The 56,194-nt window shown below is 42.8% G+C and overlaps 2 protein-coding genes across 2 annotated transcripts; one reads left to right on the top strand and one right to left on the bottom strand.

The window, feature by feature from the left end:
- The first annotated feature begins 6,882 nt into the window (after positions 1-6,882).
- LOC106571874 (cytosolic sulfotransferase 1-like) lies at positions 6,883-9,034 on the top strand. The gene is made up of 3 exons (XM_045696080.2): positions 6,883-7,173; positions 7,221-7,340; positions 7,455-9,034. Exons 1-3 carry the CDS (start codon positions 6,933-6,935, stop codon positions 7,565-7,567), a joined length of 474 nt encoding a protein of 157 aa, XP_045552036.1. The 5' UTR covers positions 6,883-6,932; the 3' UTR covers positions 7,568-9,034.
- Positions 9,035-19,834: 10,800 nt separating this feature from the next.
- Positions 19,835-21,911, bottom strand: LOC106571889 (pro-thyrotropin-releasing hormone-A). Its single transcript, XM_014145411.3, has 2 exons — positions 21,726-21,911; positions 19,835-21,100 (listed from the first exon to the last, which is right to left on the bottom strand). Exons 1-2 carry the CDS (start codon positions 21,907-21,909, stop codon positions 20,514-20,516), a joined length of 771 nt encoding a protein of 256 aa, XP_014000886.1. The 5' UTR covers positions 21,910-21,911; the 3' UTR covers positions 19,835-20,513.
- Positions 21,912-56,194: the final 34,283 nt, after the last annotated feature.

The following is a 56,194-nucleotide window of genomic DNA, read 5'->3' as shown; positions in this document are numbered from 1 at the left end:
TGAAGCCCCCCTGGTAACCGTGGAGCAGACCCTATCTGAAGCTGACCTGCCCACAGCGCTTCACTCTTTCCCCAATTGACTCTAGCTGAGGAGGCCCCCTCATACACCTTTAGAGCATTTGAGAGAACTTTAACATCCTCAGCCCCTGTAATAAAAACTGTCACGTCATCCGCATACGCAGACAGTGCTATCGTGGGACCCTTCATTACTCCTGGCACAGAGAAACCAGTAAGCCTCGCTCTTAAAAAACAAAGCATTGGTTCAATCGCCAGACTGTATAACTGCCCTGAAATTGGGCATCCCTGCCTGATGCCCCTTTGGACAGGGATTGGGCAGCTCAAACCACCCCCCACCTTCACCATACACGAGGCCCCAGCATACAGTAAATTCATCCACGACAAAAAAACATCCCCAAACCCAAAGGCTTTCATTGTTTTAAACAAGTACTGGTGGTCCACACGGTCAAAAGCCTTCTCCTGATCCAACGAAAGTAAACCCACATTTACATCAGACAGTTTACAAATGTCTAAAACATCTCTTATCAGAAACAAATTGTCAACAATAGAGCGATCAGGTACACAGTAAGACTGGTCCTTGTGGACCAACAATCCCAAATACTCTTTCAACCTGTTTGAGAGACATTTAGAAACAATTTTATATTCTGCGCACAGCAACGCAACAGGTCTCCAATTTTTTATGAGAGCCAAATCCCCCTTTTTTGGCAATAATGAAAGCACCGCACGTTGACAGGATACAGGAAGAGAACCCTCATTAAAAGATGCACACACCACTTCATAAAGATCCTCCCCAATAGACCCCCAAAAGTGCTTATAAAACTCAGATGGTAAACCATCAATGCCAGGGGCTCGGCCTGTTGAGAGCTGCATAACTGCTGTGGACAGCTCTTGCAGTGTAATGTCAGAGTCCACTGCGACTCTCTGCTCAGGTCCCAATTGAGGAAGACCGTGTAGCAACTGTTCAGTACACAGAGAGTCACAATCCTCCGCCTTATAGAGGGCAGAGTAGAAATCCACTGCATGTTGACGCATTTCACTGTCATCCGTGGTCACCTTCCCATCAGGGAGACGAAGGCAGACCATCTGTTTACGTTGCAGTGTCGACTGTCCTAGGTTAAAAAAGAAAGCGCTAGGAGCATCCATATCCTTGAGGGAAGCGAAACGAGACCTAATCAAGGCACCCTTCACTCTTTCATGCAGAAACAATCTCAGTTCATGTCTCTTGTCCTGTAAATTCATGACTAATCCAGGGTCATTCTGAGTGAGCAGCTTCAATTCAATAAATTTGATGTCCTGTTCAAGGGCCTTGATAGTCTCTTTGACTTCAATTCGAGACAGAGCAGTATACTGTTGACAAAATAATCGTATTTGGGCCTTCGCAACCTCCCACCATTGTCTCAAGGACTCAAAATTTCCTTTTGTAACCCTCCATTTTTCCCAAAACAACAAAAACCTTTCACAAAACATGACATCATGTAACAATTTAACATTAAAATACCAGTAAGGTGATGACCTTCGTGGACAGGACAAATGAATATCAACAGTAACAAAATGGTGATCAGAGAAACCCACAGGAGTAATGTCACATCTTCCAACCCTACTACAGTAGTGATCAGATATATAAAACCTGTCTAACCTTGCTGCACTGACACGACCTTCATTGATTTTTAGCCATGTGTACTGCCTAACTTTTGCATTCCTGACTCTCCACACATCAGAAAGCTCAAACTCAGTTAGTAGACCAGACAGGCAAGTGGCTGACCGCAGGTGAGGTTCTTCAGCGGTGCGATCAACAGTAAAATCCACTGTACAGTTCCAGTCCCCCCCTAAAACCATACAACCCTCTTGGTCACACTGTCTTAAAGTTTCCTTTATTTTGTCAAATACAGCAATACCCTGTACCCTCATTAGGAGCATAAACATTCAAAAAAACTAACAAAAACCCCATAACCTCCGCCTTGACCAATAAAACCCGTCCCTTGACAATCTCTGTTGTAGATACCACAGTCACCCCTAAGCCTGAAGAAAACAAGATTGCCACCCCAGCACTGAAATTAGTACCATGACTGAGTATATGCTGCCCCTCCCACCACATACCCCAGTCAACCTCATTTTCCTCATCACTATGTGTCTCCTGTAGAAAAACTACATTAAGCCTTTTCTGTTTTATTACTTCTAATACCCAAGCCCTCTTATTCCTGTCCCTTCCACCATTAATATTGAGAGAACCTACCCTTAGTACCTCCATATAGAAAAGAGAAAGGAAAAGCAGAAGAAACCACAGAGAAACCAAAGAGAAAAAAGAAGACACCCTATGAAGCATGATCAACATCATTGTTTAAATTTTCTCTTACCCTGACCACGTTTCCCACCACCTTTTGCTGCTGTAACAGCAGTAACACATTTCCTCAAGCGAAACCGCTTCTTCTCACTTAACTGGTCTAACCCCACCGTCTTCTGTAACATCACAGCTGACCTCACAAACTTATCAACATCAAAATATTCTGCCAATTTGACAGATTTCCCAAAAGTCTGATCCAAAAACCTATTTACCTCCTCTAGATCATAAATTGAGTCGTCACCAGCTGCTATCATACCAATAGAGATATCCATATCCTGCTCCTCCTCAACTGAGGCCACAGACCCCTGACTCACTTCTAACACATCCCTTTCATCACTCCCCACTTGCAGCCCATCACTCGTACCAGGCATCTCCTCCACTACCTGGGAGACTAGCCCCACCTGAACCCTATTACTAGTAGTGGGCATCTCCTCTACTACCTGGGAGACTAGCTCTACCTGAACCCTATTACTAGTAGTGGGCATCTCCTCCACTACCTGGGAGACTAGCTCTACCTGAACCCCATTACTAATAGTGGGCATCTCCTCCACTACCTGGGAGACTAGCCCCACCTGAACCCTATTACTAGTAGTGGGCATCTCCTCCACTACCTGGGAGACTAGCCCCACCTGAACCCTATTAGTCGTAGTGGGCATCTCCTCCACTACCTGAGAGACTAGCCCCACCTGAACCCTATTACTAGTAGTGGGCATCTCCTCCACTACCTGGGAGACTAGCCCCACCTGAACCCTATTACTAGTAGTGGGCATCTCCTCCACTACCTGGGAGACTAGCCCCACCTGTACCCTATTACTAGTAGTGGGCATCTCCTCCACTACCTGGGAGTCTAGCTCCACATGAATCCCCTCCTGTACCCCGTTACTCATAGTGGGCATCTCCTCCACTACCTGGGAGACTAGCTCCATATGAACCCCCTCCTGTACCCCAGCACTCGTACTGGGCACCTCATCACCAGTCTGAGGAACTGGCTCTTCAGATCTATCCTTGCTTTCTACAACAAAATGTTTCTGCTGCATAACATTTCCCTCTAACACAAGTTGCAACTCCGTGTCCTCAACATGGATAACTTGTTCCTCAGCAGCAGGTGCTTGTGGCTGCTCTACCGCTGTCGGCCCACCTCTCCCTACATCAGTGGGCCCAGGCGTTACGAGGACCACCTGCGCCCCTCCCTCTGCCTTCTCCCTTTTCGGGCAAGCATGTCGCTTATGACCAACATCCCCACACTCAATACACCGTTGACTACCCGTACTAGCATAAGCCATATACAATCTATTGTCATACTTGACTTTAAACGCTAACTCCAAAGTCTGCTCCGGTGAGTCCAAAAACATAAACACCTGTCGCCGAAAAGACATAACCTGTTTCAACGCCGGGTGTTTGCAACCCAACGGGACAACCTTAATGGAACTTGCAAACTTCCCAAAGCGCAATAACTCACGCTCCAATAGCTCATTTGGAATAAACGGCGGTACATTTGAAATCGTTACCCTTGTTGACGGAGAAAAAAGCGGCGTAACTTGAATAAACATTCCTTTAAGAAGTACGCCTTGCTCAACCATACGATTAACAAGACACTCTTCTTTAAGAAAAACCACCACCGCTTTATTCATCCGTGACGCATAAGCAACATTCTCATATCCTACCTTCTCTCCTACGGCGACCAGAAACTCCTCCACCGTGACAGTAGCTTCAGTAACACACCTAAAGCCGTGCCGAAGTGACAGGGACGGCATCCCCATTCGGGCTGCCATCCCCGCCAAAAACAGGGTAATTTCGATACGAAAACAAAATACTTAATTCTACCACAACAAACAAATAAAAATAATAACCTTAATCATGCACAGAAGAAAACAAAGAATGCCACCAAGAAAGAGAAAACCTAAAGAAAGTTCTGAATATCTAACTCTACACAACACACGCACTCCCTTGCTCAAACAATTCCCAGCATGCACCAACCACTCCCAGCATGCAGAGAGAGAAGAGAGAGAGAGAGGGGTTAGAGAGAGAGAGAGAAGAGAGAGAGAGAGATTAGAGAGAGAGAGAAGAGAGAGAGGTTAGAGAGAGAGAAGAGAGAGAGAGAGAGAGGTTAGAGAGAGAAAGAGAAGAGAGAGAGAGGTTAGAGAGAGAGAGATTAGAGAGAGAGAGAGGTTAGAGAGAGAGAGAGGTGAGAGAGAGAGAGAGGTTAGAGAGAGAGAGAGAGGTTAGAGAGAGAGAGAGAAGTTAGAGAGAGAGAGGTTAGAGAGAGAGAGAGGTTAGAGAGAGAGAGGTTAGAGAGAGAGAGAAAAGAGAGAGGTTAGAGAGAGAGGTTAGAGAGAGAGAGGTTAGAGAGAGAGGTTAGAGAGAGAGAGAGATTAGAGAGAGAGAGATTAGAGAGAGAGAGAGAGATTAGAGAGAGAGAGATTAGAGAGACAGAGATTAGAGAGAGATTAGAGAGAGAGAGAGAAAGAGAGATTAGAGAGAGAGAGATTAGAGAGAGAGAGATTAGAGAGAGAGAGAGACATAAGAGAGAGAGATAAGAGCGAGAGAGATTAGAGAGAGAGAGAGATCAGAGAGAGAGAGAGAGAGAGAGAGGTTAGAGAGAGAGGGAGATTAGAGAGAGAGAGAGAGAGATTAGAGAGAGAGAGAGAGATTAGAGAGAGAGAGAGAGAGGTTAGAGAGAGAGAGAGAAGTTAGAGAGAGAGAGGTTAGAGAGAGGTGGGTTAGAGAGAGAGAGGTTAGAGGGAGAGAGGTTAGAGGGAGAGAGGTTAGAGGGAGAGAGGTTAGAGAGAGAGAGGTTAGAGAGAGAGAGGTTAGAGAAAGAGAGGTTAGAGAGAGAGAGACGTTAGAGAGAGAGAGAGGTTAGAGAGAGAGGTTAGAGAGAGAGAGGTTAGAGAGAGAGATAGGTTAGAGAGAGAGAGATAGGTTAGAGAGAGAGAGGTTAGAGAGAGAGAGGTTAGAGAGAGAGAGGTTAGAGAGAGAGAGAGGTTAGAGAGAGAGGTTAGAGAGAGATTAGAGAGAGATTAGAGAGAGAGAGATTAGAGAGAGAGAGAGATTAGAGAGAGAGAGATTAGAGAGTACATCACTGGGGCTAAGCTGCCTGCCATCCAGGACCTCTACACCAGGCGGTGTCAGAGGAAGGCCCTAAAAATTGTCAAAGACCCCAGCCACCCCAGTCATTGACTGTTCTCTCTACTACTGCATGGCAAGAGGTACCGGAGTGCCAAGTCTAGGACAAAAAGGCTTCTCAAGAGTTTTTACCCCCAAGCCATAAGACTCCTGAACTGGTAATCAAATGGCTACCCGGACTATTTGCATTGTGTGCCCCCCCCCCAACACCTCTTTTTACGCTGCTGCTACTCTCTGTTTATCGTATATGCATATGTCACTTTAACTATACATTAATGTACATACTACCTCAATTTGGCCGACCAACCAGTGCTCCCGCACATTGGCTAACCGGGTTATCTGCATTGTGTTCCACCCACCTCCCGCCAAACCCTCTTTTACGCTACTGCTACTCTGTTCATCATATATGCATAGTCACTTTAACCATATCTTCATGTACATACTACCTCAATCAGCCTGACTAACCGGTGTCTGTATGTAGCCTCGCTACTGTTATAGCCTCACTACTGTATATAGCCTGTCTTTTTACTGTTGTTTTATTTCTTTACCTTCCTATTGTTCACCTAATACCTTTTTTGCACTATTGGTTAGAGACTGTAAGTAAGCATTTCACTGTAAGGTCTACACCTGTTGTATTCAGCGCACGTGACAAATAAACTTTGATTTGATGTTCTTTACCATTCGGCCATCAGATTTGCCACCAATGCTCCTTATAGGACACATCACTGCACTCTATACTCCTCTGTAAACTGGTCATCTCTGTATACCCGTCGCAAGACCCACTGGTTGATGCTTATTTATTAAACCCTCTTAGGCCTCCTTCCCCCCCTATCTGAGATATCTACTGCAGCCCTTATCCTCCACATACAACACCTGTTCTGCCAGTCACATTCTGTTAAAGGTCCCCAAAGCACACATATCCCTGGGACGCTCGTCTTTTCAGTTCGCTACAGCTAGCAAATGGAACGAGCTGCAACAAACATTCAAACTGGACAGTTTTATCTTAATCTCTTCATTGAAAGACTCAATCATGGACTGTCTTTACTGATAGTTGTGGCTGCTTTGCGTGATGTATTGTTGTCTCTGCCTTCTTGCCCTTTGTGCTGTTGTCGGTGCCCAATAATGTTTGTACCATGTTTTGTGCTGCTACCATGTTGTTTTGCTACCATACTGTTGTCATGTTGTGTTGCTACCATGCTGTGTTGTCATGTGTTGCTGCCTTGCTATGTTGTTGTCTTAGGTCTCTCTTTATGTAGTGTTGTCTCTCTTGTCGTGATGTGTTTTGTCCTATATTTGTAGTTTATTGTTTTTAATTTTTTTAATCCCAGTCCCCGTCTCCGCAGGAGGTTTTTTGCCTTTTGGTAGGCCTTCATTGTAAATAACAATTTGTTCTTAACTGACTTGCCTAGTGAAATAAAGGTAAAATAAGAAAGAAATAATATAAATATATGACATTACTGCCTGATCCTGTCATTTCCACATGGCTGTTTTCCTCAGTGGTGTTTGGTCCCTGGTCCAACCATGTGACTGGCTGGTGGGAGAAAAAACAGACTCACTCTAAACTCCTCTATCTGTTCTATGAGGCCATGGTTGAGGTGAATCAAATAACCACCTCCTGTGCCATAAAGATGCTCTTAGAGTTAGAGTACAGTATCCAGTGTGTGTGTGTGTGCTTCTTCAGGACACAGAGCGGGCGCTGGACAGGCTGTGCTCGTTCCTGGATTTGTCTTCTTCAGTGGAGGAGAAGGAGAGAGTGAGAGGAAGAGTGCAGTTTGAAAACATGAAGAAGAACAGCTTTGTCAACTACTCCACCAGCCTAGCCATGGACTTCAAGATCTCTCTCTTCATGCGAAAAGGTACACTATTTCCTCTCGCTCTCTGTCAGTCTTTTTCTCCTCTTCTCTCTATGTCCATCACTTTTTCTTTGCTCACACTTGTTTCTCTCATTCTCCCACTCTCCCTCACTACAGGAAAGGTTGGTGACTGGAAGAACCATTTCACTGTGGCCCAGAGTGAACAGTTTGATGAAGACTATAAGAAGAAGATGAAGAACATCACTGTTCAGTTTCACACTGTAGTCTAGAAGTTGGGGTCAGGTTAATTGACTGTTTTCATGGGGCATATGCACTTACTGCAGGCTTTGCTGGGGTGTCAGGCTTCGATAGGTTACTTTGATGTTACTTTGAGATATGAGCTATAGGCTGAGATAAGATCTGGACTAAAAACAAAAGTCAAATGATGACATGCTGCACCAGTACCCTCTTATGAATGTGAGCTAGTTGTGAATTATTTTGATTTTCAGTGTCTGAGAAAAAACAGTGAGAATCCATACAGTATCCAATGTGAGAAAGGAGAAGAACATTATTACTAAGCATCAAAGTTTTATGCAGTTTGACAATTTTTCTACTTTAAAACTACGTAACAGTTAGTCCTCTTATACTCTATACAAATAAATGTAATACATTGAGGTTAATGTACTGTCCTGGGGCTCTGTGGGGTCTGTTTGTGTTTGGGAACAGAGCCCCAGGACCAGCTTGCTTAGCGGGCTCCTCTCCAGGTTCATTTCTCTGTAGGTGATGGCTTTGTTATGGAAGGTTTGGGTATCGCTTCCTTTTAGGTGGTTGTAGAGTTTCACGTCTCTTTTCTGGATTTTGATAATTAGTGGGTATCGGCCTAATTCTGCTCTGCATGCATTATTTAGTGTTTTACGTTGTACACAGAGGATATATTTGCAGAATTCTGCATGCAAGGTCTCAATTTGGTGTTTGTCACATTTTGTGAATTCTTGGTTGGTGTGCGGACCCAGACCTCACAACCATAAAGGGTAATGGGTTATATAACTGATTCAAGTAATTTTAGCAAGATCCTAATTGGTATTTTGAATTTTATGTTATTTTTGATGGCATAGAAGGCCCTTCTTGCCTTGTCTCTCAGATCGTTCACAGCTTTGTGGAAGTTACCTGTGGCACTGATGTTTAGGCTGAGGTATGTATAGTTTGTTGTGTGCTCTAAGGCAACGGTGTCTAGATGGAATTTGTATTCGTGGTCCTGGCAAATTGACCTTCTTTGGAACACCATTATTTTGTCTTGCTGAGATTTACTGTCAGGTCCCAGGTCTGACAGAATCTGTGCAGAAGATATAGGTGCTGCACTCTCTAACTCACTCAGAAATAGGCTGCCTCACTGCCTAGTTAGCAGCAGCAAGATACAGTGAAATGCACACTACTGTTCAAAAGTGCGGGGTCACTTAGAAATGTCCTTGTTTTTTATAGAAAAGCATTTTTTTTGTCCATTAAAAGAACATCATTGATCAGAAATACAGCGTAGACATTGTTAATGTTGTAAATGACTGTTGTTGCTGGAAACGGATGATTACAGAGGCGTACAGAGGCCCATTATCAGCAACCATCACTCGTGTTCCAATAGCATGCTGTGTTACATAATCCAAGTTTATGATTTTAAAAGGCTAATTGATCATTAGAAAACCCTTTTGCAATTATGTTAGCACAGCTGAAAACTGTTGTTGCTGATTAAAGAAGCAATAAAACTGTCCTTCTTTAGACTAGTTGAGTATCTGGAGCATCAGTATTTATGGTTTCGATTACAGGCTCAAAATGGCCAGAAACAAAGAACTTTCTTCTGAAACTCATCAGTCTATTCTTGTTCTGAGAAATGAAGGCTATTCCATGCGAGAAATTGCCAAGAAACTGGAGATCTCGTACAATGCTGTGTACTACTCCCCCCACATTACAGCACAAACTTGCTCTAACCAGAATAGAAAGAGGAGTGGGAGGCCCCGGTGCACAACTGAGCAAGGGGACATTAGAGTGTCTAGTTTGAGAAACAGATGCCTCACAAGTCCTCAACTGGCAGCTTCATTAAATAGTACCCGCAAAACACCAGTCTCAATGTCAACAGCGAAGATGCGACTCCGGGATGCTGGCCTTCTAGGCAGAGTTGCAAAGAAAAAGACATCTCTCAGACTGGCCAATAAAAAGAAACGATTAAGATGGGCAAAAGAACACAGACACTGGAAAGAGGAAGATTGGAAAAAAGTGTTATGGACAGACGAATCTAAGTTTGAGGTGTTTGGATCACAAACAAGAATATTCGTGAGACACAGAAAAAATGAAAAGATGATGGAGGAGTGCTTGACGCCATTTAAAAAATATATATATATATATTTCACCTTTATTTAACCAGGTAGGCAAGTTGAGAACAAGTTCTCATTTACAACTGCGACCTGGCCAAGATAGAGCAAAGCAGTTCGATACATACAACAGCACAGAGTTACACATGGAGTAAAACAAACATAGTCAATAATACAGTAGAAAAATAAGTCTATATACAATGTGAGCAAATGAGGTGAGATAAGGGAGGTAAAGGCAATAAATAGGCCATGGTGGCGAAGTAAATACAATATAGCAAGTAAAACACTGGAATGGTAGATCTGCAGTGGATGAATGTGCAAAGTAGAAATACTGGGGTGCAAAGGAGCAAAATAAATAAACATGGTGGTGAAGTAAATACAATATAGCAAGTAAAACACTGGAATGGTAGATTTGCAGTGGATGAATGTGCAAAGTAGAAATACTGGGGTGCAAAGGAGCAAAATAAATAAATAAACATGGTGGCGAAGTTAATACAATATAGCAAGTAAAACACTGGAATGGTAGATTTGCAATGGATGAATGTGCAAAGTACAAATACTGGGGTGCGAAGGAGCAAAATAAATAAATAAATACAGTAGGAGAAGAGGTAGTTGTTTGGGCTAATTATAGATGGGCTATGTACAGGTGCAGTAATCTGTGAGCTGCTCTGACAGATGGTGCTTAAAGCTAGAGAGGGAGATAAGTGTTTCCAGTTTCAGAGATTTTTGTAGTTCGTTCCAGTCATTGGCAGTAGAGAACTGGAAGGAGAGGCGGCCAAAGGAGAAATTGGCTTTGGGGGTGACCAGTAAGATATACGTGCTTGAGCGCGTGCTATGGGTGGGTGCTGCTATGGTGACCAGCGAGCTGAGATAAGGGGGGACTTTACCTAGCAGGGTCTTGTAGATGACCTGGAGCCAGTGGGTTTGGCGATGAGTATGAAGCGAGGGCCAGCCAACGAGAGCGTACAGGTCGCAGTGGTGGGTAGTATATGGGGCTTTGGTGACAAAACGGATGGCACTGTGATAGACTGCTTCCAATTTATTGAGTAGGGTATTGGAGGCTATTTTGTAAATGACATCGCCGAAATCGAGGATCGGTAGGATGGTCAGTTTTACGACGGTATGTTTGGCAGCATGAGTGAAGGATGCTTTGCTGCGAAATAGGAAGCCAATTCTAGATTTAACTTTGGATTGGAGATGTTTGATGTGAGTCTGGAAGGAGAGTTTACAGTTTAGCCAGACACCTAGGTATTTGTAGTTGTCCACGTATTCCAAGTCAGAACCGTCCAGAGTAGTGATGCTGGATGGGCTGGCAGGTGCAGGCAGCGATTGGTTGAAGAGCATGCATTTAGTTTTACTTGTATTTAAGAGCAGTTGGAGGCCACGGAAGGAGAGTTGTATGGCATTGAAACTCGTCCGGAGGGTTGTTAACACAGTGTCCAAAGAAGGGCCAGAAGTATACAGAATGGTGTCGTTTGCGTATAGGTGGATCAGAGAATCACCAGCAGCAAGAGCAACATCATTGATGTATACAGAGAAGAGAGTCGGCCCGAGAATTGAACCCTGTGGCACACCCATAGAGACTGCCAGAGGTCCGGACAACAGGCCCTCCGATTTGACACACTGAACTCTATCAGAGAAGTAGTTGGTAAACCAGGCAAGGCAATCATTTGAGAAACCAAGGCTGTCGAGTCTGCCAATAAGAATATGGTGATTGACAGAGTCGAAAGCCTTGGCCAGGTCGATGAATACGGCTGCACAGTATTGTCTCTTATCGATGGCGGTTATGATGTCGTTTAGGACCTTGAGCGTGGCTGAGGTGCACCCATGACCAGCTCTGAAACCAGATTGCATAGCGGAGAAGGTATGGTGGGATTTGAAATGGTCGGTAATCTGTTTAACTTGGCTTTCGAACACCTTAGAGAGACAGGGTAGAGTAGATATAGGTCTCTAGCAGTTTGGGTCTAGAGTGTCACCCCCTTTGAAGAGGGATGATGACCTTCATGTTTACAGTTGGCCATTAGTTTGTGTGTGCGTGTTTCTGTTAGTATGTGTGAATAATTGACAGAGAGTGTATGACAAACCTATAAAGACCAGCAGTAGTCCAACGACAACCTGTAGTCTAATAGACATGGACAGCAGTGCTATAAGAGGTATGTGGAATCAGTGCTGTAGCCCCACATGTAGAACAGTCTTTAGCTGAGATGAGTTAGCCATCAGTAGAGTCACATCCAGCATACTCTGAGCTGCGTAGTGATTCATGTTAATCGTCCGGTACACCTTTCCAGAGGGGTTGAGGGGGTCGAGGTTCACCTGTGGGTTAGAGGGTAGAACGGCAGGATATACACCGAATAACAAAACTTAACACACACAAGCATGCAAACACACACACACACAGAGATTCAGTGAATATACAGGCAATGCCTTTCCTCTAATACGGAACATTTTATTACATAACTACAACACACAGGTGGGAGCAGGAAGTTACTCTGAGATGCTGCTTCACCTGAGAGAGAGATGCTGTTGAAGACGGAAGTTTACATACACCTTGGCCAAATACATTTAAACTCAGTTTTTCACAATTCCTGACATTTAATCCTAGTAAAAATTCCCTGTCATAGGTCAGTTAGAATGTGAAATGTCAGAATAATAGTAGAGAAAATGATTTACTTCAGCTTTTATTTCTTTCATCACATTCCCAGTGGGTCAGAAGTTTACATACACTCAATTAGTATTTGGTAGCATTGCCTTTAAATTGTTTAACTTGGGTCAAACGTTTTGGATAGCCTTCCACAAGCTTCCCACAATAAGTTGAGTGAATCTTGGCCCATTCCTCCTGACAGAGCTGGTGTAACAGAGCTGGGGCAGCAGGTAGCATAGTGGTTAGAGTGTTGGACTTATAACCGAAAGGTTGCAAGATTGAATCCCTGAGCTAACAAGGTAAAAATCTGTCGTTCTGCCCCTGAACAAGGCAGTTAACCCACTGTTCCTAGGCCGCCATTGAAAATAAGAATTTGTTCTTAATTGACTTGCCTAGTTAAATAAAGGTAAAATAAATAACTGAGTCAGGTTTGTAGGCCTCCTTGCTCGCACATGCTTTTTCAGTTCTGCCCACAAATTTTCTATGGGATTGATGTCAAGGTTTTGTGATGGCCACTCCAATACCTTGACTTTGTTGTCCTTAAGCCATTTTGACACAACTTTGGAAGTATGCTTGGGGTCGTTGTCCATTTGCAAGTGGCAACGTTGTCCTCCGTCTGGCCCAGCCTATACCCAAGCAAGAGAACTACAAGCTCTTCTTCGACAACTGGTTTACGAGTGTCCCTCTTGTGCTCACACTGTCTCAGCAGGGAATTCACTGCACTGGTACTGTTCTTGGCAACAGACTACCAGGCGTCAACTTGATGTGCGATGCTGAGCTGAAGAGAGCAGGACGTGGATCTTTCGAACAGAAGATGGCCATGGTTGGCGAAACCACCTTGCACATTGTGAAGTGGTACGATAACCGCTCAGTGACCCTTCTGAGTGATTACACTGGAGCCCACCCAGTCATTGAGGTTGACAGGTGGGATTGCAAACGAAAGATGATCACCAAAGTCCCCTGCCCTGCTGAGGTGAAAGAATACAACAAGAATATGGGTCAGGTGGATCTGCTTGACTCACTGATTGCACTGTACCGGAACAAAATCAGATCAAAGAAGTGGTAACACCGGCTGGTGTTCCACTTCCTGGACATGATCATTGTGACCACCTGGCTGCTCTACTGAAGAGATTGTGAAGGCACTGGCATGAGAAAGAAGGAACAAATTAAGTTGTTTACCTTCAAGTCATACATCGCTGAAGGCCTATGCAAAAGTGGAAAGAGTCTGGAGCGCAAGAAGAATCGCCCCAGTTCCACAATTTCTGGTGAGTATGAGGAGAAAAGGAGAAAAGGACCCGCTGCCTCAATTCCAGTCCCTGATATGTGCCTGGATGCCACAGCCCACTGGATAATTATGGCTGAAAAGAAGTGGAGATGCAAGGTACCAGGGTGCACAGGTACACCAAAAGCCGGATATGTGAGGTCCACCTCTGTTCCACATCCACCAGCAACTGCTTCCTGAGGTTCCACACAGAATAGGAAATCAGTGTGTGCTTTGTCAAAAAGAGAAACACTGATTCAAACAATAACCCACACAAACAAACATTCAGACACACTGAAACACACACACACTTCCACATATACCCTCACACACAGGCTAACCCCTACACACACACACACAGTCTATAATTTCAATGGTAGGTTTATTTGAACAGTGAGAGACAGAATAAAAACAAAAAAAAATCCAGAAAAACTCATGTTAAAAATGTTATAAAATGATTTGCATTTTAATGAGGGAAATAAGTATTTGACCCCTCTGCAAAACATGACTTAGTACTTGGTGGCAAAACCCTTGATGGCAATCACAGAGGTCAGACGTTTCTTGTAGTTGGCCATCAGGTTTGCACACATCTCAGGAGGGATTTTGTCCCACTCCTCTTTGCAGATCTTCTCCAAGTCATTAAGGTTTCGAGGCTGACGTTTGGCAACTCGAACCTTCAGCTCCCTCCACGGATTTTCTATGGGATTACGGTCTGGAGACTGGCTAGGCCACTCCAGGACCTTAATGTGCTTCTTCTTGAGCCACTCCTTTGTTGCCTTGGCCGTGTGTTTTGGTCATTGTCATGCTGGAATACCCATCCATGACCCATTTTCAATGCCCTGGCTGAGGGAAGGATGTTCTCGCCCAAGATTTGACGGTACATGGCCCCGTCCATCGTCTCTTTGATGCGGTGAAGTTGTCCTGTCCCCTTAGCAGAAAAACACCCCCAAAGCATAATGTTTCCACCTCCATGTTTGACGGTGGAGATGGTGTTCTTGGGGTCATAGGCAGCATTCCTCCTCCTCCAAACACGGCGAGTTGAGTTGATGCCAAAGAGCTCAATTTTGGTCTCATCTGACCACAACACTTTCACCAGTTGTCCTCTGAATCATTCAGATGTTCATTGGCAAACTTCAGACGGGCATGTATATGTATTCTTGAGCAGGGGGACCTTGCGGGCGCTGCAGGATTTCAGTCCTTCACGGCGTAGTGTGTTACCAATTGTTTTCTTGGTGACTATGGTCCCAGCTGCCTTGAGATCATTGACAAGATCCTCCCGTGTAGTTCTGGGCTGATTCCTCACCGTTCTCATGATCATTGCAACCCCACGAGGTGAGATCTTGCATGGAGCCCCATGCCGAGGGATATTGACAGTTCTTTTGTGTTTCTTCCATTTGCGAATAATCGCACCAAATGTTGTCACCAAGCTGCTTGGTGATGGTCTTGTAGCCCATTCCAGCCTTGTGTAGGTTTACAATCTTGTCCCTGACATCCTTGGAGAGCTCTTTGGTCTTGGCCATGGTGGAGAGTTTGGAATCTGATTGATTGATTGCTTCTGTGGACGGGTGTCTTTTTTACATCTAACAAGCTGCGATTAGGAGCACTCCCTTTAAGAGTGTGCTCCTAATCTCAACTCGTTACCTGTATAAAAGACACCTGGGAGCCAAAAATCTTTCTGATTGAGAGGGGGTCAAATACTTATTTCCCTCATTAAAATGCAAATCAATTTATAACTTTTTTGACATGCGTTTTTCTGGATATTTTTGTTGTTATGCTGTCTCTCTGTAACGACTGTCTTCTGAAATGAACCAAGGCACAGCAGGTATGTGAATACTCATTTTTTAATTACCCAACAAAAGGAGTAACGCATCCACAGGAAACAATAACTGTGACCGCAGCAACTGTTTGCAGGCTAAAAAAACGCAGTGCAAAACAACCACCCACAACCCCAAAGAAAACCACACACACCTATATAGGACTTCCAATCAAAGGCAACTCAACACACCTGCCTTCAATTGGAAGTCCCAATCAACAATACAAACATACCCAACACAAACATGCCACGTCCTGACCAAAACTAAAACACTAGCTCCATCTGCTGGTCAGGACGTGACACTCTCACTCTTCAAATAAACCTACCATTAAAATTATAGACTGATCCTTTCTTTATCAGTGGGCAAACGTACAAAATCAGCACGGGATCAAATACTTTTTCCCCCCACTGTATATATAAGGTATTAGTTTTAATTAGTAGTGGTTTGTTTATTGGCTTGTTTGATGTTTTGACTTTAAAACTCCTAATTGTGATTGTTTGGAACCATTTGTGGTTGATGTTTGTCAAAATAAAACTTTTTCTAATTCATATATTTCTTGTTTTCCTTATTCCACTTATCATACGTACTATAGAACACATTGGTGTTTCAGTACCCTGGTAGCACATTGTTGCCCTGAGGCAACAAACCAATATCTGGTTGGCGGGGGAAGACACATTTTATGATGGATATATTAGCAGGGACCCCCAAGCTCCCAATAAATGGGGTGAAATATTTTTTTAGCCCTGTAATAAAAATTCATGCCGTAGAGGGATAATTTGTTGTTTTGTTGATGGTGATGTAAAACGCTGTCTAAGGCGATGCTCCATAATCTCCCATAAGTGTTGAATAGGGTTAAGATCTGATGACTGAGACGGCCCTGACATATGGTTTACATCGTTTTCGTACTCATCAAACCATTCAGTGACTACCTGTGCCCTGTGTATGGGACCGAGGTCAAATTAGTTTTATAGTGGATATTCAGTGGATATTCGGTTCTCTCTCATCAATAGTTATTGAACCAAGCATGCCATGACAATGAAGATGGTATATTCGGAAATCAGAGGTGGATGGAGAATAATTCACTGCTTTTTTGTAAAAAAATCTATAACAAAAAAAACATTCACATTTCAATCTTAAATAGCTCTTACACAATGCTTGCCATGACTATGAAAAGTATATAGTCTGAATCCGAGGAGGATGGAGAAAGATCCAGTTTTTAAAAATATATATAATTCAGATTGTATCATTTTCATAGTCATGGCATGCTTTGTGCAAGAGTGATTGAAGATTGAAATCCTGAAGAAATAAAACAATATAGAAATTTCAACAACAAAAAAAGCTTGGGATTATTCTCAATCCATCCCTGATTCAGTGTATCATTTTCATAGTCATGGCATACTTGTTTCAATATTGATGAGAGAGAAGTGTGCATTCACCAAATATCTAATATAAAACTATTTTTACCTCTGTGTGGATGGGGGCATTGTCATCCTATGGGGGCATAGCCATGGTAGCCAAAATAATGGCCTGCCCAGCATTTTTATACATGACCCTAAGCATGATGGGAGGTTAATTGCTTAATTAACTCAGGAACCACACCTGTGTGGAAGCACCTTCTTTCAGTATACTTTGTATCCCTCATTTACTCAAGTGTTGCCATTATTTTGGCAGTTACCTGCACCTCCACTGCAAACAGGCTATAAATGGTCTGAAATAGCTATTGAAATAGACTACAGTAAATTATACTGGTTTGTAAGCGCTTGCTTTTAAAAATGACTTGGGGGGGGGGGGGGACTTTAAAGTTTCCATTCAAGTAGAAGTTTAATGGTCACAATTTGGAAAACCTTCTGACCGGTAACTGCAACTGTAGGCTATCTCCTTGCAGCCCATATTCAGATGCGCAATCAAAATTACAATGTTATCAGTCGCTATGAACCCTTACTGTAATCGGAGGTACGAGGTTATAATGTTGAACTTTCTACTTCTATATTGTCTAATTTGTTGAGAGCAATATCCTCTCCATTCACCTTTGCTTTACTGTCCATGCTGTATGCGAGACAACAGCGGTCACTGATTTAAACCAATAACGGAAAACTGCACTCATTGATCGAGCCAGGGGTGTATTAATTACGTCTTGCAACGGAAACCGTTTACCGTTTAAATCAAATCAAATTGTATTTGTCACATGCCGTGAAATACTTACTTACAAGCCCTTAACCAACAATGCAGTTCGTTCAAGAAATAGAGTTAAGAAAATATTTTTAATAAAATAAACTAAAGTGAAAAAAACACAAACAAATCTAAAATAAGACAAGAAAATTACATAACAATAACGAGGCTATATACAGGGGGTACCGGTACCGAGTCATTGTGTGGTAATTTTCAAAGTGACTATGCATAGATAATAAAGTGAGTAGCAGCAGTGTAAAAAAAAGGGGGGGGGGGAGGTCAATGTAAATAGTGCGGTGCCATTTGATTCATTGTTCAGCAGTCTTATGTCTTGGTGGTAGAAGCTGTTAAAGAGCCTTTTGGTCTTAGATTTGGTGCTCCAGTACTGCTTGTCGTGCGATAGCAGAGAGAACAGTATGACGTGGGTGACTGGAGTCTTTGACAATCTTTTGGGCCTTCCTCTGACACCATGTCAGGAAGCTTGGCCCCAGTGATGTACTGGGCCGTACGCACTACTTTCTGTAGCGCCTTACGGTCAGATGCCGAGCAGTTGCCATACCAGGCAGTGATGCAACCAGTCAGGATGCTCTCGATGGTGCAGCTGTAGAGCTTTTTAAGGATCTGGGGACCAATGCCAAATCTTTTCAGTCTCCTGAGGGGGAAAAGGTGTTGTCGTGCCCTCTTCACAACTATCTTGGTGTGTTTGGACCATGATAGTTTGTTGGTGATGTGGACAACAAAGAACTTGAAACTCTCGACTCACTCTACTTCAGCCCTGTCGATGTTAATGAGGGCCTGTTCAGCCCTCCTTTTCCTATAGTCCACGATCAGCTCCTGTGTCTTGCTCACATTGAGGGAGAGGTTGTTGTCCTGGCACCACACTGCCAGGTCTCTGACCTCCTCCCTATATGCTGTCTCATCATTGTCTGTGATCAGGCCTACCACTGTTTTTTCATCAGCAAACTTAATGATGGTGTTGGAGTCATGTATGGCCACACAGTCGTGGGTGAACAGGGAGTACAGGAGGGGACTAAGCATGCACCTCGGAGGGGCCCCAGTGTTGAGGATCAGCGTGGCAGATGTGTTGTTGCCTACCCTTACCACCTGGGAGTGGCCCATCAGGAAGTCCAGGATCCAGTTGCAGAGGGAGGTGTTTAGTCCTAGGGTCCTTAGCTTAAAAATTAGCTTTCTGGGCATTATGGTGTTGAATGCTGAGTTGTAGTCAATGAACAGCATTCTCACATAGGTGCTCTTTTTTCCAGGTGGGAAAGGGCAGTGTGGAGTGCGATTGAGATTGCGTCATCTGTGGATCTGTTGGGGCGATATGCGAATTGATGTGGGTCTAGGGTTTCTGGCATGATGGTGTTGATGTGAGCCATGACCTGCCTTTCAAAGCACTTCATGGCTACCGGCGTGAGTGCTACAGGGCAGTAATCATTTAGGCAGGTTACCTTCGCTTTCTTGGGCACAGGGACTATGGTGGTTTGTTTGAAACATGTAGGTATTACAGACTCAGTCAGGGAGAGGTTGAAAATGTCAGTGAAGACACTTGTCAGTTGGTCCGTGCATGCTTTGAGTACACATCCTGGGTATCTGTCTGGCCCTGTGGCTTTGTGAATGTTGACCTATTTAAAGGTCTTACTCACGTCGGCTACAGAGAGCGTGATCACACAGTTGTTGGGAACAGCTGGTGCTCTCATGCATGCTTCAGTGTTGCTTGCCTCGAAGCGAGCATAAAAGGCATTTAGCTCGTCTGATAGGCTCACGTTACTGGGCAGCTTGCAGTTGGGTCTCCCATTGTAGTTTAAAAACCAAACGAAAGCAAACAGAGCAAACAGAATGAAACGGATGGACCTACCTGAATTTGTCCAATAGAATCTGTTGTTTTGTTGCAAAATGTTTTGAACCGCCAGTTGCCCATCCCTGATATAACACATGCTGCATGAGGCTAAGTGTGTAGGGTATTGAAGGATTGAGGCCAATTAAATGGGAGGAGAGTAACTTGACACTCAGACATCGGCTATATTGACTTGCATTAATTAGCTAATGGCGCTGTAATTGCTGTGTTAGTGGGAACACATTGGTATCCATCTCTTCCACTTTATCTAAAAATCACAGTAGGGGAAGGTAAAAGCATAATTAACCTATTCCATGTTAGTTGCAAGGCTAAGGATAGAGGCTTTCTCTGAATAGATCTGAATTTCAAACGGAAAACATACTGTAGACCAAAGCTCCATGATCTGTACCAATGCGTTTTATTGTAGGTCTATAACAGCGTTGTAGATACATAACGTAATAAGCTTTAAGGCAAAAGTAAGATAAAATGTACAATAATAATCCGTTTTTATTCCATGCAATATTATTCAAGTAGAAAATAATCCAGAGACCCACTATATATGTCAGGGGAACATTCACTTGTGTTTTACAACTTGAACGCATTAAATCATAAAACTACAAGTCAATTTGGTCTACATAACTCTGAAACTTAGAATCATTCAATTCAAGGCCCGACAGAAGAGAGCAGATTTAGAGCCTGCGTCCACTGTTGGATACAGGCTGCCTACCTACCTGCTGAGCCAAAAGCGATTTCCCTGAGATGCTTCGCTTTATTCTTTTTTTCTTTGTCACCTAGGCTTAATCTGTAAAATGAATACATTTCTGAGCATCTCATGACAACAATATTGGTCCAGCAAACAACACAGCTATTCACTAACTTGAAATCCCTATGAGCGTTACTGATTCTGGCAATCCAAGTGTGTTTAATTACACTCAAGCCCCAAAATAATATCTAATTTAAACGTTTCTCAGTATACTTTCTGGACACGTTTTCTGGATATTCGTCATAAAAGCAGCTTGCCAAAGAAACTATAGACTACCCATGGCAGAGGGGTCCATATTATATTCATAATAAACCATTTGAAATGATTAATTGTATCAATTTACACATAGATGTTTTTTTTACAACACAGTATTTCGCAGGCGCCAGCCCACTCGTCACTCCTGTTCAGTCAAATCCTCGTCAGGTGCGGACCTTTTGCCCGGGTGCTGTCTCTTCTCCGCCGCGCGACTCTTGGTCACGTTGTCTAATAGCTCGAGAAACAGGTTGGCTTTACTGCAGCCAGGGTCCAGTACGTCACAGGGACTGTTGGCGCCCAAATCCGGGCTCATGTTATCCCAGTAACGTTTGCCGGGATGTTGGCGCTTCTCCAACTCCTGGAGGTCCCCTGCGTCTGACTCGTCGTCCACATCTCGCCTGCCGGGATGCTGGCGCTTGCTGTACCTCATCAGGTAGCGCTTGCCCGGGTGCTGACGTTTGGAGAGTTCACTTAGAAATGCGGAGTTCTCTGTAATCTGCTCCAGCATTGAGCGCTTGCCTGGATGCTGCCTTTTCTGGAGCTCCACAAAAGAGTCAATTTCGTCTTCACGTTTTCCTGGGTGCTGTCTTTTCTGGACCTCCCTAGAGTCTTCGTCCTCGTCCTCCTCTCGTTTACCAGGGTGTTGCCTTTTCTCGAGCTCCTCCTGGTACCCCTTACCAGGGTGTTGTCGCTTCACTAGCCACTCTGGCTGAGAGGACAATGCCTCTGTAAAATTAAAATGACAACCTGATTAGTTTACTGACAGGGGAAAATATAAATCTGCCACCACTTGTTATGCCATGTGTACATGTATTTCCATTGAACATACAACGTTTTAATGCACTTACTTGTGAGAACGTAGGTTATGTCAAACATATTTATTCAATTCTGTTTTCATTATTTCACCATTAAAATATAGGCATTTGTGCTTTGATGCCAGTATTAACTACTGGAAAATATTGGATGCGTTTTACGGGTGCTTTGCCGGTTGCCCTCTCCAAATAGATTTGCATCCTAACAAATAACACAATCTATTAATGTAATCACGTTAATGTTGCACAAAACATGAATGAAAGATCTTGGAAATGTTGGGTTATTTATTAATGAAAAAAAAATATATATACATACAATCGAAATGATTCATTTAATCTGGTCTTTCTGAAACGAATCGAAATATTTATTTCGTGCAACTAAGTCACTTTAAAACAGGTATACAAAAGCATAACTAGAACGTATGTGTTCAATTGTGTTAAATTCTTTGCTTTTCAATTCAATGTAAAACACCCTCGGTTCGTGTCAAACTCGGCCAGTTTGCCAAAAACACAAAATCGATCAAAAAGCTATTACGCACCATTCACACCATCCTCAGTCATTTTTAGAATGGAGCGGAGCAGGATGCTCTCTGCCCTCTGTAGGATGATGTCGTCTATCTGCCGGTCTCCCGTTTTCTCCTCAGCGGGGATGCTCTGTCCTCGAGCCACCGTCAGGTTGCAGACTGCCAGAGATGCCAGAATGATCAGGCAGGTGGACTTCATGGTAACTTGGCAATTCGTTCGAAAACAAGAGAAGATATCATTATTAGTGGAAATATACTAGGTTACTTAAAAACATGCATCCTATATGATATTTAATTGACATTGGCATTGTATAAATAATTTGGAGTTCTCTGTCTGTTTTACGCACATAGTACGTTTCAATAGCCTATTGGTCCGTAAAACTGGAAAATCCTTTATGAATAGATATTTGCAAACTATTTTGCAATGCACAAACTGAAGGTCCAGAGATATTATCTAATGCAAAAACACCTATATATATAAATATATTTGAGGTGATCCAAACTTACCTTAGATTTGTGTTCTGGCTATTGTCACTCTCAGCTCCTCCGATAACCTTAAAATTTAGCAAACCAACTAGAAAGGATGTTCTTTGCCTCTTGCAGCGGTTGGAAACCCGTTGAGGCAAAGTTTATAGGTATGTTCCGATACAACGCGTCCCGCCATTTATAGTCAGCGGTTACCCCCGTCACGCCAACCACGCTATAGTAATTTCATAGAAATTTCGTCTCCATTGATTTCACATTCGATTAAAGTAGGTTCTAACCTCTAGAGGACGCTGTCTGGTTCTTTTCTTGGGCGTCAACTGAGCCGACCAGCCGAATCCGAAGGAGTAAAATATGATGATTGCGAGAGGATCCATTCAAAAATGTTCCACTCATATCGCAGTGGTGGTGGTTATTTTGCAGAAGACCGATGTAATTGTATTCACTTATTTTGCCATTGGGGCTGTCATTTTCAAGTCATTATTAAGATTATGCTACACTAAATGTCAATGATGATAATGTATGGATTCATTCATAAACTACTGCCACCCAGATATCTGTATTTTTTCTCCAACTATAGACATTCATTGATGCATTATGATAATTATTTTACTTGAGTCATTTTCTATTAAGGTATCTTTATTTTTACTGAAGTATGACAAATGGGTACTTTTCCCACCACTGCTAAAGAGCAATTGAACATAATAAGCAACTTCTCATTTTGAAAGCATATGTGGCATTGATATGATTCAAACATTTATTATAGTATCAAAATTAACTACAACATGTAAATAGCACATTTTTGGTCATACAGACTGTCTTTTTCAAAACAGAGATTTTCTAAGGGTTAGGAGAAGATTCCTTCTATCAATGTCCCACCAAACCTACACAGAACATAGTTGCATGTTGTCAGAATATTCAATATTAATGTTCTATACACGTTGCATTGGAAAGTTGCAAGAACATTCCTGTGTCCAGTTTTCTAAAGGTTAGGATAATATTCTATCAACATCCCACCAAATTTACACAGAACAAGGTTGCCATGTTCTCAAAATATAAGATATGAATGTTTTAGACACGTTCCATGGGACCTTCCTGTATATCAAGAACCTTCCTGTATATCAGTCATCGGGAAGTGAGATCCCTTGACTTTTTCCACATTTTGTTATGTTACAGCTTTATTCAAAAATTGATAAAAAAATATGTTCCTCATCAATCTATAAAAATGACAAAGCAAAAACAGGTTTTTAAACATTTTTGCAAATTTATTAAACATAAAAAACAGATGCCTCATTTACATAAGTATTCATACCCTTTGCTATGAGATTCTAAATTGAGCTCAGGTGCATCCTGTTTCCATTAATCATCCTTGAGATGTTTCTAAAAACTTGATTGGAGTCCACCTGTGGTAAATTCAATTGATTGGACATGATTTGGAAAGGCACACACCTGTCTATATAATGTCCCACAGTTGACAGTGCATGTCAGAGCAAAAACCAAGCCATGAGGTCAAAGAAATTGTCAGTAGAGCTTTGACAGGATTGTGCCGAGGCACAGATCTGGGGAAGGGTACCAAAAAAAATCTTTAGAATGCACTGTAAATTAGCAAGAACCTCCTGAGAACCTATTTAGCATGTTTTGGCGTTAGAGTTAGGAGAACATCCTTAAATATGTTGTCATTCTGTAACATCAAAGAGAAGCATCAGGGAGTATTCTTTTGTTTTGTCTTTGTGTTGGGGGTGATGTCGGGTCCGAGTGTTGGAGCCGGAGCTACCTGTGAGGCCTCAGCCGGATTGTAGGCTCCCATGCCGAAGCTGGGTGAACAGGTTCCCGTGCCTCAGCCGAGGCAACCAGGGAGGTCTCAGCCAGCTCATCAGTTTCACTCCTCAGCCGGTTCGTCAGGTTTCTGCGCCTCAGTGGAGGCGACCGGTTCGCTCCGGATCCCCGGGATCGTCCCTGTGGTTGGCGTCCTGCAGCTGAAGCTGAACGCGCAAGGGAGGGGGTACTGTCACGTATGCTCTCTCTCCGGCGCTCTAGGTCATCATGCTCCCGTGCCTCAACCGGCTCGACAGGTTCCCGCGCCTTAGCAGAGGTGACCGGTCCACTCCTGATCTCCGGGATCGTCATCTTGGTCGGCATCCTGCAGCTGTAGCCACGCGTTAAGGAGGGGGTACTGTCACATGTGCTCCCTCTCCGGCCTCTAGGTCACCAGGCTGCTCGGTAGGGCACACCCCTGTCACCAGCCTTAGGCGCTTAATGACACTCACCTGGACTTCATCACCTCCTTGATTACCTGCACTATATATGTCACTCCCTTTGGATTCTTCCCCAGTCGTCATTGTTCCTGTTTCATGTCGGTGCGCTGTTTGTGTTTCTTGTTTTGTTCATTTATTTATTAAACGTATTCACTCCCTGAACTTGCTTCCTGACTCTCAGCGTACATCGTTACACATCAGTCCTCCAAAACAGAAACAAACAAGTGGCAGGGCCACACTGTTGGCCGGAAATAGAAGCTATAAAGTTTTTAGACATTTTTGCACCTTTGGCAGCATTACAGCTTTGAGTCATCTTGTGTACTGTATGTCTGTATCAGCTTTGAACATCTAGATTTTCTCGAATTCTTCCTTGCAGATTTTCTCATGCTCTGTTAAGTTAGATGTGGAAGACTTGGTTTCAATTCTGAGCTTTTGCTGGGCCAGTCAAGAACTTTCACATTCTTGTTCTGAAGCCATTCCAGCGTTGCTTTGGCTGTATGCTTGGGGTCATTGTCCTGTTGGAACTTAAATCTTCGCCCCAGTCTGAGGTTGTTAGCACTCTGAAACATGTTCTCATCAATTATTTATCTGTATTTGGCTCCATTCATTGTTCCCTCTATCCTTACCAGTCTCCCAGTCCCTGCCACTGAAAAGCATCCCCATGGAATGATGCTGCCACCACCATGCTTCACAGTAGGGATGGTGTTAGACAGGTGATGAGCTGTGCCTGGTTCACCAGACATAGCACTTTGCATAAAGATTTTCTTTTGTCTCATCAGACTACAGAATCTTTTGCCTTATGCGCTCAGTCTATCACGTGCCTTCTTGCAAACCAGGTAGGATTTCATGTGTCTTTTTCTCAGAAGTAGCTTCCGTCTGGCCACTCTCCCATAAAGCCTAGATTGGTGAAGTGCCGTAGAGACTGTTGTCCTTCTGGAAGGTTCTCCCATCTCAGCCAAGGAACTCTGTAGTTCTGTCAGTGGTCATTGGGTTCTTGGTCACCTCCCTGACCAAGGTCCTTCTTGCCCGGTTGCTCAGTTTGGTCAGACGGCCAGCTCTAGGCAGAGTCTGGGTAGTTCCATATTTTTTGCTCAACATTCTAGAAATTGTTCTATACCCTTCCCCAGATGTATGCTTCATCACAATTCTATCTCGGAGATCTACGGACAATTCCTTGGACTTCATGGTATAGTTTCTGCTCTGACATGCACTGTCAACTGGGGACATTACTGTATATAGACAGGTGTGTTTCTTTCTAAATCATGTCCAAACAATGAAATTGGCCACAGGAGGACTCCAATCAAGTTGTAATGTCTAAGGAAATTGAATGGAACTGAGCTCAAATTGAAGTGTCATAGCAAAGGGGCATGAATACTTATTTAAATTAATGATCAATAAATTGGCAAAAAAAAATGTAAAACATGTTTTCACTTCGTTTAGTGTGTAGATGTGTGAGAAAAAACAGCTAAATGTGGATTAAGTCAATGGGTATGAACACTTTCTGAAGGCACTGTAACACCAAAGCATGTCTGACCTGTGAGGCCTCCGCTGCTGTAGTGGTCTCTGCTTTTCAAAATATGGTAATTACAGTATGTAAAGACATACAAGCTGCACAGGGACCAATTAATTAGGCACCCAGCAAAAGAAAAACTGTGTTTGTTGTTGTTTCTATCCTGTGGAAGGCCAACACTCGCTAACCCTGTAAGACGGTGAAAGCGGAGTGGTAGTTTGATTCATTCTGTGCTCATTTGAAGCCTGTGGAAAAGCAGAGGATTGAATTCAGGGTGTAACAACAAAATGTGGAATAAGTCAAAGGGTATGAAGAAGTTCTGAAGGCACTGTATATGCAGGCATTTATTAACACAACATAGGATGTATTCTAATCTAGAATACTTGGTGTCTCATCTAACCCCCCTGCGGAGTATAATAACGATATGTAATGTAGTTATAACACTCTTTCTGTATAACAATTCTATGATTCAGATATTTAAATATATGCATTGACAAAAATACTCAAGAACTCACTTATAGGGGACAAATGTACCCTTTATGTTACTGTAGGCCCAGACTCACCTCCCCCACATGTTACGTACACTTGTTGGGAGTTGCCGTTTTGGACAGTTCAGGTTTTAAACAGTCATACGTTTTGGCAGTTGCGCTCTGTCCCTGGTGGAGTTCCCTTGTGCTATGCTTACAGGCACTAGACCACGTGTGTCACGACTTCTACTGAAGTTGATGCCCCTCCTTGTTCGGGTGGTGTTCGGCGGTCGACGTTGCCGGCCTTCTAGCCACCAGTGATCAGTTTTTCATTTTCCATTGGTTTTGTCTGGTCTCTTTACACACCTGTTTCATATCCCAGTAATTATATGTTGTGTATTTAACCCTCTGATTCCCCTCATTTCTCTGTCGGTGATTGTTTGTTTGTTATGTACGTGTTGTTTCTATATCGGTGTGCGACGGGTTATTGTTTTACCCGGATTCTTTTCTACGTTGGTTTTGGAAATAAATATTCCATTTTTAAACCACTCTGTTTTCTCCTGCGCCTGACTTCCCTGCCACCTACATACACGGACTATGACAACGTGTGTCTGCAGATTTTCGCTCCTCCCTTGTACTTGATTGAGGAACTCCCCGCACCTGGTTTTCTAGGTCTTAATTGAAAGGAAAAAACTAAATCCAGCAGACACTAGGCCCTCCATGGAATGAGTTTGACACCCCTGCACTGGACTATAATTAAGGCAAGCGCTGCCTTTTGACCTCTCAAAAAGACCTAGGAGGCAGCAGGGTTGTTAAAAGTGGGGATTCATAACAATTAGAAAGCAGGTTCTACGGTATGTGCTGGCGAAGAGGACATCCTGAATAAACCCTCTGTAATGATGCTAGTCTTACTCAACATCCACTGTTTACTTTCCCCTGTCCTTGTTATTAATTATCTTAAAACCTGTTGGGGCTAGGGGGCAGTATTTTCACGGCCGGATGAAAAACGTACCCAATTTGAAAAGGTTACTACTCTGGCCCAGAAACTACAATATGCATATTATTAGTAGATTTGGATAGAAAACACTCAGAAGTTTCTAAAACTGTTTGAATGGTGTCTGTAAGTATAACAGAACTCATATGGCAGGCAAAAACCTGAGAAAAATACAAGTAGGAAATGAAAATCTTGTGGCTGTACTATTTTCGAGTCATTGCCAATGGAACACACAGTGACAAAGGATTCATTTTGCAATTCCTAAGGCTTCCACTAGATGTCAACAGTCTTTATAAAGTTGTTTGAAGCGTCTATGATGAACAGAGACCGGATGAGAAGGAAGGGAAGTTGATGTCCCTGGGATGACGTCACTTCATTATTGCGCGTTCATGTGAGATGAGACCTTGTGTTCCAAACGTTTTTCAAGACACAGGAAAGGTCCGGTTGAAATATTACTGACGTTTCACGTTAAAATGGCCCTAAAGATTGATGCTAAACAACGTTTGACATGTTTGAACGAATGTAAATAGATTTTTTTTTTACTTTTCCCTCCCGCGCCCTACATTTTGAGTAGCCTACTGAACGCGCTAACAACATGGAACAACATGGAGTTATTTGGACATAAAATATGAACTTTATCGAAAAAAACAACATTTGTTGTGGACCTGGGATACCTGGAAGTGCCTTCTGATGAAGATTATTAAAGGTAAGTGAATATTTCTAATGTTATTTATGATTTTAGATGATTCCAACATGGCGGCTATCTGTATTGCGCAGTGTATTTTTCTGAGCAGAGTACTCAGATTATTGCAAAGTGTGCTTTCCCAGTAAAGTTATTTTGAAATCTGTCAATGAGGTTGCATTCAGGAGATGTTCATCTATAATTCTTTGAATAACAGTTTAATATTTTATCCACGTTTTATAATGAGTATTTTTGTAAATTCACCGGCAGTTTTGGGGGAGATACATTTTCTCAACGTCACGCGCCGATGTAAAATGCTGTTTTTGGATATAAATAGACTAATGCTGTGTTCAAAACAACTGGGAACTGGGAACTCGGAAATCTCCGACTTCATTGTGTTCAGGACAAATGGGAACACAACATTTTTTTGATTTGACTGAGAATATTTTTTTCAACTCTTCCAAACTTAATGAACACCTCAGGCTGCATCCTACAGCCCCAGACTGCTCACAGCTTCAGTAATGGGTGGATTATCTGATCATTTTCAAGAGATCTCTCCCTCCAACGGAGAACCAGAAACAGCAAGTGAATGGCACAAGTGGCTGTACTCTCAACACTTAGGAGGAGAAGGAGAAGTTATGTGAAAGCGAACCCAACGGAGTACGGGAAACACACATCAAAGATAGGTGAGTCAGAAAGAGAGGCGGCAAATTTCCCTAAAGTTCCTGAAGCCTAAGTTCTGGGTGTAACAGGGATGCAGACAGGTGGAACCCAACCAAGAGAGAGAGAGAAAGAGATGGAAAATGAACACAGTAGTCTACCTGAAGCAGTCAGAGGTAAGAAAGACTAAAAAGACACATGACCATACAGCTGCCAAGGACAGAAGGCTAACGGTGTGGTTTCTACTAGCTGCAGAGAGACAGACAGGCCGGAAGAAGACAGATTCAAAGGTAGTGAAAGTCAATGAATATACAGAAGAGCCGGATATGGATGGAGTGATGATGTGACACCCACCTCTCCCCTGGCACTGACACTGCCCTGACAGGGGTCCCTGTGGCTGGGTGTGAGTGATGGGTACATGCCCTGGTCATCGAGGTGACTGGGAGTAGGGGACTGGTGATTGGGCAGTCTCTGGACACTGAGGTCAGGGGGGGTCTGGAAAGCTGGTTGTTCTCTGTACTCTGGCCTTTGTAGTTTTCTAATGCTCTACAGACTTTGAGTCAAACCCAAGACACCCAGTGTTTACTAAATATGGACTGTTGGGCTGATAGAGGGTAATGGAGCAAGTAGGCTAGTGGTTAAGAGCGTTGGGCCAGTAACCTAAAGGTCACCGGTTTGAATCCCCAAGCTGACTAGGTGTAAAACCTGTCGATGTGCCCCTGAGCAAGACACTTAATTGCTCCTGTAAGTTGCTCTGCTAATGACTAAAATGTCATGACCATTAACTGTTAAGACCAAAGGTTGTGAGAAAGACTTTATTGCTATCTCTGTATAGTTATTATAATCAAATAAAGTGTTATTGGTCACATGCACATAGTTAGCAGATGTTAATGCGAGTGTAGCGAAATGCTTGTGCTTCTGGTTCCGACAGTGCAGTAATACAGTATCTAACAAGTAATCTAACAGTTCCCCAACAACTACCTAATACACACAAATCTAAAAGGGGTGAATGAGAATATGGAACATATAAATATACACTACCATTCAAAAGTTTGGGGTCACTTAGAAATTCATTAAATCTTACCCGCAAAACACCAGTCTCAACGTCAACAGTGAGAGGCAACTCTGGGATGCTGGCCTTCTAGGTGGAGTTGCAAAGAAAAAGCCACATCTCAGACTGGCCATTAAAAATAAAAGATTAAGATGGGCTAAAGAACACAGACACTGGACAGAGGAATTCTGCCTAGAAGGCCAGCATCCCAGAGTCGTCTGTTCACTGTTGACATTGAGACTGGTGTTTTGCGGGTACTATTTAATGAAGCTGCCAGTTGAGGACTTGTGCGGCATCTGTTTCTCAAACTAGACACTCTAATGTACTTGTCCTCTTGCTCAGTTGTGCACCGGGGCCTCCCACTCCTCGTTCTATTCTGGTTAGAGACAGTTCTGTTCTGTGAAGGGAGTAGTACACAGCGTTGTACGAGATCTCCAGTTTCTTGGCAATTTCTCGCATGGAATAGCCTTCTTTTTTCAGAACAGGAATAGCCTAATGAGTTTCAGAAGAAAGTTCTTTGTTTCTGGCCATTTTGAGCCTGTAATCAAACCCACAAATGCTGATGCTCCAGATACTCAACTAGTCTAAAGAAGGACAGTTTTATTGCTTCTTTAATCAGCAATAACAGTTTTCAGCTGTGCTAACATAATTGCAAAAGGGATTTCTAATGATCAATTAGCCTATTAAAATGATAAACTTGAATTAGCTAACACAACGTGCCATTGGAACACAGGAGTGATGGTTGCTGATAATGGGCCTCTGTACGCCTATGTACATATTCCATTAAAAATCTGCCGTTTCCAGCTACAATAGTCATTTACAACATTAACAACGTCTACACTGTATTTCTGATAGATTTGATGTTATTTTAATGAACAAAAGGTGTGTTTTTCTTTAAAAAACAAGGACATTTCTAAGTGACCCCAAACTTTTGAACGGTAGTGTATGGATGAGTGATGGCCAGGCGGCATAGGCAAGGTGCACTAGATGGTATAAAATACAGTATATACATATGATATGAGTAATGTAAGATATGTAAACATTATTAAAGTGGCTTTATTTAAAGTGACATTGTTTAACCTCTCTTGGGTAGGGGGCAGTATTTTCATGTCCGGATGAAAAGTGTGCCCAAAGTAAACTGCCTGTTACTCAGGCCCAGAGGCTAGGATATGCATATAATAGGTAGATTTGGATAGAAAAGTTTCTAAAACTGTTACAATTATGTCTGTGAGTATAACAGAACTGATATGGCAGGCAAAACCCCGAGGACAAACCATCCCCCCCCCCAAAAAAAAATCAGCCTACCACTGTTTTCAATGGCTGTCACTTTTATTATAAGGCGAAATCCTCCCGGATTGCAGTTCCTAGGGCTTCCACTAGATGTCAATAGTCTATAGAAAGAGTTTCATGCTGGTTTTTGGAAAAAGGAGCCAGAAATTGTAGTTTTTCTAGGTGGCTCCCATTTTGGCTGTAGTGTTTCAAAGCGCGTGGAAGAGAACGCGTTCTTTGGTATTTTTATCCGGTAAAGACAATAACGATTCTCCGTCATAAATTGTATTGTTTATTTATGTATTAAGGTACCTAAGGTTTGATTATAAACGTTGTTTGACTTGTTTGGAAAAGTTTATTAGTAACGTTTGGGATTCATTTTGTATGCATTTTGATGGAGAGAAACTGGGTGGATTATTGACTGAAGCACGCCAGCTAAACTGAGTTTTTATGGATATAAAGAAGGACATTATCGAACAAAAGGACCATTTGTGATGTATCTGGGACCTTTTGGAGTGCCAACAGAAGAAGATTATCAAAGGTAAGGCATTTATTATATCGCTATTTCTGACATTTGTGGCGCACCTGCCTGTTTGAAATATGTTTTTCATGCTTTTGTATGCGGGGCGCTGTCCTCAGATAATCGCATGGTGTACTTTCGCCATAAAGTCTTTTTGAAACCTGACACAGCGGCTGGATTAACAAGAAGTTAAGCTTTATTTTGATGTATTACACTTGTGATTTTATGAAAGTTAAATATTTATAGTTCTGTAGTTTGAATTTGGCACTCTGCAATTTCACCGGATGTTGGCCAGGTGGGACGCTACCGTCCCACCTGCCCATAAGAAGTTAAAGTGACTAGTGATCCATTTGTTAAAGTGGCCAGTGATTGGGTCTCCATGTAGATTGCAGCCTCTCTGAGTTAGTGATTGCTGTTTAGCAGTCTGATGGCCTTGAGATTGAAGCTATTCTTCAGTCTCTCGGTCCCAGCTTTGATGCACCTGTACAGACCACGCCTTCTGGATGGTAGCGGTGTGAACAGGCAGTGGCTCAGATGGTTGTTGTCTTTGATTATCTTTTTTGCCTTCCTGTGACATTGGGTGCTATAGGTGTCATGGAAGGCAGGTAGTTTGCCCCCGGTGATGCGTTGTGCAGACCGCACCACCCTCTGGAGATCCTTGCGGTTGAGGGCGGAGCAGTTGCCGTACCAGGCTATGATACAGCCCGACAGGATGCTCTCGATTGTGGATCTGTAGAAGTTAGTCAGGGTTTTTGGTGACAAGCCAAATTTCTTCAGCCTCTTCGATGTGGATAGAGGGGTGCTCCCTCTGCTGTTTCCTGAAGTCCACAATCAACTCCTTTGTTTTGTTGACGTTGAGTGAGAGGTTGTTTTCCTGACACCACACTCCGACTTGATGATGAGCTTGGAGGGTACTATGGTGTTGAATGCTGAGCTGTAGTCAATGAACAGCATTCTTACATAGTTATTCCTCTTGTCCAGATGGGATAGGGCAGTGTGCAGTGTGATGGCTATGGATCGTCTGTGGATCTGTTAGGGCGGTATGCAAACTAAAGTGGGTCTAGGGTGGCCGGTAAGGTGGAGGTGATATGATCAAATGTGCTAAAGGTTATGTTTTAATTACAGGTTTTGCATTTTCCATTGATTGTGGTGGGGATGAACAGATGTAGCCTACTCAAACTACTACTTGTGTTTCATTATTATGTAGTTATGACTCCAACACCATCATTAAATTTGCTGACGACACAACAGTGATCCTGATCACTGACGACAATGAGACCGCCTATAGAGAGGAGGTCTGTGACCTGGAAGTGTGGTGCCAAGACAACAACCTCTGACTGAACGTTAGAAAGGAGCTGATCATGGACTACAGGAAACGGATGGCCGAGCACGACCCCATCCACATTGACAGGGTCGAGAGCTTGAAGTTCCTCGGTGTCCACATCACCAAAGAATTAACATGGTCCACACACACCAACGGGTAGGAGGGTAGTGTATTAAAGCAGTACACTCTCAGGTGTATGTCGTGCCTGGTGAAGCCATAGGGAGTTACAGCACACCCATCCATTAAGAAACCCCATGGGGGCTGGACACAAGGTTGCCTACACTGTTATGTGAAGATTGACAGAGCTCTAAAAGGACCTCATCGGACATGTTTGTCAGTCAGGTGCTGGTTTGTCTCTCTCCTGCGAGGTGACGGGTGAGGGATGGGGGGTCTCTCTCATCTTTCATCACACCCAAGGGTGCACTGGAATCCTAACACACAGAGAGAGACAAACCAAAAATTGCATTATTTATCTTTAGATTTCATCGCTGTCTTAAGCTGTGTGGCGTGACTCTGAGAATCCCATTATCTCTCAATAACCTGAGAGGCGTCTGTATGTTTCTCCAGATGGAGACCATGATTAGCTATTCGCCACCACATGCTACAGCTCACTGATCATCGCTCTCTAAACTAGCTCTCTCCTCCTCTCCATCTCTGTCCCCCGCCGTCTCTCCCTCCCTCTGTCATAGTCAGGTAATGTCTGACACCACGTGTAATAGAAGATTGAGCTGATCTTTCCCTCTCAACGCCTGAATCAAATGCAGATTTATGCATGCAATATTTACAGGATAACAGAGTTCTTCTGAGCAGAAATAGGAATGAATGAGAGTTGATTGGGCACAAAGTTAGTCTAGCAGCCACACACGGGTATGCCCAAAGCCATGACATCACTGGATATGGCATGTCTCTCCGCATAACCACTGCACAGCGTCAGAATATGATTAAGCTGATTCTAGATCTGAGACGAAGGTCAACTTCCAAATGCAGCGTACTGAATCATTTTGGCTTTAGGGAATGGTCAGTCAGCCATAGCCATGATCCTGTGACCCTTTGATCTGTCAGTTGTCAGGGAGATGTCCTCCCTTGTTCCCAGACTGTCAGAGAGGTCCGTTAGAGCCTTCACAGTGTCATGGTCAGCTGTCTAACTTGACCTTGGTTGAGTGGCGCAGTGGTCTAAGGCACTGCATCGTGGTGCTACCTGTGCCACTAGAGATTCTGGGTTCGAGTCTAGGCTCTGTCGCAGCTGGCTGCGACCAGGAGACTCATGGGGCGGCGCACAATTGGCCCAGCGGCGTCTGGGTTAGGTGAGGGTTTGTCCGGCAGGGATGTCCTTGTCCCATCGCGCACTAGTGACTCCTGTGGCGGGCCGGGCGCAGTGCACGGTGACATGGTTGCCAGGTGTATGGTGTTTCCTCCGATACATTGGTGTGGCTGGCTTCCGGGTTAAGTGGGCACTGTGTCACAGCTCTCAACATACGCCTCTCCCGAGTCTGTATGGAGTTGCAGTGATGAGAAGACTGTAACTACCTATTGGATACCATGAAATTGGGGGGTAAAATAAAATAAAAAAAATAACTGGACCTTGGTTGATGGCACCTATTGCCACCAATTCTTCTTATGTCTGTGGACGTAAGGATTTTTTATTTTTACCAGGTGCTCACATTCATCTCTCCCCCATCCACAATAGTATAATCCTCTGAATATCTCCTCAGTCAATTTTAAAGGTTAGTTTTTCTAATTAAAATGATCCTGATGTTGGTAATCATTCATGGCTTAAGTGGCGTGAGATACTAGTGTTGTGGAATTCATTACACAACTGTATACAAAGAGAGTTTGTGCGTGTGTGCGCAAGTGTTAATGCAAGGAGAGGTAAGGGTTTGGCTGGAGGCTGAGGCGCATCCACCTCCTTGGTTGGATCCAGAGGGGTTCCCACAAAATTAGATACTCTCCCCCCGCCCTCGGTATCTTTACATAATTATGGCCAGCGGATGAAGGAGATCACTGGGGAGGAACAAGATATTCGAGATACCACGCCCTCAGACCATTTAACACAGCATGGAAATATCATCATCTTCCTCCTCTTCCTCCTTCGCATCCTCTTAGGCTCTTGGGCCTACAGTGCCTTCAGAAAGTATTCACACCCCTTGACTTTTTCCACATTTTGTTGTGTTACAAGGTGTGATTAAAATATATTTAATTGTAATTTTTGGTCACAATCTACACACAATCTTCAATGTCAACGTGGAAGAAACATTTTAATATTTAAAAAAAAATGTATGGAAAATAAAACAGTAATATATATTGATTAGATAAGTATTCAACCCCCTTAGTCAATACATGTTAGAATCCCCTTTGGCAGTGATTACAGCTGTGGGTCTTTTGGGGTAAGTCTCTCAGAGCTTTGCACACCTGGATTGTACAATGTTTGCCCATTATTATTTGTAAAATCTTCAAGCTCTGTCAAGTTGGTTGTTGATCATTGCTAGACAGCCATTTTCAAGTCTTACCATAGATTGTCAAGCTGATTTAACCTGTTAGGGCTAGGGGGCAGTATTTACACGGCCGGATAAAAAACGTACCCGATTTAATCTGGTTATTACTACTGCCCAGAAACTAGAATATGCATATATTTATTGGCTTTGGATAGAAAACACCCTAAAGTTTCTAAAACTGTTTGAATGGTGTCTGTGAGTATAACAGAACTCATATGGGAGGCAAAAACCTGAGAAGATTCCTTACAGGAAGTGGCCTGTCTGACAAGTTCTTGTTCTTCTTGACTCTCTTTATTGAAAACTGAGGATCTTTGCTGTAACGTGACACTTCCTACGGCTCCCATAGGCTCTCAGAACCCGGGAAAAAGCTGAATGATGTAATTCCAGCCCCTGGCTGAAAACATTAGCGCCTTTGGTAAGTGGTCTATCAGAGGACAATGAGACTGAGGCGCGTGTACCCCATGTTTTTATTTTCTCTCTCTTTGTACTAAAACAGAGATTCCCAGTCGGAATATTATCGCTTTTTTACGAGAAAAATGGCATAAAAATTGATTTTAAACAGCGGTTGACATGCTTCGAAGTACGGTAATGGAATATTTCGAATTTTTTTGTCACGAAACGCGTCGGGCGCGTCACCCTTCTTTACCCTTTCGGATAGTGTCTTGAACGCACGAACAAAACACCGCTATTTGGATATAACTATGGATTATTTTGAACCAAACCAACATTTGTTATTGAAGTAGAAGTCCTGGGAGTGCATTCTGACAAAGAACAGCAAAGGTAATAACATTTTTCTTATAGTAAATCTGACTTTGGTGAGGGCTAAACTTGGTGGGTGTCTAAATAGCTAGCCCTGTGATGCCGGGCTATCTACTTAGAATATTGCAAAATGTGCTTTCACCGAAAAGCTATTTTAAAATCGGACATAGCGAGTACATAAAGGAGTTCTGTATCTATAATTCTTAAAATAATTGTTATGTTTTTTGTGAACGTCGTGAGTAATTTAGTAAATTCACCGGAAGTTTGCTAGTTCTGAACGTCACATGCTAATGTAAAAAGCTGTTTTTTGATATAAATATGAACTTGATTGAACAAAACATGCATGTATTGTATAACATAATGTCCTAAGATTGTCATCTGATGAAGATCATCAAAGGTTAGGGCTGCATTTAGCTGTGGTTTAGGTTTATGTGACATTATATGCTAGCTTGAAAAATGGGTGTCTGATTATTTCTGGCTGCGTACTCTGCTGACATAATCTAATGTTTTGCTTTCGTTGTAAAGCCTTTTTGAAATCGGACAGTGTGGTTAGATTAACGAGAGTCTTGTCTTTAAATGGCTGTAAAATAGTCATATGTTTGAGAAATTGAAGTAATAGGATTTTTAAGGTTTTGAAAATCGCGCCACAGGATAGCAGTGGCTGTTACGTAGGTGGGACGAATTCGTCCCGCCTAGCCTAGAGAGGTTAACGAGAGTCTTGTCTTTAAAATGGTGTAAAATAGTCATATGTTTGAGAAATTGAAGTAATAGCATTTCTAAGGTATTTGAATAACGCGCCACGGGATTCCACTGGCTGTTACGTAGGTGGGACGAAATCGTCCCACTGGCCCTAGAGAAGTTAACCTGTTATAGCTAGGGGGCAGTATTTTCACGGCTGGATAAAAAACGTACCCGATTTAATCTGGTTACTACTCCTGCCCAGTAACTAGAATATGCAAATAATTATTGGCTTTGGATAGAAAACACTCCAAAGTTTCTAAAACTGTTTGAATGGTGTCTGTGAGTATAACAGAACTCAAATGGCAGGTCAAAACCTGAGAGATTCCTTTACAGGAAGTGGCCTGTCTGACCATTTCTTGAACTTCTTTGCCATCTCTATCTTTTACAAAGGATCTCTGCTCTAACGTGACACTTCCTACGTCTTCCATGGGCGCTCAGAGCCCGGGAAAAACCTGAATGTCGTCATCCCAGCCCCAGGCTGAAACACATTATCGCCTTTCTCAAGTGGCCGATCAAGGGACTGTGGGCTTAGGCGCGTGCCCTGGCCGCCCCCGTCTTTGTGATTTTTCCTCTGTTTGCCGAAAAGGAGATTCCCGGTCGGAATATTATCGCTTTTTTACGAGATAAATTGCATAAAAATTGATTTTAAACAGCGGTTGACATGCTTCGAAGTACGGTAATGGAATATTTAGAATTTTTTTGTCACGAATTGCGCTATGCACGCGACCCTGATTTACCATTTCGGATAGTTTCTGGAACGCACGAACAAAACGCCGCTATTCGGATATAACGATGGATTATTTGGGACCAAACCAACATTTGTTATTGAAGTAGCAGTCCTGGGAGTGCATTCTGACGAAGACAACAAAGGTAATAACATTTTTGTTATAGTAAATCTGATTTTGGTGAAGGCTAAACTTGCCGGGTGTCTAAATAGCTAGCCCGTGATGGCTGGGCTATGTACTTAGAATATTGCAAAATGTGCTTTCACCAAAAAGCTATTTTAAAATCGGACATATCGAGTGCATATAGGAGTTCTGTATCTATAATTCTTAAAATAATTGTTATGCTTTTTGTGAACGTTTATCGTGAGTAATTTAGTAAATTGTTAGTAAATTCCCCGGAAGTTTGCGGAGGGTATGCTAGTTCTGAACGTCACATGCTAATGTAAAAAGCTGTTTTTTGATATAAATATGAACTTGATTGAACAAAACATGCATGTATTGTATAACATAATGTCCTAGGGTTGTCATCTGATGAAGATCATCAAAGGTTAGTGCTGCATTTAGCTGTCTTCTGGGTTTTTGTGACATTATATGCTAGCTTGAAAAATGGGTGTCTGATTATTTCTGTCTGGGTACTCTGCTGACATAATCTAATGTTTTGCTTTCGCTGTAAAGCCTTTTTGAAATCGGACAGTGTGGTTAGATAAAGGAGAGTCTTGTCTTTAAAATGCTGTGAAATAGTCATATGTTTGAAAAATTGAAGTTTTTGTATTTTTGAGGAATTTGTAATTCGCACCACGCCTATCATTGGATATTGGAGCAGGTGTTCTGCTAGCGGAACGTCTAGATGTAAGAGGTTAAGTCAAAACTGTAATCAGGTCACTCAGGAACATTCAATGTCATCTTGGTAAATAACCTGTTAGGGACAGATGTTCCGCTAGCAGAACGCCTCACCAATATCCAATGGTACATAGTGGCGCGAATTACAAATACCTCAAAAATGCAAAGACTTCAATTTTTCAAACATATGACTATTTTACACCATTTTAAAGACAAGACTCTCGTTAATCTAACCACACTGTCCGATTTCAAAAGGCTTTACAACGAAAGCAAAACATTACATTATGTCAGGAGAGTACCCAGCCAGAAATAATCACACACCCATTTTTCAAGCTAGAATATATGTCACAAAAACCAAAACCACAGCTAAATGCAGCACTAACCTTTGATGATCTTCATCAGATGACACTCCTAGGACATTATGTTATACAATACATGCATGTTTTGTTCAATCAAGTTCATATTTATATCAAAAACCAGCTTTTTACATTAGCATGTTTTGCTCAGAACTAGCATACCAACCGAAAACTTCCGGTGAATTTACTTTTTTTAATTTTGCAATATTCTGAGTAGATAGCCCGGCCATCATGGCTAGCTATTTTGACACCCACCAAGTTTGGCATTCACCAAACTCAGATTTACTATAAGAAAAATTGGATTACCTTTGCTGTTATTCGTCAGAATGCACTCCCAGGACTTCTACTTCAACACCCAATGTTGTTTTGGTTCCAAATAATCCATAGTTATATCCAAATAGCTCCGTTTTGTTCGTGCGTTCAAATCACTATCCGAAGGGTGACGCGCCGGCGCATTTCGTGACAAAATATTTCAAAATATTCCATTACCGTACTTAGAAGCATGTCAAACGCTGTTTAAAATCAATTTTTATTCAATTTTTCGCGTAAAATAGCGACAATATTCCAACCGGGAGACGTTGTATCTGTTCAAACACTGAAAGAACAAAATGGAATCGTCATATGCATGCGCGCGCCAGTGCCATTATTCTCAGAAGTACCACTCTCCAAAACCCCTACTGTTTTTCGCCCAAAGACTGCAGAGTTATCATTCCACGTTCTGGCGCCTTCTGAGAGCCAATGAAAGCCTTAGAAAATGTCACGTTACAGCAGAGATCCTGTATTTTCGATGAAGAGGCTACAGAAGGCCAAGAAATGGTCAGACAGGGCACTTCCCATATAGAATCTTCTCAGGTTTTGGCCTGCAATATGAGTTCTGTTATACTCACAGACACCATTCAAACAGTTTTAGAAACTTTAGGGTTTTTTTTCTATCCAAATCTACTAATTATATGCATATTCTAGTTTCTGGGCGGGAGTAATAACCAGATTAAATCGGGTACGTTTTTTTATCCGGCCGTGAAAATACTGCCCCCTATCCCAAACAGGATAACTCCAGTGTATAATTGGCCTCGTGTTTTAGGTAACTGCCTTGCTGAAAGGTGAATTTACCTCCCAGTATCTGTTGAAAGCAGATTGAACCAGGTTTCTTCTAGGATTTTGCCTGTGCTTAGCTCTATTACATTTGTTTATATCCTAAAAAAACTTCCCAGTCTTTGCCTATGACAAGCATACCCATAACATGATGCAGCCACTACTATGTTTGAAAATATGTGGAGTGGTACTCAGTGATGTGTTGTTGGATTTGCCCCAAACATAATGCTTCGTATTCAGGACAAAACATGCATTTTTTTGCCAAATTTCTTACAATATTACTTTAGTGCCTATACATGTTTTGGAATATTTTTCTTCCGTACAGGCTCACTTATTTCACTCTGTTATGCAGGTTAGTATTGTGGAGTAACTACAATGTTGTTGATCCATCCTCAGTTTTCTGCTATCACAGCCATTAAACACTGGTGAATATTCCTAAGCGGTTTCCATCCTCTGAGTTAGGAAGGACGCCTGTATATTTGTAGTGACTGGGTGTATTTATACACCACCCAAAGCGTAATTAATAACTTCACCATTCTCAAAGGGAAATTCAGTATCTGCTTAATTTTTTTAACCATCTATCAACAGGTGTCACGTCCTGACCAGTATAGAGGATATTTTGTTATTGTAGTTTGGTCAGGACGTGGCAGAGGGTAGTTTATTTATGTATTACGGGTTTTTTTGGTCACTGGTCTATGTTTGTATTTCTATGTGTATGTTCTAGGATAGTTTTCTATGTGTAGGTTGGGTGCTGGACTCTCAATTGGAGGCAGGTGTTTCTAGTTGCCTCTGATTGTGAGTCCTATAAATAGGTGTGTGTTTTTGTTTGTCACTTGTGGGTAGTTGTTTGTGAGCACTGCTTTTGTTGAGCCTGCGGCTCTGTTCCTGTCGTTAGTTTGTTTATTGTTTTTTCCGTGGTGTTCGCATTTTTGTATAATAAATATGTTGAGCACGCAACCCGCTGCGCCTTGGTCCCATTCTCTCTTCCACGACAGCTGTGACAACAGGTGCCCTTCTTTTTGAATAATTATTGACTCAAGACATTTCAGATTATAATTTCATATTAATTTGTAAACATTTCTAAATGCAAAATTCCACTATGACATTATGGGGTATTGTTTGTAGATCAGTGACACCAAATCTAAATGTAATCAATTTTAAAGCTGTAACATAACACAATGTGGAAAAACTCAAAGGGTGTGAATACTTTCTGAAGACACTAGAGAAAATATTCTGCCTTGTTGGTCACCCTGAGCCAATTCTCTGAAGTTATTGTCCAACCAACCAGTGGAGAATAGTACATACAGTACACGTTGGGTTTTCTGTGAACCCTGGGGTTGCTGGGGTTACTGTCTTTCTCTCTTCCTCTCTCCTAATCAATACCACTATAATGGGAAATGGAGTTTGTATGCCATCGTTGGTGGTCTCTCACATTGGAGGATGACCTCAGTCAAACTTTGTGTCTGCAGAGGTGACTGAGGAGCCCACACCTATAGAGGTACAGGTTAACCCACAGTAAGGGCAAGTTGTAGAGCTATGGAGAGGGGTTTGGAGCCCAGGGTTTGATATGTTTTAGAACAGTATTCTGCTGTATTAAAATGTATGTATATGTGGTCAAGATTTTGCAAACCTTCGCTCCAAAAAACTAAACCACCCTCCTTCCCACTCAGTCACACACATGCACACATCCTTGTGGGGACCAAAAATAGATTCCCATTCTAAATCCTATTTTCCCTAACCACTAACCCTAAAACTGACCCTGGCCCTTAACCTAACCCTAAACACAAACTCCTTACCCTAACTGCTAATTCTAAACCTAATTGGAACCGTAGCCCAAAACCCCTAAGCCTAAAATAACCTCCGAATTTTCCTTGTTTTACTATCCTTGTGAAGACCTTGTGAAGTATAGTAAAACCAAATAAACACACACACCTCCACCTCTCTATCTGCAGCCTTTTTGTTGTTTACTCAATCAGAAGCTGGACCGAAGGGAGTTATGCTCCTTGATTGTGTCTTTGTGGGCCAGAGCGCAAGTGGCTAGTTATGCCTGCCCCAGTGATCGATGGGAGATACAGAGCCCCTGGGGGGCCTGATAAGCGGGACACAGGCCTGAGATCTGAGCTCCCACCAGGGAAAAAGGAGATGTGGTCATGCTTTACGTCACACACTTGTGGAGGAAGAAAACACACACCAGCTCATTGAGCTGCGGACTGAGAGAAACAATCAGTTATCAGGAGGTGTGTGTGTGCGTGCACAACGGTGCGTGCATGTGTGTGCTTCAGAACAGGAAACAGCCTGAAATAAAGAGATATGGGCTCCTGGTGACAGAGAAGCATATGTGATTCAAATCATGACGGTTGAAAATGAATCTCAACAGGTAATGTCTTAAAACCAGTAGTGTTTCAAATGACTCAATTTTATGTCTGAATGGGAAAAGCCTTTACCAATTGCTGAATTGAGGGGTGCTTGGTCAGTTTTAGGACTTCTCTTAGAGACATGGAAAAGGTTCCACAAGTAAATCATATGATCGGTTATCTCAGGAAAAGGCAAAGTTGTAAAATGAGATGCCAACCAGACTCCCAGCTCTCATTCATTACTGGGTCTAGGGAAGGGAAGACAGTACTGAGGAGGTGTAGCTACCCTGGCATTTTTGTGCAGCTGATGTACCCACTAGTTTTTAGCACATTTGAACACCTAATGTACAGTACCACTGTCTCTGACTTAGAGCTGGGACGATAAACCAAAGATTACAGACACCGACATTGCCTTCCTTTTACCGAAAGCATTTTGCTACTGTCTGTAATTTTAGGTGATTTTGCTTCACAATGTTCCTGTAGATTGTTCTAAAAACATTATTTGGTCAACAATAATAGCCAATGCATTATGTTGATTCCTGCTAAAAAGGTATCAGCCTGACCTGTCCCTATTTTGAATATCAATCATGCATTTCCTGGATATGTTAGATGCAATAGCTGACTTTTTGAATCATAAGCTAACATCTCATTAGTCTTACCTGGCAGTGGAAAACAATTGCCTAAAGCCTTGCCACTAATGTAAAGTAACTGTCCAGTCTGTGATGAATGTCTCATGTCTATATTGTCTCTTATTCTCCAGAGACACGTCTGTACTGTATCACTACTAATGAAGTTATCATTAAGTTAGGATGAAACAAAGCCATGTCACATTGTGTTGCCACTATTGTTCCTAATAAGGTTGCATTCAATCATGGCTTGGTGTAATGTCTTGAAGCTATTGTGGCTGTCAAAATGTGGCCAGATTAGCTTGCCTCAGACCGCAGAGTCTTTGTCTCTTGGGATGAGGACAGGGACTGGTGTCCAGTCTGTGGTCATCATTTTAACCAACCTGATTTTACAAAGGCCTGGATGAGGATATACTGCCTGGAAATGTTTAAACGGTCAGACAGAGAAGTTAATACTGTTCTGGTGGGATTTTGTATTGGGTTTGGTCTTCAGTGTCTGGCTTGTGGAGTCAGGAGGAGAGGTGTGGGGGTCTGTTCATTAAAACATCCGCTAAACTTTTACTGTGAATACTACTGGAAAATAAAGATCACTCAGATTTAAGGAAAGCACACTATTATAGTTCTACCACCTGCACACGTGCACACTAAATACAGCGCTTCCTTAAAGTAATGAGCTGTCAGTCATCATCAGTGTTCTCATTGTGGAAGTAATGTTCTCAATGCTGAGGCGAGGATCTACTTAAGGCTTGAACCCCAATGATTTACATTCAGTCTAAATGATTCTCTCTTGAAGACAGCCTGTTTTGGTGGAGACACTGATTAATCCATAGTCTTTATGTGGGGCTAACTGAGACTGGGGTGTGATGGGAAAAGAACAGGGAGTCAAAGAGTGGGACAGATGGTTCCACATCTGGTTGTGTGTCTAACTGAATCACAGCATTACTGCAGTCCCAGGCCTTTTGTTGCTGGTCAGACTGTCTCAAGCCAAAGAGAATGTAAGCTGATTTCAGTATAAAGGCAACCAGAGGATGGACAATAAGATATAGATTGCAGGGGTTGAGGTGCCCCATCTATATCTTTGTCATTGTTCATAAAGTACACTCAGTAGAAATGTCCACAAATTCACACACACACACACATGCACACCACACACACACACACACACACACACACACACACACACACACACACACACACACACACACACACACACACACACACACACACACACACACACACACACACACACACACACACACACACATACAATTATTTACCTGTGAGTGACATATTCCTCCTGTCTTGGCGTCATCAAGTTTATTCCCACATGCCGAAAGTTCAAATATCACAATAGAGATGCCCTCTCTGCTTGATAGAGGTCCTTGGATACGTTTTCTATCTCTCTCCTCCCCCATTGGCGATGTCTCTACTCAAAGGGAACCCTGCAGGTCTGATGGAGTGAGGTAAGGTTCAGGATTGTCTCTGACAGTACAATTGAGGGCTGAAACACCCTCTCTTTACATTTATATTTAATTCTCACTCCATCTACAGAATAATTTTACGTTATTTACTTCTACTTATATTACTCTGTCTTGTCTATTTCTCTAGTTAGTGATTGAATTATTTTTGAGATTTAAACTGAGACATATCTGTCTGAGTCATGTTAGACTGTAAATTGCATCTGTGAAGGTATAGTAGGTAGAGGTAGACTGAGTACACACACGATGCTCAGAGATTCACTCAGAGTGGAGAGATAATGCTCTTTGTGATCAGGTCCAGTGCCCAAGAACAGACCTCCAGTCAGATAGATGGTACTCCATGCTCAATCACCAGAGAGACTTGCCCCACAGCCCCAGAGAGAATTACTCTTGGGCCCCTTGTTGAGGGCCCGCTGGAGTGAGAAGTTCAGTAACTAGTTTTTTAAAAGGATACTTGGATGGATGATGGCGGTCAGCATTCAGACATTTAGGTCTACTGGTTCTTACTAAATGGCTGAGGTAACATCACAGAATATAATAGAAGAAGTTTGTTTTTCTGACTCTGGGGTCGATGGCGGATTTCAGTTTGAATTTATCTCAGTTGTTTATAGGGGTCAGAATGTGAATGACCTCATCCTGTAGTGCTGTAAATAGTAAGAATGTGTAAAAGTATAAGGGGTAAAGGGATAAAGCCAAAAGGATTAATCTGAAAAGAAGTGGAACTTTGATGAATGTGGCCAGTAGACATTATATTGAAAAGAAACAAGCTAAATTAATTTTAGCAACACATCAAAAGAAAGAAATAATGAAACTTAATTAACTTCAGGTAATTTCCATGTAAAATTACCCTTGAGCACCAACATATTAAGTCCATAGGATCATATCAAATTGGGTGTCAAATGGTAACAGAATTAACAAAAAATCTGTAGCAGAATTACTACAATTGAATTGGCTACAATGTGAAATCATAGTAGTCACAAACCACAGTTGGTTTGTGACTACCTGCTACTGTCCTCCCTTCCACTGGAATTCTGTTATGATTCAGCTCATAACTGTTTTCGTTCTCTTTTTGTTGTCTGGTGGTCAAAGCGATATTGTCAAAACAACCTCTCCCTATCTCTCTCAGCCTCTCTCCCGCTCTCTTCCTTCTCTCTTCCATTTACTCTTACCAGCAGCCGCAACCACTGAGCCCCGACAAACACGTGACGTCCATTGACATTGAAAAGTAGTTTAAATTTGGTCAGTCCGCCCTGTCCTTGATTTCAACGTCAACAGATGTCGTATTTTGGGCCGGTTTGGACTGCCCTTTATTTCAATATCCACAAACGTACAGTAGGGCACAGTAGATTACAGTAAAGAAACATTGAGTAGAGTTCAGTACTGTATAGTAAAGCACACAAGAGTAGAGGACAGTATAATGTACTGTACTGAACTCTATTGTACAGTACTGAACTCTACTCTACTGTGATGTGCTGTGCTGTACTGTACTCTATTGTGCTCTACTTTGCTGTACTGTGATGTCCAAACTTGTCAAACATACAGTAGACATCTATGATTGGTTAAGATTTGGTCTGGTCCGGACCAACCAAATGTGGGGGCAGAGGTAATTAGAATAATAGCCAGTGTGTAGAATAATACCCATATATGCGAAGAATGATGTTGAATATTTATACCTGTGTACCTATTCAGGATACATCACCGTGAGGAGAATGATATTCATATCCATAATGATGCATTTCTGTATAATTCAGATCAGGGACCCATGATGTAATTCTGTTCTGTTACTGGGTGTAAATCCACTTCAATTACTGTAGTGTTTAACCAAAACATATTTTTTTCAAACTCAAGGTGTCATGCCATAACTGACACCCCAATATTTCTGCAGACATCTTTGATTCTTAGTTCAGAACATATATTTTACAGAGTTTTGGGGAAAACGTGATCGCATAAAAAACTGAGGAAGATTTTACTGTAGTTCTGGTACCAAACATTGCATCTGCACAGTTCATCCAGTAAATGTGTTTTTGTGAGATTTTGTGTGGAAATTCTTCACAGTAGTGCTTGTGCATAGAGTTGCATGGTTTGTTAAACTTGGAAATCAATGTTTTTTGTTTGGCATACACTTTAAGGTGAAAAATTGTAGTAATTTCATTAACATGGAATTGCCCTTCAGCAACATATTAAAAGAGCGACCCCATCCACCCACTCCCTGCCTTGGTGCTCTACTGCTATACGCTGCTCTGGTGTCCCTTGCTCCCTGTCAGATCCCTGTCAGATGTCCCTGTCACAGACAGGCCTGCTGCCAACGAGGCGCCTGCTGCCTAGCCACAGAGTGATGGTGCTGAGGAGCTGACAGTCAGCATGACTCACCATCCCCAACCAGGCAATGAAACCAACACACACTTCGAATACACACCCTGAGTACACACTCTGAATACACTCCTGAATACAAGCCATGAATAAACAGTCTGAAAAACACACTTAGGATTCACACTTGAAATATACACTTTGATTACATGTCATGAATACACACTCTGAATACACGGCTCTAACACAGAGTGATTTAGAGCATTCAAATAAGGAGGCTGAAACAACAATATGAGCATCGTAAATCAAATATTATTTAATGTGTTGGTAACAAACTGTGCTAAAATGAGAATAAGATGTATTGTAAACAATAAAAAGTGACATTTTAGGCTACAGTCTAAAGTATCCATATAAATGTAAGCAGTCAACACGTCAACATGTGAGTGATAGGCATAGTATCCTAGGACTGATCTAATTTGATTTAATTTGCTCCCTCTATTTACTGCTGTGGTGTCATTAGAAATGTGGGCTGAGCTTCGGTTTTGAAGCTCAGATGTAACACACACACTTCTCAGAAGTTCTGTGGAGAGTGTTTTGGGGTCCTGACCCTTCTCTGGGATGGCGGTTTGTCTGAAGTGTTGTTAGATTATGCTGTGGCTACATGTATTCCTGTACATGATGTACTGAAGTACTGGTAGTGCTGGTTACATTTCCTCAGTGAAAACAATGTACTGAGCAAATGTCAAATGAGCTTTTTACCAAATTACTGTACGACCAACCACGTATTCAAACAAACCAAAACAATGGCAAAGTCTTATGTTTTGTTGACTCAATTTGGCATGAGGGTCTGCTACAGAAAATTATGGAAAGCGATGTTGGGGGGAAAATATACGACATAAAAAAATCCATGTACACAAACAACAAGTGTGCAGTTAAAATTGGCACTAAACACACATTTCTTTACCAGGGCCGTGGGGTGAGATAGGGATGCAGCTTGAGCCCCACCCTCTTCAACATACAGTGGCAAGAAAAAGTATGTGAACCCTTTGGAAATACCTGTATTTCTGCATAAATTTGTCATAAAATTGAATCTGATCTTCTTCTTCAATAGACAAACACAGTCTGATTAAACCAATAACACACAAACATTTATACATGTTCATGTCTTTATTGAACACACTGTGTAAACATTCACCGTGCAGAGTGGAAAAACTATGTGAACCCTTGGATTTAATGACTGGTTGACCCTCCTTTGGCAGCAGTAACCTCAACCAGATGTTTTCTGTAGTTGAGGATCAGACCTGTACAATGGTCAGGAGGAATTTTGGACCATTCCACTTTACAAAACTGTTTCAGTTCAGCAATATTCTTGGGATGTCTGGTGTGAATTGCTCTTTTGAGGTCATATCACAGCATCTCAATCGAGTTGAGGTCAGGACTCTGACTGGGCCACTACAGCAGATGTATCAACTTCTGTTGAGCTTCAATTGGTGGAGAGAGACTAGCATTCTCCTGCAAAATGTCTTGATAAACTTGGGAATTCATTCTTACGTCAATGATAGCAAGCTGTCCAGGCCTGAGGCAGCAAAGCAGCCCCAAACCATGATGCTCCCGCCACCATACTTTACAGTTGGGATGAGGTTTTGATGTTGGTGTGCTGTGCTGTGCAGAAATCCAGGTAACAGACTCTCAGACCTGGGCCTTGACAGTAAATCTCAGTAAGAAAAAAATAATGGTGTTTTCCAAAAAAGGTCCAGTTGCCAGGACTACAAATACAAATTCCATCTAGAGACCGTTATCCTAGATCATACAAAAAAACTTTACCTACCTCACCAAAACATCATCACTACAGGTAACATCCACAAAGCTAACGATCAGAGAGACAAGGCAATAAGGGCCTTCTGCGCCATCAAAAGGGACATACAGTGAGGGAAAAAAGTATTTGATCCCCCGCTGATTTTGTACGTTTGCCCAATGACAAAGAAATGATCAGTCTATAATTTTAATGGCAGGTGTATTTGAACAGTGAGAGACAGAATAACAACAAAAAATCCAGAAAAATGCATGTCAAAAATGTTATAAATTGATTTGCATTTTAATGAGGGAAATAAATATTTGACCCCTCTGCAAAACATGACTTAGTACTTGGTGGCAAAACCCTTGTTGGCAATCACAGAGGTCAGACGTTTCTTGTAGTTGGCCACCAGGTTTGCACACATCAGGAGGGATTTTGTCCCACTCCTCTTTGCAGATCTTCTCCAAGTCATTAAGGTTTCGAGGCTGATGTTTGGCACCTCGAACCTTCAGCTCCCTCCACAGATTTTCTATGGGATTAAGGTTTGGAGACTGGCTAGGCCACTCTAGGACCTTAATGTGCTTCTTCTTGAGCCACTCCTTTGTTGCCTTGGCCGTGTGTTTTGGGTCATTGTCATGCTGGAATACCCATCCACGACCCATTTTCAATGCCCTGGCTGAGGGAAGGAGGTTCTCACCCAAGATTTGACGGTACATGGCCCCGTCCATCGTCCCTTTGATGCGGTGAAGTTGTCCTGTCCCCTTAGCAGAAAAACATCCCCAAAGCATAATGTTTCCACCTCCATGTTTGACGGTGGTGATGGTGTTCTTGGGGTCAAAGGCAGCATTCCTCCTCCTCCAAACACGGCGAGTTGAGTTGATGCCAAAGAGCTCCATTTTGGTCTCATCTGACCACAACACTTTCACCCAGTTGTCCTCTGAATCATTCAGATGTTCATTGGCAAACTTCAGACGGGCATGTATATGTGCTTTCTTGAGCAGGGGGACCTTGCGGGCACTGCAGGATTTCAGTCCTTCACGGCATAGTGTGTTACCAATTGTTTTCTTGGTGACTATGGTCCCAGCTGCCTTGAGATCATTGACAAGATCCTCCCGTGTAGTTCTGGGCTGATTCCTCACCGTTCTCATGATCATTGTAACCCCACGAGGTGAGATCTTGCATGGAGCCCCAGGCCGAGGGATATTGACAGTTCTTTTGTGTTTCTTCCATTTGCGAATAATCGCACCAAATGTTATCACCTTCTCACCAAGCTGCTTGGCGATGGTCTTGTAGCCCATTCCATCCTTGTGTAGGTCTACAATCTTGTCCCTGACATCCTTGGAGAGCTCTTTGGTCTTGGCCATGGTGGAGAGTTTGGAATCTGATTGATTGATTGCTTCTGTGGACAGGTGTCTTTTTTACAGGTAACAAGCTGCGATTAGGAGCACTCCCTTTAACCTGTTTAGGATAGGGGGTATTTGATTTATTAGTCCGGGGTTTGTTAGTCATTGTTCTATGTTAGTATATTTCTATGTTCTATCTAGTCTTTTGTAGTTCTATGTTTAGTTAATTGGGGTTGGACCTTCAATTGGAGGCAGCTGGTTATTGTTGCCTCTGATTCAGGGTCCTATAATTAGGAGTTTGTTTTTCATGGGATTTTGTGCGAGATTGTTCTTGTTTAGCTGTTTGCCTGACAAGACCGTCCAGTTCATTTTGTTTCATATATGTTTGTGTTTTTCCTTCTTCACCAAATAAAAAGAAGATGAGTGTACATTTTCCTGCTGCGTCTTGGTCTCTACCCTACGACACCCGTGACAGAATCTCCCACCAACCATGGACCAAGCAGCGGAGGAAGCAGCAACAGAAGGACTGTCGGGAATCATGGACATGGGAGGAAATTCTGGATGGGTCTGGACCATGGCACAAGGCTGGGGAATATCGTTGCCTACCGGAGGAGATAGAGGCAGCCAAGGCGGAGCGGCGCTGGTATGAGGCTTTATACGCGCCGATGGGGAAGCACGAGAGGCACCCCCAATAATTTTTTTGGGGGGGCACACGGGTAGTTTGGCGGGGCCAGGATTGAGCCGCAAGCCAACTCCCCGTGCTTATAATGGGAAGCAACTGGAGGGGAGAGCGCCGGAGTATGCGGAAGTGCGCACGATCTCGCCCGTGCGTACGCACAGTCCGGTGCGAGCGATCCCAGCCCCTCGCAAGTGCCGTGCTAGAGTAGGCATCCAGCCTGGAAGGAGGATGCCTGCACAGCGCATCTGGCCACCAGTGCGCCTCCTAGGCCCAGGCTACCCTACGCCTGCTCTACGCACGGCAACCATCAGGCCTCTGCACAGCCCAGTTCGCCCTGTACCAGCAGTCCGCTTGTGCAGGGCTGCTATTTCTATTCAGCCAGGACGGGTTGTGCAAGAGGTGCGCTCCAGACCTCCAGTACTTACCCATGGCCCGGTATATCCAGTTCCTGCTTCTCGTGCTGACCCTGAGGTGCGTATCCATAGTCTGGCGTCTCCTAAACCAGCACCACGCACCAGGCTTCCAGTGGTTCAGCCCAGTCCAACTCGTCCTGTTCCTGCTCCTTGCACTAGCCCTGAGGTGCGTGTCTTCAGTCTGGCACATCCTGTACCAGCACCACACACCAGGCTTCCAGTGCGTCAGCCCAGTCCAACTCGGCCTGTTCCTGCTCCTCGCACTAGCCTTGAGGTGCGTGTCCCCAGTCTGGTACCTCCACTACCAGCACCACGCATTTGGCTTCCAGTGCGTCAGCCCAGTCCCGAGCTTCCGACGACAGTGCCCCGTCCAGAGTGTCCGACGACAGTGCCCCGTCCAGAGTGTCCGGCGACAGTGCCCCGTCCAGAGTGTCCGGCGACAGTGCCCCATCCAGAGTGTCCAGCGACAGTGCCCCGTCCAGAGTGTCCGGCGACAGTGCCCCGTCCAGAGTGTCCGGCGACAGTACCCCGTCCAGAGTATCCGGCAACAGTGTGCAGTCCGAACCGAGTGAGACGGCCTACAGTCTGGAGCTCCCAGAGTCGGCCTACAGTCCAGAGCTCCCAGAGGACAGTCCAGGGTCTTCAGTGACTAGCCTCTGGCAAAGGTATGCAGTGGGGGTGGTTTGGTCAGGTAGGGGATTAAGGCCTGAGCCTAAGCCACCTCCACTGTAGGAGGTTTGGGGAGGGGGGGGGGTGTAGCACAGGAGCCGTCGGTGACGGCAGCCACCCTCCCTTCCCTCCCTTTAGTTTTGGGATTTATTTTGTTTTGGGGGTTTATTTTAGTTATTTGTGTGATGTGCATCCGGGGTCTGCACCTTTGGGGGGGGGGGGGGGGGGGGGTACTGTCACGTCCTGACCAGTATAGGGGTTATTTGTTATTGTAGTTTGGTCAGGACGTGGCATGGGGTGTTTGTTTTATGTGGTTCAGGGTGTGTTTTGTGTATGTGTTTAGGTAGAGGGGGTATTTGATTTATTAGTCCGGGGTTTGTTAGTCATTGTTCTATGTTAGTATATTTCTATGTTCTATCTAGTCTTTTGTAGTTCTATGTTTAGTTAATTGGGGTTGGACCTTCAATTGGAGGCAGCTGGTTATTGTTGCCTCTGATTGAGGGTCCTATAATTAGGGGATTTTGTGCGAGATTGTTCTTGTTTAGCTGTTTGCCTGACAAGACTGTCCAGTTGGTTTTGTTTCGTATACGTTTGTGTTTTTCCTTCTTCACCAAATAAAAAGATGAGTGTACATTTTCCCGCTGCGTCTTGGTCTCTACCCTACGACACCCGTGACATTCTGACATGCGTTTTTTTTATTTTTCTGTTGTTATTCTGTCTCTCACTGTTCTTTTTTCCCTCACTGTATAATTCAACATCCCAATTAGGATCTGGCAAAAAATACTTGAATCAGTTATAGAACCCTTTATGGTTGTGAGGTCTGGGGTCCGCTCACCAATCAAGAGTTCAGACACTGCATGCAGAATTCGGCAAAAACATCCTCTGTGTACAATGTAAAACACCAAATAATGCATGCAGAGCAGAATAAGGCTGATAACCTCTTATCAAAATCCAAACCTTCCAGAGCAAAGCCAACATCTACAGAGATATTAACCTAAAGAAGAGTCCCCTAAGCAAGCTGGTTCTGTGGCTCTGTTCACAAACACAAACAGACCCCACAGAGCCCCAAGACAGCAACAGCGACACAATTAGACCCAACCAAATAATGAAAAAAACTAAAAAATAATTACTTGACACATTGGAAAGAATTAACCCAAAGAAATGAGCAGACTGGAATGCTATTTGGCCCTAAATAGAGAGTACACAGTGGCTGACCCAAAATGTATGAAAGTTTTGACTATGTACAGCCTCAGTGAGCACAGCCTTGCTATTGAGAGAGGCCCCCATAGGCAGACCTGTCTCTCAAGAGAAAGGCTATGTGCACATTGCCCACAAAATGAGGTGGAAAGTGAGCTGCACTTTTGTTTATTATCTATTTCACTTGCTTTGGCAATATAAACATATGTTTCCCATGACAATAAAGCCATATATGAGAGAGAGAGAGAGAGAGAGAGAGAGAGACTGGCAGAAGGAAGTTAGCTAGAATCACAGTGCTCTGACTGACTCACCACTATGTGGTCTCCAAGAGAGAAGATGCATCAGTAATAAAATGTTGAAATTGAGCAGTCGTAAACTGGTGGGACACACTGCTTAAATGATTTAAGCTCTACATTATTTAACTTAATACTGGAATCTGGATGTTTCTCTGGAATGAAGGTCTAATAACACCCATCTACCAAAAAGGAGCCAAATGTGACCCCGATAACCACAGAGGCATCTGTGTGTGCAGTAATCTGGGGAAGATATTTTCCATCCCCAGGCCTCACCCTACACATAGATTTAAGTCCTTGTTGTACGCTGATGATTTAGTTTTGTTGTCATCCACAGAACAAGGTTTACAAGCAGCCTGATCTCATAGACTAGACATAGCATAGTAAATATAAATCCAAAACACTCAAATTAATATGATATGTTACGTTTGGTATGGTTACATACAGGGGCGCAATTTTTCTTTTGTCGGAATAAACACGCCAAACAGCCTACCTGATCGCTCGGAGGCATCCGCATGGTCCTAAAGCACACAGTTACCGGCTTTTGTATCACATTCCAATGATAAAACTGGGGGGGACAAAAATGCTATTTTAAAATGTGGACATGTCCCCCCTGTCCCCAGTGAAAATTGCACCCCTGGTTACGTAAGGCAGAAGGTTACATAAAGCAAAAAACAAAAGTTGGGTAGTTGATCGGGGTGGATGGGTAGGCATATAACACAAACATCTATCAATCCAAAGGTTGCATGTTCAAATCTAGTCATGAACAATTTTAGCTAATTAGCAACTTTGCATCGACTTACTAGTTTTAAGCTACTTTGCAACTACTTAGCATGTTAGCCAACCCTAACCCCTTACCCTAACCCCTAGCCTAGCTAATGTTAGCCACCTAGCTAACATTAGCGTTAGCTACCCAGATAACGTTAACCGCAAGAAATTGAATTCGTAACATATCATAAGTTTAGCAAATGCGTAACTTTTTGCATCAATTGCAATTCGTAACATATCATATGATTTGTAATTTGTAACATGGATGATGGACATCCACAAATTAATACATACTATACGAGTGTCTCAGATTTACTTTTACTACATTACCTTTACCCCTGAGTCCAGGTTGTTACAACAGAGCTGATCAATTTTTCATTTGGAAGAGTCAGCTTTTTAAACCAACATGGCTCAGTTTAAGTTGTTTTTACATTGTAGTAAAACAAAATCTCATTTGATATACGTTTTGACAAAATTACTACATTCTGTAGCAAAGATGGGCTCTAACAGTAAACTTAGAAAAAATGTAAATCATGATCAGAAGAAACCCAGATCCCAGGGAAACTGGCACCAGTTTACCTACATTGGAACTACATTAACGCAAAGTGCCAGCTATGGTTACCTGGGCCTGGAGATAAGCTCATTGGGGAGTTTCAGCCTAGCTACAAAGGCACCGAGTGAAAAAAACAGAAGAGCATTTTTATGCTATCAAATCCAAATTCAGTAATACAAATATCCCAATAAAAATGTTGCTCAAATTGTTCTATTCCATTTTTGACCCCAATACTACTGTATGGTAGTGAAGTATGGGGACCCATCTCTGATCATAACTTAAGCAAATGGGAAAAAAGACCCATTGAGATATTTCTGTTAGAATTTATGAACAAGTATTTTAGATGTCCTCTGAAATACTCCAAACAATGCCTGCAGGGCAGAACTGGGACTTTTCCCGCTACACATTCAGTGCAGAAAATAGCATTTCAATTCTGGCAGCATTTAAATCAAGCAGACCAGAGCTCTATTAAAAACAAAGCTCCATTAAGAGTAACCATTTCTCCCAAAAGGAAAAGGCCGGACCGCTCATTAGGCAGGGTTAGGTGGCCGCCTGTGGCGGCAGATTGACGAGAGCAGAATTTTCTGAGCTAAATTCACCAAGACGCACCTCCAACAATACATAAAACTTCACATATTTCTGCCCAAAAACAGTTACAATTTCTTTCAACCAGTGGCATATGGGCTTTTTAGATGGGCGCTGATGCCGCCCTATGATAAGCAATGCCCACTTTGTCAAAGGCAGGGATGCAAAATATGTATTTTGTCCATTCCCAGCGTGCCTCTACAGGGTGCTGTTGGAGAGACATATCACCGTGGCCATCCAACAACATCCCGCCCCAAAAATTTGCTAACATAAATCATGTAGCAGATATAGCATATGGTAGAAATAGTATGTGGCTTTTTCTGTAGCCTACAGGCTGGAGATAAAATGTGTGTGAATGTGATGAGACAGAAACGTTTTACATCATGCAAATTTCTCCGATCAAATAGCCTAACTTAAAAGGCACCCAATCAAATAAAAGATGTGCTGACATGTTAAAAAATAACATATCCTAAAAACGGGGAAGGTCAAAGTAAAATGGACAATATGGAATGCATAATCAGGCTACTCACAACTGCTGTCCAAGAGCGGCTAAATTGTTATGATCAGTGGTTTCAAGTTGTATCCGTACATTTTTTACAAGCTGATCATAGTAAAAAATAAAATACTTCTGCATTTCCTGCTGTGCAAACACATTGCAAATAGGCTCAGGATAACTCCTCCTGATAAAGTTGGGATTTTCAGAGCTCAAATAGCCAAATTGATTAGTCACAGGAATCATGACTAATAAAGCCAGTGCAACAGCCTGTTTTACATACGTTGGGCCAAACATGGATGGGCATTCATAAAATGTGATTGTGGCGACATGGTATAGGCTACACCCCAGCAAACACAACGCCCCTGTCTTTTGTCAGTCCTGTCTGGACTAGCAGTCTTTTTTTTGGTGTGTTTTAAAAATTGTAGGCCTACCACATACACTGAACAAAAATATAAACGCAACATGTAAAGTTTTGGTCCCATGTTTCATGAGCTGAAATAAAATACAATTTCCATATGAACAAAAAGCTTATTACTCCCCCCAAAAATGACAACCTGTTAGTGCGCATTTCTCCTTTGTCAAGATAATCCATCCACCTGACAGGTGTGACATGTCAAAAAGCTGATTGAACAGCATGACCATTACACAGGTGCAACTTGTGCTGGGAATAATAAAAGGCCACTCTAAAATGTGCTGTTTTGTCACACA

Source organism: Salmo salar, chromosome 15, assembly GCF_965601325.2.
Source record: "Salmo salar chromosome 15, fSalSal1, whole genome shotgun sequence".
In the NCBI taxonomy this organism is placed as follows: domain Eukaryota; kingdom Metazoa; phylum Chordata; class Actinopteri; order Salmoniformes; family Salmonidae; genus Salmo; species Salmo salar.
Note: the sequence above shows the minus strand (reverse complement) of the source record. Positions and strands in the feature narration are given on the sequence as shown.

Excerpts from the sequence above, each read along its gene's own strand:
- LOC106571889 (XM_014145411.3), bottom strand. The coding sequence starts at position 21,909 with ATGAAGTCCACCTGCCTGATCATTCTGGCATCTCTGGCAGTCTGCAAC. Across the intron at positions 21,101-21,725 it reads GACTGAGGATGGTGTGAATG|AGGCATTGTCCTCTCAGCCA; the intron begins GTGCGTAATAGC and ends TTAATTTTACAG.
- LOC106571874 (XM_045696080.2), top strand. The coding sequence starts at position 6,933 with ATGACATTACTGCCTGATCCTGTCATTTCCACATGGCTGTTTTCCTCA. Across the intron at positions 7,174-7,220 it reads GTGCTTCTTCAGGACACAGA|TGGAGGAGAAGGAGAGAGTG; the intron begins GCGGGCGCTGGA and ends TGTCTTCTTCAG. Across the intron at positions 7,341-7,454 it reads CTCTCTCTTCATGCGAAAAG|GAAAGGTTGGTGACTGGAAG; the intron begins GTACACTATTTC and ends CCCTCACTACAG.